Consider the following 72,089-nt stretch of genomic DNA (forward strand, 5'->3'; position numbering starts at 1 on the left):
AACCATGGTGCAAAAAAAAGCAAGAAAAGTTAAGCAAAAAAAATTATACTTTAATTTGCACTCAGAGTTTATCATATCTCTCTCGGAGGTAGATAGCGTTTTTCAGTATAAGTCCTTTGGGATTGTCTTGGATCATTGTATTGATGAGAGTGGCTAAGTCTTTTACTTAGGGCGGGTAGACAGCTCAGTGGAGAGAGTGCCAGGCCTGGAGTCAGGAAGACCCATCTTCCTGAGTTTGAATCTGGCCTCAGATTTTTACTAGCTGTATGACCCTGGGCAAGTCACTTTACCCTGTTTGCTTCAGTTTCTTCATCTGTAAAATGAGCTGGAGAAGGAAGTGGCAAACCACTCCAGTATCTTTGCCAAGAAAACTCCAAATAGGGTCACAAAGAGGCGGACATGACTGGACAGCAACAGCGACAGCAAGTCTTTTACCCTTGATCATCATTATAATATTGCTATCACTTTGTATAATGATCTCCTGGTTCTGCTTACTTCATTCTGCATCAATTCATAGAGGTCTTCCTAGGCTTTTCTGAAACCATCTTGCTCATCATTTGTTATAGCACAATAGTGTTCTATCACAACCATATACCACAACTTGTTCAGCCATTCCCTAACTGACGTGCATCCCCTCAATTTACAATTCTTTGCCAACAGAAAAAGAATTGCTATAAATATTTTTGTACATGTGGATCCTTTTCCCTTTTTTAAAAAAAATCTCTTTGGGATACAGACCTAATCATGGTATTGCTGGGTCAAAGGCTTTTTAGCACTCTGGGCATAGTTCCAAATTGCTCCCCAGAATGGTTGGATCAGTTCAAAACTCCACCAATAATGTGCTAGTGCCCCTATTTTTCCACATCTTCTCCAACATGTGTTATTTCTCCTTTCTGTCATGTTAGCCAGTCTGATGGCTGTGTAGCGGTATCTCAGAGTTGTTTTAATTTGCACTTTGCTAATCAATAGTGATTTAGAGCATTTTCCTCACATGACTATGAAAGCTTTGATTTCTTCTGAAAACTGCCTGTTCATATCCTTTTCAAGGGGTCCTTTAAGGGGGAAAGAAGGAAAAAGGAAGGAAAAGAATATGGAGGGAAGGAAGAATGGTGGAAGGATGGAAGGGAAGAAAGAAAGGAGGAAGGGAGGAAGGAGTGAAGGAGAAAGGAAGGAAACAAACATCTATTATGTACCGAGCACTATCTTGTTTGATCCTCACAGTAGCCTGCGAAGGTAATACCCATTTTGCAGTTAACGAAATTGAGGCAAACAGAGGTGAAGTGATGTGCCTAGAGTCACACAGCTAGTAAGTACCTGAGGCAAGATTCAAACTCAGGTCATCCTGACTCCAAACCCAGTGCTCTATCTACTGTGCTGTGCTGCCTATTTCTTGAGCTTGGGAATTCTGAGCTACAGTGGGCTCAGAATTTAGGGTGGCCACACCAAGTTAATTAATAGGGTGAGTACCTCTCCTCTCCCCCCAGCAAAGGAGGGCAGGCAGCAGATTGCTTAAGGAGGGACGAAGCTTCCCAAGGTCTAAAATAGAGAAAGTCAGAGCTTCCATGTGTGTCAGTAGTGGGATCTGGCCACAAGCAGCTCTTGAATAAATTAAGGATATATAGTCTAAAAACATTTTTAAGGCGGGGAGGGAGGAAGAGTGAGAGAGAATGAGATGGAGAGAGAGAGAGAGAGAGAGAGAGAGAGAGAGAGAGAGAGAGAGAGAGAGAAAAGAAGAAGAAGAAGGAGGAGAAGGAAGAGGAGGAGGAGGAGAAGGAGGAGAAGAAGGAGGAGGAGGAGGAGGAGGAGGAGAAGAAGAAGAAGAAGAAGAAGAAGAAGAAGAAGAAGAAGAAGAAGAAGAAGAAGAAGAAGAAGAAGAAGAAGAAGAAGAAGAAGAAGAAACAACTTGGTGGAACGGCTAGAGAGCAGGGCCATGAAACAGAAAGACTTGGGTTCAAATCCTCTGACATATTGGCTACGTGGCCCTGGGCAAATCAGTCAACCTCTCAGTGTCCTCTGGCAACTTTCCAAGACTACTCTAAGTTTGAGATGAATGCAATGCATTGTTAATCTTCATAGGAATTTCCTCACTGGATGTGCTGTATAGTAATGATAGAACAAATTCAGACTCAAACAAACAACAGCCTGAGCTAGAAGAAGGGTTGGGAGATGCTCTTTGGAGGATTTATGGGAGGAAGGTGAAAAGAACGATGAGAAGGTCTGAATGAACCCCCACCTCAATGAGATGACAGATCCATAAAATGCCTTTTACTGTCTCATTTGTGCCTTTGTCTCATAGCCCCATCGTATTGAGAGTTACAGATGGCAGGCACTCTTGGGCATAGCTCTGAAGATGTGTATCCTGGGCAGAGCCAGCAGGAGCCAGGATGGAAGAGCATCTAGTTCCAGGTAGGCAGCTAGCTCCTGGCCTTGGCCCAGCGCCCACTGGAAGTCAGGAGATGAAAGGTGGAAGTGGAAATACCAATTCTACCTTGTCCAATCCTCTCATTTTACAGATGAGGAAATTAAGGCTCATGGAGGTAAAATGACTTGCCCATAGTCACACAGGTACTAATAGAGATAGGATTTGAATCTAAGTTTTCTGACTCCAGAATCAGTGCACTTTCCATCGGACCTTGCTCCTGCTCATCATAGCTGGGGGGGGGGGGGAGGAGGGGAGAGGAGATTTCTGCTCCTTTCTCCCCTCCACAAGTTGCTGCTCCAGTTCTTGGGCTTGGCTTCTTCCCAAAGACTGGTTCCTAGAAAGTGGCCAATCATTTCCCCTTTCTCACCATCTCTTCCCTCCTCTCCTCGCCCCTTTCTTTCCTTTCCCTTCCCACACCAGAAGGAGGAACAGTCCCCCTGTGGAAATCCCTGCCAGCTCTCCCCGCAAAGGTATGGCCTAGCGGAAAGGAGCAACACTTAGAACATTTCAGAGACACCCAAACCTACAATTATTGATAAGATGGATTTTTCTTTCTGACAGGGAGCTGGAGATACCGAACCTGTTATTACAAAAAGTCCTAATTACAGCGTCTCTGGGCTGGAGGTCTCTTTTTCAGAGAAATACCTACTGACTGGAAAACATTGCTAATTGTCTCTTCCCTCCCCTCCCCCTTCCTTTTTTTTCAGAGGCATTCAATCTACCCAAAGTAATTATAGGTCTTTCCCACAGGGACCTTTGAGATATGATGCTGATTCTTGGAGGGTCTGGGATTTCAGCTCCAAGAATCTGAAACTTTCCAGCAAGGTTGCTATCGTGTGTTTCTCCAGCCAGTCAAGGTTGAAGTTGACTCCTGCCTGGAGAGGGCAATGTACTGTGTTAGTCCAAGAGGAGGATGAACAAAGATGGCATCCACCTTTGCCATTGTCCATCCATCCAGAAAAATGTCCAAATGATTAGGTGCTTACATCAAGCCCTGTAACAGGAACACAAAAACTCTCTGGCCCATGCCACTCTGACTCTGCAGTTTGGAAAATCAGGAATGTTCTAGTAAGCCAAAAACCAATGTCAGTGGCATTGGCTTTCTAAAGAGACACAGAGCAAAGCACGACCAGAGACTTAGATTATTTTCTCTTTCATGACTTAATCATTTGCTGACAGAGAGGCAGTGTGGTGCAGTGAGTGGTTCAATGACTGGGCCTGGAGTCAAAACCTACATTTGAATTCTGTTTCTGATACTAGCTTTGTGCCTATAAGCCTTAGCCTTAATCTCTTAACTCTCTGGGCTTCCATTTCCACATCTGTAAAATGGGTATGGTGGTAATGACTATGGGTTGTTGTAAGGATCTAAATGAGATAATGCCTGTAAAGTGCTCTTTAAATTTTAATGTGCTCCACAGGGTACCCCAAAAGTGTTAGTGCATTTTAAGGCTTTAATAGCTTAAATATTAAATAGCTTGGGACACATGTATAAATGTTACTTGTTATTATAGACAGCAAGTGAGTCTGAGTAAAATGATCTTTGTCTTCTATGGAAAAAAGCCATTTTCTGTAATCATCTCTTTTTCTCTATCATCTCCCTTAATATCACCCATCCATAATTGCCTTTTTGCTTGGGTCTTTCCTCTGCATCTGAAAAACATTCTATACTGAATTATAAACTACTAAAGCTGGTAAGGAACTTAGAACATCAAATGTGAGAATTGGAAGGGACCTTAGAACATGGAAAGGACTTTGGAATACAAAATGTTCTAACTGAACCCTTCACTAAAGGATTTTTTAGTAGGGTAGGGTAGTAACTTGATTAGAGTAGTTCATTAGGAAGATTAATTGTTGTTGTTGTTGTAGGTATGGCAAAGGAAGGTGGAAAAATGGACAGACTTCAACTTTGGTGGGTTAGACTCCAGAATCTTTTTGCGGGGAGGGGCGGGGGTAGAGTGGTCATGGAGGGGAGTATCTAGCTTTTTGATTAATACATAGGTGCTTTCTCTGGCTGCCCCCCACCCCTTACCCGCTGACTTGAAATATTCTTCCTCATTATCATTGCCCACTGGCTCCCCTAGCTTCCTTCAAGTCCAAGCTAAAGTCCTATCTTCTACAAGAAATATTTTCCAACCCCTCTTAATTCTAGTGTCTTTCCTTTTAATGATTTTCTATTTTTCTGTATATAGCTTGTTTGTACATATTTGTTTGCTTGTTGTCTCCCCCATTAGATTGTGAGCTCCTACATTCCCACTCAGAGGGAGAATGCTGAATGATCACAAACAGTATTGTCTCATAAAAGAACAAGAATCAGTAGAAATAAAAACGAGTTTAAAGAAAACTGAGCAGGAGGCCCAGTTAAGTCAGATCATCCTCAGAACTTTTAAGGACAAAATTGGAAGAACAATAAACCAACAAAAAAAGGGAAAAGATCTGTGGAAATTTCTTCAACATACTCTTTTTCTCCATCAATGACAAAGGAACCATGAAATTGGACACAACCCCTGACGCTCTTAACAAAGATACAGAAATGACACTAAAGGAAAAGATGGGATGAGTTGCTGGACCAGACCAATATCCACAGTACAGATCTGTGTGGGAGAGGAGATGATTTTGAGGGTATTTAAGAGATTTATTCTCAAGATATCTGAAGGAAAGGAATATATGGAATGATTAGAAAAAAAAGATCAATATTTTTGTTCCTGAAAAAGTAAATTGAAGATATTATTAATAATTAACAACCCATGTGCCTACTTTCTGATTTCCACAAACTCTTTATAAGGATAATTTACATATGTACAGAAGGTGCCATTGACAAAAATATGAGAAAGAAATGGGAAGACTTTAAAAAAAATTATATTCTACAACATTCCACAACTTTCAAGTCATAAAATTAATGGAAAGATGTAAGACAGGATCCCATTTTGTTTATTGTTTTTTGACCACATTCAATTTGGTAGAACAAAATGCATATTTAAATGCTCTCTTCTAACTAGGTAACCCCTGTGTATTTATTAAGAACAGATAAGATTCCTTGATAGACAAAACAAAGATAATGCTTTTCTGGAGGTAATCTATGAATTCTTTCAATTGGTATTTCATTTTTTATGTTCAGAAGTTCTGAGCAGCTCTCTTGGATCATTTCTTGAATTATGATGTTCAGGTTTTTCATTTTGACATGTTCTTTTGGGACACTTATGATCCTTAGGTTGTCTCTATGCATCCTTTCTTTCAGATCAGTGTGTTTTGCTTGCGTGGTGAGCATATTTTCTTCAAATGTTGTTTTATTTTATTTTTTTTGCTTCTCCTTTTCTTGATTGTTCTTTACTTCTGTATATTTCCATTCCCAATCTGTTCTCTCTTTTGTTTCTTTGGTGACTTTGTCATCATAGATTCCAGGGTTTTTTTTTTTTAATTGTTGTGCCCATTATTTTTGCTGTGCAGGCCATGAGTTCTGCTCTTATAGTTTTCATTTCTCTTTTGAATTACTCAAGAACAGTGCATCGTGGTTTCATGTTCTCATATTTCACAGTGTCTTATCAAATGTTCAATTACTTCCTTTATTTTGCAGGATTTAGTTACAGAAGCCCAAACTTGTTTACTGAATCTGGAGACCATACTTCCTTTTCTTTCCCCCATTGGTTTATCTACTTATGTTCAAGGTCTTTGAATTTTCTTCTTCCTGATATTTTTGCTAATTTCAGTCTTCCTCTTTATTTCCCCCTATTGCTCATTCCCCCTATTTCTGATTCTCTCCTCCTTGATGCTGATTTCCTTGGAGGCTAGATCTTAGAGCATCTCAGCACCCTCCCATGCTGAGCAATTCACAGTTCACCAGCCAAGTCTCTGCCCTTAGTAACTTTTGGGTAGATAGAACCGACTCCAGTTGGATGCTAAGCTCTTTCACTCAGACTTAGTGGAATGCTGCATAGCACCCCTCACCCCCAACTTCCTGACACATGATGACGTGTTTCACTTTTCTGTTCTTCAGTTCTCAGGCCTAGCAGCAGTAACTCAGAGATTTTCAGTGCAGGTGCTATAGGGTTATCCACTGTGGCACGGGTTGTCTGTTGGGATCCCAAGAAAGCTTCTACTGTAGAAGAAGTGCTGAAGCACTGACTGTTTATTGAAATCCCCAGCAAGCTTCTGTTCTTGAAGAGTTACCCAGCACTGCCTCTCTGTCATGACCCCAGCAAACTTCCATAGCTTGGAGCCGAAGTCTCTACAATACTAGAAGAGGAAGGGGAAGGGGCTATTGAAAGCCCATGAGTAGGGTTCTTGGGTCATCTAGTGAAGCCTTGCTGTCAGTAGTGTGGGAGGTGGGAGAAGAGGAATTGAATGAGCTCAAAGTAGGCACCAGCTCATTTTTTTAAACTTTCTTTTGATTCTAGGTGTCCTAGACCATGCAGATAATTGAAGTTGCTTTATCTTTATCTTTGGTATATAATTTTTGTTTTGGAGAGGTCATGGGGATCAGAGAAAAATATCTAGCCCTTCATTTTATCGTTCCCATGACCCAGAAGAAGGATAATGCTTTTCAAAGATTTTCGGATTGTTAATATCAAGGGAAGCATAAACAGGGGAAGATATACTAGCTGTATGGATATGACCTAGCACAGAGTCCAAATTAAAGAGGGATTCCTTATAAATGGCACAATCATCCAAATGCTCCCATTTTAATCAGTAGATCAACAAGCACTTTTGAAGCTCTTACTTTGTGCCAGACACTATACTAAGTGCTAAGGATACAAAGACAAAAGGGAAAGTAGACCCTGCCCACGAGGAGCTTACGTTCCAATGGGAAAGGGAAAGTGGACGGAAACAGGTATATGATAACAAGATGCATAAAAGGTAGATAAAAGTCAACCTTTGAAGGCCTCCTTTTAGAAGGTGGTGCTCAAGCTGAGCCTTCAGGCAAACCAGATATTCTAAAAGGCAGGGCTGATGTGGGAGAACATTCTTACAAAAGGGGATAGTCTGTGGAAAGGCACTGGATGAGAAGGGAGACAGAACATTGTGTAGGGAGAACAGGTCAGACTGTGTGAAGGAGAGGAGTATGTAAGGGGACTAGAAAGAAAGATAGGAAAGGGCCTTTTTGTGACAAGGTTTAAAAGCTAAACCGAGGACTTTACACACACACACGCACGCGCGTGCGCACACACACACACACACATTTGATTCTAGAAGTAATAGCAAATTACTAAAGTTTATTGAAAAGGGGCTGATATGGTTAGATGTGTTCTTTGGGAAAATCACTTCAGCAGCTGTGTGGAGGTTGGACTGGAGTGAATAGAGATGAGGTAGAGAGAGCAATTAAGAGGCTATTGCCATAAGCTAAGAGGGCTTAAACCAGGATAGAGGCTGTGATAGAAGATAACATATTTGACAGATAATATGGAGACAGAATTGATGAGACTTAGCCACCAACTGAAGATAGGGTTTGAGGAAGAAGAAGGAGGCAAGGAAGACTCTGAGGCTGTGAATCTGAGTGACTGGAAGGAGGGTGGTACCATCAAAAGAAATGTACAAGTTCAGCATGAATTGGTGGAGATGTCCAGCATTTAGTTGGTTTTATAGAACTGAAGCCAAGAGAGTTCATGGATAGGTATAGAGATTTGGGACAAATATCTCTATCTCTATCTATAGAGATATAGATAAGCCCCAAATCTCTCTCTGTATGTGTATGTGTGTGTGTGTGTGTATACATATATATATACATATATATATATGTATATACATATGTGCATATGTGTGTATACATATGAAATTAAATCCATGAAAACTGATGAGATCACCAAGGGAGAGAGTATAGAGAAAAGAGAAGGGAGCCCAGAACAGAGCCATGAGGGACTCCTATATTTAATGTGAAGGTGATGTCATGACCCAGCAAAATAGACTAAAAAGGAGTGGTCAGATAGGTAGGAGGAGAACCAAGAAAGACCAGTGTCACAGATGTAAAGAAAGAGATAACCCCCAGAATAAGGGATGAGTGACAATATTAATTGATGCAAGAAGGTGAAGAAGGATAAAGAATGAAAAGGTCTCTGGATTTAGCAGTTCAGAGGTCATCAGTAACCTTGGAGAAAACAGTTACATTCAAATGATGAGGCTAGAAGGCAGATTTAGAGAAATTGAGAAGTGAGTGGGAGGTGAAAAATGGGGAAAATGAGGGTAAATATCTCTCTCCTTTTTAAGGAATTTCCTTGTGAAGGAAAGAAGAGAATACAAGAAAATAGTCTGAGGTGATGGCAGGGACAAGTGAAGGGCTTTGTTGTTGTTGTTTGTTGTTACTGTTGTTGTTTTAATGAGAATGAGGGAGACCTGGGCAAGTTTGTAGGTATGGGGAGGGAGCTAGTGGGACCAGATGAGAGACAGAGGGAATGGAGTAGAGCAGAGGGGAAAGGGATATAACTGACATTTTATAGAGCATTTTAAAGTTTGTGGATCACTTTTCTTACATTATCTCATTTGAATCTTATAATAACCCTGTGAAGTAGACACAATTGGTATTATTACTGAGGTTTTACAGGTGAAGAAACTGAGAATCAGGTTAAGTGACTTGTCAGTAGTTATGAGAGAAGACATACCCAGATAAATACAATGTTAGAGTATGATGTATGCATGAGAGTAATTTAAGTTCTATGAAATAGGGTGAAGGGAAGATAATTTCCACCCTGGGTCTAGGTGGGAGGGTGGGGTGAGCAGAACCAGCTGAGTGAACTCTTTTAAATAAAGGTCTTCCAGACTACTACATATGTCTCAGATGGCGAGCTCCTTAAGATTTTAACTACTAAGCACAGAGGTGATATTTTTTATTGGAGGATGGAGTTGTTACAGACGGAGTTCACTACCCCGTGACAAAACAATAGATCCTTGAACAGACCCAGAGGTTGAGCCATTGGAACTTCCAAGATAAGGCCAAGGCTACGGGGGCACCGAAGCCCAAAGTTCCAAGCAAGTGAAATGTTAATTTTCAATAGATACATTCAGCCTGATGGGGTAATGAAGGGGCTATTGACAAGCCCTCTGGAACTTTCCTAACATATCTATTTTCAGGAAGCAAAACATCTGGTGTGTGCCACATCCATTATCCTATCTGTCCAACCTAAGTGCACGCCAATAATATATGGGCCTGACGGATTTCCCTCCTGATGTCTTTATTATTACCTTGAACAGATGAAATCTGGGTACTGGGGCTGGCCTTTCTCTGTTAATTTTGTAGGGTGCATTCCAGTGTCAAATGGCTTAATGATGTGATATTTGGTGATTTCCTATCTAAATATTTCTCGCTGTCAATCTAATTAGTCCATAAATACCAGAAAACTCCAAAGCAACAGTAGTACAAAGCCAAGCAAATGATGGAGGAAAGTCACAAATTACTCTCTGAGAGCACTGTAATTTCCAGATGCCTTCTAAAGGTCAGTTCACCTGTACAGTGGTAGGAAATAAAAATTTCCTTTGAAAAAAAATACAACAAAAACCAAACCAAAAAAAACCCCAGGTAACAACAAACTTTAAAAACCAACCCACTGTTTTTAGGGCTGCCCAATATAAGAGTAGTTCAGGATAAAATAATGACAATCATTTAATAGCACTAATCCTTCATATACATGCACACACATATACACATACTTTTGCAGGTTAAAAAGTATTTTCACAACTCATTTCAGCTTTATAATACCCTATGAGGAAGAAATAACAGGTACAACTTTTCACTAATAGATGTGGAAATAAAGCTCCAAGAGTCACATAAAAATTAGTGATAAAGCTATGTCTAGGACCTAGTCTCCTGATTCTTACTCCTATGTTCTTATATACTTATATATTATTATATTTTCTTATATACTTATGTAGTCCAGGCATGAAGCTGGACTCACTCATAAGAGCAGTGTCACCTGGATGTTGTACCAAGTAACTCTCCCTAGGCTGTCTCTCCCTGGGATGGGGCTGGCTAGCCCATCCTTCCTGCACTCAGTTTGCCAGGTCAGGGTGGTTTTCCTACAAGGATGCCACACCCTGATGGTATGTTTGGGGTGGTAGTCATGGTAAGGATGAGCTACATTTCTGCTACTTGCCACTGTAATTCATGAGCACTCACTGGTGTGTTTCTCATTTATACAAAATCAGTCACCACGACACCGTTGACTTTTTTCCCCAATATGTTTTTACTTATTTCATTAAATAGCTCTCAATTACATGTAAACCAATTTTAACATTCTGTTTTTTTAAAAAAATTAGAGTTCCAAATCCTTTATCCTCTACTCTCTTCTCCTTGAGAAGGCAAGCAATTTGATATGGCTCATACATGTGAAGTTATGCAAAGCACATTTCCATATTAGCCATATTGCAAAAGAAAACCCTGACCCCATCCAAAAAAACCCAGAAAAATAAAGAAAGTTTAAAAATTATGTTTCAGTCTGCGTTCAGACCCCATCAGTTCTTTCTCTACATGTGGATCATTGTATTGCTCAGAATAGCTGTCATTCACAGTTACTCATCATACAATGTTGCTGTTACTTTGTACAATGATTTCTGGTTGTGCTCACTTCACTTTGCATAAGTCTTCCCAGACTTTTCTGAAATCATACTGCTCATCTTTTTTTTATAGCACAATAGCATTCCATCACAATCATATGCCATAACTTGTTCAGACATTCTCCAATTTATGGGCATCCCCTTAATTTCTGATTCTATGCCCACTGCAAAAAGAGCTGCTATAAATATTTTTGTGTACATAGGTCCCTTTCCTTTTTCTTTGATCTCTTTAAGATATAGACCTAGTAGTGATATTGCTGTGCCTTTGGGCATAGTTCCAAATTGCTTTCCAGAATGTTTGGGTCAGTTTACAACTCCACCAAAAGTGCATTAATGTCCCAATTTTTTCACATCCTTTCCATCATTTGTCATTTTCCTTTTCTGTCATATTAGGTGATCAGATAAGTGTGAGGTGGCACCTCAGAGTTGTTTTAATTTGCATTTCTCTAATCAATATTGATGAAGAACATTTTTAATATGACTATAGAGAGCTTTATTTTCTTCTTCTGAAAATTGCCTATTCATATCCTTTGACCATTTATCAATTAGGGAACGACTCATAGTCTTATAAATTTGACTCAGTTCTTTTTATATATGATAAATGAGACCTTTATCAGAGAAACTTATTATGAAAAATTTCCCCCAGTTTCCTACTTTCATTCTAATCTTGGCTGCATTGGTTTTGTTTGTGCAAAACCTTTTTAGTTTAATGTAACCAAATTATCCATTTTACATCCTGTAAATGCTCTCTATCTCTTGTTTGGTCATAAGTTCTTCCCTTATCTATAGATTTAACAGGTAAAATTTTCTATTCTCCCCTAATTTGCTTAAGATATCACCCTTTATGTCTAAATTATGTGCCCATTTTGACCTTATCTTGTTACCCAATGTGGAATGTTGGTTTATACCTAGTTTCTGCCAGGCTGCTTTCCAGTTTTCCCAACAAATTTTGTCAAAAAATGAGTTCTTGTTCCAAAAGCTTGGATCTTTGAGTTTATCAAACACTCAATTACTATGGTCATTTACTCTTGTGTACTGTGTGCCTAATCTACTTCACTGATCCACCATTCTATTTCTTAGCCAGTACCAGATTGTTTTGATGATTACCATTTTGTAATACAGTTTGACATCTGGTACTGCTAGGTCACCTTCCATCACATTTTTTCCCATTGATTCTCTTGATTTTCATGATCTTTTGTTCTTCCAGATGAATTTTGTTATTTTTTCTAGTTGTATAAAATAAATTTTGGTAAGTTAATTGATACAGCACTGAATAAATAAATTAATTTAGGTAGAACTTTCATTTTTTTATTATATTGGCTCAGCCTACCCATGAGCAATTAATATTTCATCAACGTTTAGATCTGACTTTATTTGCGTGTAAAGTGTTTTGTAACTGTGTTCATATAGTTCCTGGGTTTTTGCTGGCAGGTAGATTCCCAAATATTTTATATTGTCTACAGTTATTTTCAAATGGAACTTCTCTCTCTTCCTTCTGGACTTTGTTGGTAACATATAGAAATGTTGATGATTTATGTGGGTTTATTTTATATCCTGCAACTTTGCTGAAGTTTTAATTATATCAAACAGTTTTTTATTCAGTTCTCTAGGATTCTGTAAGTACGTCATCATATCATATGCAAAGAGTGATAGTTTTGTTTCCTCACTGCCTATTCTAATTCCTTTAATTTCTTTTTCTTCTCTTATTGGCATGGTACATTACTGAATAGCAGTGTTGATAAGGGGCATCCTTGATCCACCACTGATCTTATTGGAAAGTTTTCTAGTTTATCCCCATTACAGATAATACTTACTGATGGTTCTAGATGGATTCTACTTATCATTTTGAGGAAAGCTCCATTTATTCCTATGCTTTCTAGTATTTTTTTAAAATAAGAATGAGCATTGCATTTTGTCAAAAGTTTTTCTGCATCTATAGACAAGCATATGACTTTTGTTGTTTTAGTTATTGCTATCCCACCTGGTTATAGAGTATGATCTTTGTGAAATATTGCTGTAATCTCCTTGCTAGTATTTTGTTTAAAATTTTTACATCAATATTCATTAAGGAAATTAGCCTATGGTTTTCTTTCTCTGTTTTTGCTCTTTCCAGTTTACATTTCAGCACCATATTTGTCTCATAAAAGGAATTTGGTAGGACTCCTTTACCTATTTTTCCAAATACTTTATATAATATTGGAATTAATTACTCTTAAAATATTTGGTAGAATTTATTTGTGAATCCATCTGGTCCTGGAAATTTTTTTCTTAGTGAGCTCATTGATAGCTTGTTCAATTTTTTTTTTTTACTAAAATAGGGTTATTTCCACTTCTGTTAATCTGGGCCATTTATATTTTTAAAAATAATCATCCATTTCACTTAGATTGTCAGATTATTATCATTCAATTGGGCAAAATAGCCCCTAATAATTTCTTTAATTTCATCTTGGTCGTGAATCCACCATTTTCATTTTCCACACTAGTAATTTGGTTTTCTTCTTTCTTATTTTAAAATCAAATTTACCAATGGTTTATCTATTATTGATTTTCTCATAAAACTAGCTCCTTGTTTTATTCAATTTTTTTAAACTTTCAATATTATAAATGTCTCCTTTGATTTTCAGGATTTTCAATTTGGTGTTTAGAGATTATTTAGGGATGTAAAATTTCCCCCAAGTGCTGCTTTGGATACATCCCATAAATTTTAGTATGTTGTCTCATTGTTTTCATTCTCTTTAATGAAACTATTTATTGTTTCTATGACTTGTTCTTTGACCTAGTCATTCCTTAGGATTAGAATATTTAGTTTCCAATTAATTTTTAATCTGTTTCCATGACCCTTTATTTTTAAAAAATTTTTTTGGAGGGAGGAAGGCAGGGCAATTTGGGTTAAATGACTTGCCCAAGGTCACACAGCTAGTAAGTGTGTCAAGTGTCTGAGGCCAGATTTGGACTCGGGTCCTCCTGCCTGCAGGGCTGGTGCTCTACACACTGCACCACCTAGCTGCCCCATGACCCTTTACTGAACATAATTTTTATTGCGTTATGGTATAAAAATGATGTATTTAATATTTCTGCTTTTCTGCATTTAGTTGTAAGGTTTTATGCTCCTCATACATCTTTAATTTTCATGACGGTGCCATGTACAGCTAAAAAAAAAAGAAAGAAGGTATACCTTTTTTTTCCTAATCTCATTGAATATTCTCCAGAGGTCTATCATATCTAGCTTTTCTAAAATGCTATTCATCTCCTTAACTTTTTTCCTGTTTATTTTGTGGTTAGATTTATCTAGTTCTGAGAGGGGAAAGTTGATATCCTCCCACTAGCATAGTTTTACTTTTGATTTCCTCCTGTAATTCATCTAACTTTTCCTTTAAGAATTTGGATGCTATGTCATTTAGTGCATATATATTTAGTATTAATGGTACTTCATTGTCTATGGTGTTTTTTACCAAAACTTAGTTTCCCAGATTATCTCTTTAAGTTAGGTCTCACTTTGTTTTCACTTTGTCTGAGCTCATGATTGCTACCTCTCCTTTTTTTTTTTTTTTTAGCCTCAGCTGAAGCATAATAGATTCTGCTCCAGGCCCTTATTTTTACTGTGCTTATCTCTCTGTTTCAAGTGTATTTCTCGTAAAGAACATATTATTGGATTCTGGTTTTTAATTCATTCAGCTTTGTGCTTCTGCTTTATGGGTGAGTACACATCCTATTCACATTCACAGTTATCATTACTGTGTATTATCTTATTTGTTCCCCTGTTTATTTTTTTTCTCTCTTTTTAATCTGTCTGTCCTCAAAAGTCTCTTTTGCTTCTGACCACTGCCTCCTTTAATTCACACTTTCTTCTATCAATCCCGTTTTCTCTTATTCCCTTCTCCTCCTATTTACCTGTAGGATAAGATAGATTTCTATACCAAATGAATGTATGTTATTCCATTTTTGAGCAAATTCTGATGAGAATAAGGTTCCAGCATTGCCTGCCACCTTCCCATTTTCCTCTCCACTGTAAAAGCTTCTTCTCTCTTCCCCCTTCCTCCAGTGCATTCCTCTTTCTCACTCCTTAATTTTTTTTAAACCATCCCATTATAGTCAACTCACAACTATGCTCTCTGTCTATGTATACTCCTAACTGCCATAATAATGATAAAGTCCTTAGGAGTTGCAAGTATCATCTTCCCACACAAGAATGTAAACAGTTTAAACTTATTGAATCCTCTATGGTTTTCTTTCATGTTTACCTTTTTATACTTCTCTTGGGTCTTGTATTTGAAAATCAACTTTTCTGTTTAGCTCTGGTCTTTTCATCAGGAATGCTTGAAAGTCATCTATTTCATTACCACCCCCTTCTCCCCCCCCACCCCAGATTACACTCAGTTTTGCTAGATAGGTGATTCTTGATTGTAATCCTACCTCCTTTGCCTTCTGAAATATCACATTCTAAGCTCTCTGGTCCTTTAATGTGGAAATTGCTAATCTTGTGTGATCTTGACTGTGGCTCCACAATATTTGAATTGTTTCTTTCTGCCTGCTTGAAGTATTTACTCCCTAATCTGAGAGCTCTGGAATTTGGCTGTAATGTTCCTGGAAGTTTTCATTTTGAGATCTCTTTCAGAAGGTGATTGGTGGATTCTTTCAATTTTTGTTTTGCCTTCTAGTTCTAGACTATCAGGGAAGTTTTCTTGATAATTTCTTGAAATATGACATGTAGGCACTTTTTTTTAATGAAGAATTTCAGGTAGTCCTATAATTCTTAAATTATCTCTCCTTAATCCATTTACTAGGTCAGTTGTTTTTCCAATGAGATATTTCACATTTTTCTTCTTCTTTTGACTTTGTTTGATTGTTTCTTGATGTCTCATGGAGTCATTAGCTTCCAGTCATTCAATTCTAATTTTTAGGAATTATTTTTTAAAAAAATGTCTACCTATTTATTTGTTTTTAGTTTTCAACATTCACTTCTACAAGATTTTGAGTTTTAAATTTTCTCCCCCTCCCTGTGAACTCCCCTCCCCAAGATGGTGTGCAATCTGATATAGGGTATACACACACACGTATGTATATATATATGTATTATATATATGCATATATAATATATATACATATACATATGTATATATATACGTGTGTGTATATGTATATATATACACGCATAAATATATGTATATGTGTGTGTGTCTGTATATATATATGTATATATATATATATATAGACACACACACAGAATCATATTACACATCTTTCCACATTAGTCATATTGCAAAGAAGAATTAGAAGCAAACGGAAAAACCATGAGAAAGAAGAAACAAGAGAGAGAGAGTCTGGATGTGAATAGCATTTGCCATCTTGAGTCTTTTGGAATTGTTTTAGATCCTTGTATTGCTGAGAAGACTTAAGTCCATCAAAGTTGGTCATTGCACAATGTTGCTGTTACTGTGTACAATGTTCTCCTGGTTCTGCTCACTTCACTCAGCATCAGTTCATATAAGTCTTTCCAGGTATTTTTGAAGTCCACATGCTCATCATTTCTTATGAGACAATAGTGTTCCATTACATTCATATACCATAATTTGTTCAGCCACTCCACAATTGATGGGCATCCCCTCAATTTCCAATTCTTGGCCATCACAGAAATAAGCTGCTATAGATATTTTTGTACATGTGGATCCTTTTAAGGAATTATTTTCTTCTGTGAATTTTTGTACCTCTTTTTCCATTTAGCCAATTCTATTTTTTATGGAGTTTTTCTCTTTAGTGGATTTTTGTGCTTCTTTTATATTTGGCCAACTCTGTTTTTTAAAGTGTTTTTTTTTTCCAGTATTTTTTGTGCCTCTTTTACCAAGCTGTTGACTTGCTTTTCTTTCATCATTCTCATTTCTTTTCCAAATTTTCTTCTAAACATGTTATTTGATTTTAAAAATCCTTTTTGAACTCTTCCAGAAATTCCTGTTGGGCTTGTGTCCAATTCACATTTTTTTTTCTTTGCAGTTTTGATTGTAGTTGTTTTGACATCATTGTCTTATTCTGAGTTTATATCTTGATCTTCTCTGTCACCATAATAACTTTTTATGATCAGGTTTTTCTATGTTATCTGCTCATTTTTCTAGACTATTTCTTGACTTTTAACTTTATGTTAAAATTGGCCTCTGCTCCCAATCTTCAGATTTTTTTATGCTTCTGTTTTCAGAGTTAGGTCTGGTGAGTCTGTAAGTTTTTGTTACTTCCAAGGTGGTATTATCTAAGGAGAGGTGTGGTCACAGCTCTCTTTGCCTCTACTCTGGCCTTTACCCAGGAAGGGAACTTGTTCCCTTATAGCTGCCAGTGCTATCATTCCTTTTGGCCCTGACTGTGACTTGGGCCCCTGCTCTCTTGTGGCCACAAGCACTAGTGATCTTTTCTTCCTTGGAACTGAAACCAAGGCCACTGCTCCCTCATGAGTGAACACAAGTACTTCTCTCTGTCCTGGAACTGTGATGAGGACCCCCTAATACCCTGCTGCTGCAAGCATTTTGCTCCAGACTATGCTCAGAACTGCAGATGAGCAATACAATAGGGTTCTGAATCCATTACCAGCAAAGAGTCTTCTGTAATCTCTTTCCAATTAGGTGTCCAACCCCCTTACCTCTGTGGGCTGAGAGCTTCTGAAGCTGCTACTGCCACTGTTGCAGCCACCACTAAGGTTTGCTGTAGACATTGCTATGGTGTGGTCTGCACTGCATTCTGGGGTGATCAGTATGTCAGTGTGACCTACCTTTCCTATGAATCTCCTAAGTTGTCTTGGGCTGGAAAATTGTTTCACCTTGACCTTTTGTTGGCCCTGCCACTCCAGAATTCAATTTGAAGCATTATTTTAAAGTAGTTTGGAGGGGAATTTTGAGAGAGTTCAGGTGAGTTCCTGCCTCTACTCTGTCATCTTGGCTCTACCTCCCAACACCATTGACTCTTAAACATTAAACATTTATTTAAGGATAAGGCAGACATAGGAATAATGATAACATTTAGTCAATTGAAGGCAAAAGCAGGAATAATCAAAATATCAGATATATTCATCCATAAATGTAAGTTACATTCTTCCACCAATTCACACGGTGTTTGTGAGAGACAGTTGGCACATACTTACAGAAACCTTGAAAGGATCACGCGAGTAGGAATACTCATGTTCCTCCAATAACTCATGCCTCTAGATAGTAGCCTTTTTGTCCTGGGTCTCCTTAGAAAACACTCTTCACCATATGTCACAAGCTAGGAGAAACTCCATCCCTGGTAGCTGATCCCCTTCTGGTTCTCACAACTCTCCTGTTGCATGAAGCCATTTTTCTACTATACTTGGATTGCTGAAGCAATGGCAAACTCTTTTATCATATCTTTTTTTTATATAGCCACCTTTGGCAAGGTGCTGAGAAAGTGTTGTGCTTTTTCAGTGATAAGCAATTACCTTAAGCCAAAGAATGTCTCTCCCTCTCAGACTGTAGATTATGATGGGTCATACATTCTTTCCCTAGCCAGTTCCACAAATAGCAGGGGCTTCCAGTTACCTCTTAGCAAAGTAAAACTTCTCACAAGAAACCAAATACAAAGCTTATCTTCCCTGCTCTATTTCTCCTCAAACTAGAGAGGACAGTAGAAGGCAGTACTCTCCTCTCCATCAGGTCTCCCCTTTCTCTGGCTGTAGATGGCACTAGTGAGCAATAAGCCTAGAGAGGTCTCCACCTGACAACAGGATTCAGCTCTGATCCAGTAAATCAATAAACTCTCAACAAAGCAATGCCTCTCTTCCAATTAGCACTATTCTCAGGAAAATAGCTGCAAAGCCTTTCTTTCGCCTCTGCTTCTGTCAGTAACTTTTCATTGCCTTTGGAGGCTTCTGTCCTCCACTACTCCTGTACTATACCTCCTCCTCTTCATCTCATTTTTTGCTCCTTTTGTACCTGTGTCTTATAATGTCTACAATCAGTACCTATTCATGAGCATCACCCCATTTCTAATTTATGTTGTGAGACTCAAATGATCTATCTTTCTATCACATGTAACCCTATCAGTCCTTACATATTCTTACCGCAGTCCCTATATAGCTATTGGGTTCATAATTTCTCAGTTACAACTTTTAAAACTCTGAAAATAGTCACATGCAAGTGAGATTATGGACCATAATGCCCTGCAGCCATTATTACCTTAATCACTGCTCTGCTTTCAAACAGGGCCTCAAAACACATTTATTTGAGGAGCAGTTCTCTCTTACATCCTTAGAACAGTCTTCATCTCCCTTTAATATTTTATCTAAGAGGTTGTTTCTTCTGAAGCTCATTTTAAAAATCAGTTTTCCTTATCAAAATGTTCTTTTTCTTCTCCTTTCATTAACCAAATTGTCCACATGCAAAAGGGGCAATATCTTATATTTATTTATGTATACTTCATCTTCTCTGATAGAATCTGCATTTTTTGAGGGCAGGAGATGGGTTGGTTTTTTTTTAACCTGTTTTCCCAGTACCCAACATGGTATCAATAGGTGCTAAATAAGTGCTTATTGGTTTGGATTGTATGTAGTATGTACTTAATAAATACTTGGATTGGATTGAAACCTAGAAGGTTAAGTAACTTGTCAAAGTTATATGGCTTGTTACTGACAGAATTGTGAGTTAGCTCAGGTCTCCTAAGTACCAGTCCAGTGTTGCCTCCACAATACCATGCTGCCTCAGCCCGAGAACTTGTTACTTCAAATTCTGATCCTGATGAGGTGGAGTAAGATGCTTCTAGATGTAAATCCTCCGCTACAAAAATCAAAGGGATAGTTGAAGCCCACCTAATATAATATTATTTGAGGGATGGTGAGAGATGCCACAGCCCCAGTATTCCTCTGAAAAGATATCTAATATTTCCAATTAGATTCCTATCTTTGAGAACAAATCTCACTGTTAAAAATACAACTGTTAGTTGAGATGAGAATATTAATAATTTGAACAGCTATTTTCAGAACACTTTCAAATAAGCCTCAGAACAACCAACAACTCCATGAAGCAGGTGCTGTAAGCATTATTATCCCCATTTAAAGATGAGGAAACTGAGACTTAGAGAGATGGAATGACTTTTCCATTATCACAGAAATACCAAATATCAGAGACTGGATTTGAATCCAGGTATTTCTGTATCCACATTCAGCCTATTCTCCATTAAAACTGCTACCAACCATAAATGGTTACTTACCTTTAATAGTTTAGGATGAATTCTCTTGTAAGACTGGAATTCAGGCCTCTAGTCTAGCTATTTCTTTAGAGATCAGGGCTAAGGTTACTAGCCTTACTAGTTCTAGTTTAATCTTAGCAGAATCTGACTATTGGTTAGAGGTGAGAAGATAAGACAGAAGATGGGGGAATTTGGACTGGAGAAGTGCTAAGGAAGACCTGTCATCATTATTGGGGAGACTCCAGATCTGTGGGAGAAAGGCTTGAGTAAAAATCCTAGCTGGAAGGGGTCTTAAAAAAGGTCAAAAGAATGCTGAAGGAAGACTCTTTGTCAAGATTTGGAGTCCCATCCTCCCTCTTGGTTTGCCAGCTCCAGGCCAAGAAAAGGTCCATGGCTGCAAATGAAGCCATAACTAAGGGCAATTTGAACTTTGCTCCCAGGCTGCAACATTCAGAGAATACATAAATTTAAAACAATAAGTTTTAAAGTTTGTGCAATTTAAAAATTTTTATGTTTTCATGTTAACAAAATACACAATCCTTCAAAAGCATAGACATAATTGAGTTTGGCACCTAGTTAACAAGAAAAATATTTAGTCTCAAAATATGACCTACCAGATGGCACCAGATGGTTAATAACATATACCTTGAGTCACTAGAGTAACTAATTCCTTCTCTCAATTAACTGAATTTGTTTTAACTACTTTTATGATTTTTTATACCAAGAACTATAAAGTTGATTTGAAGGCATACTCATTCTTCTTACCTCAGGTGCATTGCTTGCACTGGGCATGATGCTTGCCTTGGGTGTCAAAATTTCTATTTAAGGATCTATGCTCTTGTAGGAGAACAGTTGAGTCTGAGCTCTGGGCTTTATAGTAATGGATTCTCTCCTTCCTCAAGGAAGGATATAGCAGAATGATCACTGTTCCTGGAGAGAGAGTGAGAGGCAGAGTAAGAGTAAGAGGCAGGGTAGGCTAATACACCAAACCTTTAGAAAGGAGAGAAACAGTTCTGGACCCAAAGACCTTATAGACCAAAAAACATTATAGAAAAAATGGGAGCCACTGCAGTGAAATAGAAGTCCATGGTACCACCCACCTAGAAAGCCAGGAAGGGCCCTCCCAGCCATAATAGTCAAAACTCTTCTAATTACTGGAAGATCCAGAAAGGCAGGGTCAGCACTCCATAGCACTCAGGTTTACACTCTAAATCCAAAAGAGATGATCAAAATGGCAGAAGTTTGGGATGGGCCAAGATTTTTTTTATTTATTTTTTATTTTTTGCAAATAACGGATGAACTCTGGCTTTTTGAAAGTCCTGAAGTTCCAGGGATCCTAGAAAGGTTTACCAAAATGGCTGCAGGGGAAGAGGGAAAAAAGCCAAGCCATAGTGACATCCCATTATGCCAAAATGAGATGATAGGTGTTGATAACAACTCATGAAAAGGAATAATTGATATATATTTTGGAGCCAAAGGGTCCTGTATAAATAAGATGGGAGATTAAGGTCAGAACTCCAGAGAGCTCCTAGAGGAGCAAAGCCAGAGGATTGCCTCAGTAGTGGTCTAGATCAGAGGTTCTCAAATTTATTTGGCCTACTGGTCCCTTTAAAAAAATGTTACTAGTAGCCTCCTGAAAAATCTACTTTCTTTAACTCTTTAATGAGTTTTTATTTTGAAATTTGCATCATTTCAAAAAATACAAATATTTTTAAAAATGATGCATCTTAAATTTAATAATTTATTGTAAATTCATAGGTATTTTTTCTACATTGAAATTTTGATGACACAATATTGCATCATGTAACCATATAGTATCATACTGTAAACAAGTCATTACATGCACATATTCCTGCCAATGCATGCTGGACTTTCTGACATTGCATAACACTCTTGCCTGCCAACACTTGCTTGTTAAGACCAGTTGGTGTACTTGACCACTGATTAATTATAACTTGCATTTTGTGTGTTTATTTGGAAAATAATGTAATCACTATGACTTTAACTCTGTCACACAACATTTTCAAAATTTTCTTCTCTTCTTTTCTTATGCTTCCACTTCCTCATTATTTTTATTCAACACCCCCCAATTGTACCTGAGGTTGCTGCCCCCCACTTGAGCAGCATCAACCACTTTGGGAACCTAGAGATAGGGATAGACTTAGAGTTAACTGAAGGCTTTTTTTTTAAGTTTTGCTCTAAGGCTAGTAGCTTCACCTTCCCCTGATGGTATAATCTCAAAGTATTTGAAGATCTCATACCTTCCCATTTAGTTTGGTGTGGGGTTTTAGAAATGCACTGGATATGTTTTTTCAGGGCTCCATATAATAAATAGTATATCCACAAGGTGAGGAGAGGCTTTAGCATCCCTGTTGGGTACCCATGCATCCCAGGATTTGGAGGAGAGGGTTGGGGTCTCTCAGAGCTTCTGTTTGGTACTCAGGGCCATGCCCAGTTTCTAGGAAACATAGAATCCCCCTAATTTCATCCCTCCCATGTAGCTTTTCCAGTGACACTGGCCTCCTGGCAGTTACACAACAAAACACTCCATCTCTGGCTTCTGGGCATTTTCTCTGGCTGCCCCAATGGCTGGAATGTTTTCCCTCTTCCTCTCTTCATCCTGGCTTCTCTGGTTTCCTTCAAGTCCCTACTAAAATCCCATCTTCTATAGCAAGCCATTCCCAACCCCACTTAATTCTAGTGCCATTCCTCTGTTAATTACTTCCTATTTATCTTGTCTATAGCTTTTTAAGTGTGCCTGTATATATGTATGTATATGTGTTTGTATATGTGCACTTTCATATTTATTTCTTTGTTGTCTGTTTGTTTGTGGGCCTCTCTAGGACAGGGACTATCTTTGTCCTTCTTTGTATCCTTATCATTTAGCACAATGTTTGGCACATAGTAGGCACTTAATAAATGTTTATTGATTAGTCAGTTGAACTACTCCAGTCCACAGTGATTTCCCCTTTCTGTGAATGGCACTGGGAATCTGTACTGCAGATTTTAGCACTTTATTAAATTGTCTGCCCTCCCTATCCAGATAGTAAGTTCTGTGAAGGCAGAGAAAATGCTTTCTCTTCCTGTCTTTCCCATGGCATAGTCTTACCTGGTTAGATCCATAAGAGGTGATGAGTGAAGACTTAGGAACTGACTTTGGGGCAGAATTCAGTCATTTGCACTGTTTGAGGGAGTGCTGGCTTTAAAAGTCAAAGGACCTAGGTCTGAATCCTATCTCTGCTTCTGTTTGATTTGGTCAAATCACCTCATTTCTATATCTCTCCATTTCCTCCCATGTAAAATGTGTGTGGATGAGAAAAACTCAACTTCTCTTCTGGTCTTAAATCCTATTATCCTAGATTTTGGATCTGTGGATACATATATTGTTCTGTTCGGGAATTTTTGATGAAGAGATGCCTTCAATGGTTCCCTATTATTTACTGAATGAAACCCAGACTCCTCTTAGCATTCAAGACTTTTTACAAACTGGCACCTCATTACCTTTAAAGTCTTGGCTTCCACTAATTCTCTCCACTGAGCTCTATGCTCCAGCTATAACGGGCTATTCACTGTCCCTAGTATTGGTCCTTTATTTTCCCACCTCCATGTCTTTGCTTATGTCTCCCCCTGTGTCCATAATACTTTCTCCAGCTCCATCTGTTGAAATCTTATCCACCCTTTGAAACCCAGTTCAAGTTGTGTCATTTCAAAAAAATACAAATATTTTCAAAAACGATGCATCTTAAATTTAATAATTTATTGTGAATTCATGGTTTTTTTCTACATTGAAATTCAAAAAATACAAGTATTTTTTAAAATGATGCATCTTAAATTTAATAATTTATTGTAAATTCATGGTTTTTTTCTACATTGAAGTTCAAAAAATACAAATATTTTTAAAAATGATGCATCTTAAATTTAATAATTTATTGTAAATTCATAGGTTTTTTTCTACATTGAAATTTTGGTGACATAATATTGCATCATGTAACCATATAGTATCATATTGTAAACAAGTCATTACATGCACATATTCCTGCCAATGCATGCTGGACCTTCAGACCTCTATAGTTGGAAAATTTTCTATTCTTCATTGTACTTCAGGTACAAAGATACCAAATGGTACCTTTCACCATCTGCTTTATGGATACTGTGTAGTGAGGGTAGAATAATTATGTCCTATTGTATGCTTGTGTACATGTCTTAGGCTTGGAGGTAGAATCTGATGTCTATAAGAACAGGAACCCACGTTATTTATCTTTTCATCCCTCTCTAATACTTAGCACAGTACTTTGCACACAGTGGTGTTTAATACTTGGTAATTGAATGACTGAGTATGTTTAAAATGTGAATACTTCATGATCTCTCAGGATATGCATAATATTTACCATGAATCCTCTCTCTTTTCTTCACCAATAATATAAATGAACAAAATTATCTTCTTGCCTTGAGAGGTAGTTATGACTTTAAGGCTTACAAAGTATTTTTATCATAGTAACCTTAAAAACCAGCATTACAAAGTAATATTATCCCCATTTTACAGATTGGGAAATGGGGGCAGGGTTCAGAAAAGCAGAGTAATTTGCCTGGAGTTACACAGCTACTAAGAGTCAGAGTTGGAGATTCAGGTGCTCCAAGACCTGGACTTGCCTTAACATATGCTTGTCCCCAACCCAAAGGACTGGTACATAGATAAATACCCTCCTCCGCACCCATATCCACACTCACAGATACACACATCTCTGTCCAGGATAGATGTGTTCTGTTGAACAGTAGCATGGGAGTCGAGAGAATAACCACAAGCTACCTGCTCTCAGGACCCTGAGAAGCCATGATGGGGAGGCTAAGGTACTAGGGAATAGCTTCCCAGATGCTGAGTACTGGCTTGTCTGACTGTCCCCTCCCTCCCACCTCCCAAGCTGAGAATCCCTCCTTGGGCAGGTTGATGGAAAAGAAAGCTGATTTTCAGAGCTGCACTCCAGCAGGACCAGCTGCTCTGTGGGCTTCTCCCCCTCCTCGACATGGGCCGTTGTCATAGCAATGCTGACAATTCCCCCTGATCAGCAGGATACAGTGATTACTGCATCCAAATCACGGCTAGCTCAGCGCTCTTGCTGCCGTTCCTGCCGCTACGTCAGGGCTGACACGGACAATTAGGCCGTCTCCTCAGCAACGATTTCTCTTTCTTTGGAATCCCATCGGGGCCAGAGCTTCCTGCAGTTTGGCATGCTCCTCTTGATGAGTGCACACTGGGCTGTCCTTGGGTTTGGCTGGGTTCAGTAGCTCAGAGGTGGCCCCAAGTCTTGCCATCACAGGTCACAGGCCACTGCACCAGGGTTTTTTGACTTGAGGAAGCTTGTAGATCTTAGAGAAGTAGCAGGATGTACCTATCTAGAAGAGTTCTAGACTAGGACTTAGAACCCTAGCCCAAATTCTGCCACCAATTCTCTGATTGAGCCTGGGCAAGTTTTTTTTCCTCCTCTGTCCCTATTTCCTAATCTGTAAAATGAAAGAGTTGGACTAGAAGAATGAAAGGAGTCACTAGACTGGGAATAAGAAAATCTGGAGTAGAATACCTGCTCTCCTACTTATTAATGGTGTGACTTGGGACAAGTCGCTTAATTTTTATAAGTCTTTTTTCTCATCTGTAAAATAAAAATATTTGACTAGACAATCTGTAGAGTTTCTTCAAATTCTAAGCCCTACTATCTACAATCCTATGGTCTCTTTCAGTATTGACAATCTGTGCTTACCCTACAGAGTACCTGATAGAAGATCTTTGTTAGGGGTAACAGCCTTGGATAAGGGACATACTGTTATAGCCTCAGTTTGCCAAATCTGGGAATATCAGTAGGCCCTCAAATGATCATAGAAGTGTTGTCATAGTGATGCGGGAGGACCAAAGGACATAGAGATTTGGTATGTTGGAGTGTGCGCATGTGGTCATCTATTTTTCCAGAGGACCTAGATTTTCAGGTCCTGTGGCTTTGTAGGAACTTCTGCCCAGGGACAAAACGGACAGTAAGACAAAAAAGAGGGCTATAAAAGCTGAGCTTGACTCCCCACTTGTCCTGTGCTTAACCTGGCCATTTAGCAAAGAGTAGAGTAAGGATAGGCATTGTCTCACTTGATGGAAATGAATGAGGTGATGAGATGAGAACAGATGCCCAACATGAGTGGGCTAGAACCAATTGTAGGCATGGATAGGTTCAGAGAGCAGTTGAACCTAGAAGAGATTTTGGGTCTACACTGAATAAAAGAGAACAAAAAGAATGTAGTCCAATAGCTTCTTCTCCCTACATTCCCCATTTCTTCATTTCTTCTGAGTGCAAAGATAAATTCCTGCAGGGTTTAAATTACAATCTTTTCCCTTTCTGTACCACTCAGATCAATGAAAAGGGGAGATAGCAAAGAAAAATTCAACTCTAGCTGCAGTCCAATTACAGACTGCAGCTGGAAGCATTGTCTCTTTTATGTCTATTTTTGTTTTCAAAGCTATTTGATACTGCAAATAAATTACATGGCCATTAACAGTGAATTATTGAATCTCATGAGTTAAGTATTTCTTGATTGAAGGAAGAAGCCATCCCAGGGAATGGGGGGGGGGTGGAATTCAAGGGTTGACTGACAAGAATATTTTGCTTTTTTTTTTTTTAGTAATTTGTTAGTATATTACAGGTTATATCCATTAGACTGCCTTTGAATCCAGAGAGAAAGTGAGTAAGGAAACAAGCCTATGTATGTTTATCTCTGTGAGTGTGTGCATGTGTGGTTGTCTCTAAGTGTACTATTTTTGTACGGCTTCTAATCCAACAGCCTGCAATGATATCCACCCCTCACTTCTTAGTTTTGGCCTAAAGTTCAGGGCTCTCCACAGCCTGCCACTGTTGTACCTTTCAAGCCTCATTTCATACTCCTTTCTTTTCATCATCCCTTTCCACCCCCTTCCTGGCTCGATCTTTGTCAACCTTGCTCCTCATAACCTCCCTCTTGCCCAGTTCACCTGCTGAAGTCTTCCCAATCTTTTAAACATACTTGAAGAGTTTTAGGATCTGTGATTTTGTCAGTAGAGGTACTCTTTCACTTACGCAGATCCCAATCCTTCTACATCTTAAAAGATAATGTTTGAGAATTCATGTGCCCAAAAAAGTCATTGTTCTGTCATTTTTCAGTCATGGCTGACTCCTCATGACCCTATTTGGGGTTTTCTTGGCAAAGATACTGGAGTGTTTTGCCATTTCCTTCTCCAGTTCATTTTGCAGATGAAGAAACTGAGGCAAACAGGATTGAGTGACTTGCCCAACTATTATGTGTCTGAGGCCAGATTTGAACTCAATTAGATGAGTCTTCCTGATTCCAGGCCCAGAGCTCTATCCACTGTGCCACCTAGCTGACCCATGGCAAAGCAGGTGATGAGTCTCTCCAAACATAGCTTGAATGGTACCTACAGCTACATAGTCCATTATAACCAGTCATTCCAACTTGTAGGACCCATTGGAGCTTGTGCTTGTCTGACACACGTTTGGAGAATTCAGGTTCACCTCCATACTATAAGAAGTCAGTGGGGTAGGGCTCTAGGGGAAGATTTAGCTTTCAGACCCCAACTTAACCATCTTCTCCAATGACCATTCCCTGTCTCAGGAGAATCTATCAAACAACAAATATTTATTTAGCCCATGCTATGTGACAGGCACTGCGTTGGGCACTAGTGATACAAACGCAGAGAATGAAATGATCCCAAATTTGACATGTTGCCTTCTTTGCCTCTTTTTAATGTGCTTTTCAGGTAACATTGCATGTTAGAGTTATTTGTGTTGGTTTCTTTTCTACCTTTGAGACCATAAGTTGTATGAGGGCAGGGGTGACAGCCCCATCTCAACTTTGTTTCTTCCCCAGGGCACAGCACAGTGCTCTGGACACATCAGGTGCTCTGTCAACATCAGTTAATGAAAGAAAGTTCTGCCCTTTGTGAACCTTGGGGGGTGACCTGAATGTCAAGTTGCATTTTGGTCTTCTTTGGAGGTCATGGGAATTGAGAAGCAATTACAGAATACCGTAGGGCCACTTGGTAGCTAAGAAACCTCTGCTACCTTTGTGACCTCCCAGAGGTCTGTATCATGTAGACAGAATCAGGACAAAGCGGAGGCTGGGGGAGGAAAAGCTGCTTTGTACATCCTTGGTTTCCCCTTGGGGAGGGAAAAAAAATTCATAAATTAAAGGTCTTCTGCTGCTGTGGGCAGATCACCAAAAGTCTCCCTTGCCAGAGCCTAGGATTGGAAGACTGGACCAATGAACTCAAGACAAAGAACATGAAATCAAGATGAGGGTGGTCTGGGAGCAAGCTGCCATTCTGGGTAGGGGCTGGGAGGGAAAAGGATTTAGTGGAGAGCTGCTCCCAGCTTAGGAAGGATCATGGGCCAGGCTAGGCCTGGGGAACTTTAGTTAAGGATTAGGTTAGAAAGCTTAGGTGCCACTCAGTCTGGGACTTAGTTAGAGTTCCTTTATATGCAGTCTAATTACCTTACCCTGGTGTGTTATTTCTGAATTTGTAGATTCTCTTCTTCCATAAGTAAGCCCTAGAAAAATGTACTTTTTGTGGTCTAGAATAGGTAGCTATAGGGCGGAAGGGAAAAGCAGGAGAAAGATAAAGCCTACGACTAGGGTGCCTAGGGATGGTCACATCAGCACAAAAAGGGAACAAGTTATTAGGACCATAAGGTTTTTAGAATTGAAGGGGCCTTAGCCATCATCTAGTCCGCCTTCTTCCGTGGGGAAACTGAGGCCAGCGATGATAAATCATTTAATCAAGGTCACATAGTTGATGCAAGCTTTGAACTGGCATCCTCTGGTGCTAAATACAGTATTCTTTCCATTAGGCTACACTGCCTCATTTGGGGTCAGTTGCAGCAGATCTCTGAGTTGAAGTCTTCAAGAGAACTTAAGGCCCAGGCCTGAGTATGGAATTCAGGTAGCAGTTTTTTTTTTAAATAAGTTGTGAAAGATGAAAACCCTGAGGTCAAAAGACAGAAATCATCTCAGAGGGAAAACTAGTCTCCTAGGAAGGTGACTCAAGCAAATTAGTGAGGACTAAGGTTTAGAGCTCTAGAGATGAATTGAATTACATTTTTTATTTACATAAGTTTGGCCCCAAAGAGTCATGGGTATCATATCCTTAGCTCTGGGGTCTAAGTACTTGGCAGATGATAACTTCTTCTGGGCAAGTTAGAGCATGGTACTACAGAGGATAAGGTGGGGTTTGCTCCCTTTGTTGACCAGAGGCAGCTCCAAGGCACAGTGAATGGAACGATGGCCCTGGAGTCAAGAAGACCTGAGATCCAATCTGGTCTCAATCACATACTAACTATGTGACCCTGGGCAAGTCACTAATTGCCATTTGCCTGAGCTTTCGCCCCTGTAAAATTGAGATGATAATAGCACCTACTTCCCAGGGTTGTTATGAGAAAATCAAATGAGATGATATTTGGAAAGCACTTAGTCCAGTTCCTAGCACATAGAGCTTAAGAAATGCCAGTTCTTTTCCTTCCCAGATAGCTTGAGCTCAGCCAGCTCTCTTGCAAATGTAGGCTGTGGGTCACAGAGGCACTGGACACAGTGCATGACCCAGCGCAGTTAGCTTCTCCTTGTGGGAACTCCTCAGGAACTCAACCTCCTGATGGCTGTTTGGGAGGGTCACCTTCCTGCTCAAAGGATGCCTCATTAGCATTGGCTCAGTCATAGGCAGTAGTTATCAGATCCATTCTGGGAACAGAGGAGCATTTGCCAGACTTGGGACTCCCCAAAGAGGACCATAGCTGGGTTTTGTGGCTGGGAAACAAACCAACAGAATAAATCCGGCCTCTGCAGGGAGAGGCAGGACAGGCAGAGGCAGAGACAGGAGGGTCCTGCATCACTGGATTTGCCAGGAGCTGCCTCAGAGTTGGATCCCCTGTCTCACCTCTCTGCTTCCCTCCGGAAGCCCTCAGCAGGGGCCCCTAGGCAGGCCTTGCCTTCGTGTCTCTCAGCTACACCAGACAATGTCCTGTTTGTTTCCTGTTTGTTCTCTGACCAGAGGCTTGGGCCAGAGGGGCGGGCACCTAGCCCTCCAGGAGACCAGGATAGCTCCAGAACTCACTTTCAGGGTCCTTTGATTGGAACCTGTAAGACCTTCCTTCCCTCCTTTCCGCTAGCCCCCCACCCCAACCTGCTCCCAGGGATCTATTCATTACCAGCCACGATAACAAAAGATCATAATGGTGAACAATTCTGGGCCTAATGGGGAAATGGCCAGATTGAGGAAACTTTCATTGGGGTAAAGTTTCCAGGGCTGAGATGAAAGACACAGGCTGAAAGGATTCCAGGGCTTGTATCTGGTTTTTTTTGGTGCATCTCTTTCTCTATATACTTGAGAGTACATTTCTCTGTGTGTCTGTGGGTGTGTGCAGTCAGGGTGGGTATGCAGGGGGAGTTGTAAAAATATTATGAGTGAGTGTCTGTAACGCCTGCCCCACCCCCTCAGGGGAAGGGCTTCCCACATGAAGGGGCACTGGAGATCAACCCTATAAATTCTTCTCTCTAACAAGTTGGCTACCAACATTCTGCTTGTCTCCCTCATAGGCACTCCTTTGCCTACAATAACCCCTCCACCCTCAACGCTACCTAATTATTTCCACCCTCTTCCATAGACCCCACCTCACCTAGGAGAACACAAGCATTTTCCTTCAAGGGACAGACTCTTGTTTTCTCTTTCTTTTATACTTCATTCATTCCTCCCTCCCTCCTTTTTTCCCTAATTCCTTTCTTTTCTTTCTCCCCCACCTTCTCCAGCCATAGAGTCTCCTGAAAATCTAGGCAGAAAGGAAACAGGGCACATACCACACACTCGATATATGTGAATTCCACTGCCTTATACTACCGAACTCCTGGCTTGATTTCTTAAAGGTCTGGGTGGTAGGATCTGTCCTCATCTCCACCACATGGGTAGGCAGACATCCATGTGTATCTACAGGTTTGGGTGGAGATGGCTTGGAGACAGGCTGCTGGATTAGATGACCTCAGGGTCATAGCCCACCATCTGCCCTGTGATCCATAGTGCCCTTCCACATTCCTGGATGAAAGGGACAGACTGAGGTGCCCCTTTTTGAATCAAGGTTGGTTAAGCTCAAAGAGCAACTCAAAGGAAAATAGAGGAACCTAAAGATACACAGGAATTTTTACTCCTCTGCCAAACGCACAGCAAAATTTCTCTACTTCTCTCCACAGGAGTATTACCTGAAGGGAGTCCTCGCGGCACAGTTGGAGAGGTTTGTAGCTTTCATCTCTAAGGACTCACAAGGGGCCTGAACACATCAGTAATCTGAAGAAAGAGCAAAGCAGGGCAAACTTGGAACCAAACAGAGAGGTAGGTGATCCTCAGAACTTCTTCCACTATCCCTTCTTAGGCCTGTCGACATTATTAGGACTTGGATCTTCTCCTGGTCCGGGTGTTCAATGTCCCTCTAAAGCCCATGACGTCCCACTGCAATACTCCTTGCCCTGCTCCCATCCCTGACTACACCCTTTGAGATCTGGACTTTCCCCACCTCCTTTTTCAGCAAAACATCCCTCCCATTCTCCACTCTCTCTAAGGTCCCTGTTATCTGTCATTAACCATACTAATCTAGGGGTTATCAAAGAGTTGTGCATGACTGATAATGATTAATTTGTTATAAAGTTATGAAGATCAATCAGTTGGAAGTCAGATGATCTATATCTGAATCTCATCTTTGTGTCTTACAGGCTGTGGGGTCTCTGACAAGTCACAACCTCTCCTCTGAGGCTATTCTTCACCTCTGGAAATCAGGGATAATATCTCTGCTTCATGGGGTTGTTCTTAAGGATGGCATTTAGCAAAACAAAATGATAGATAAATATGAAGTCATTTTTTTGCTTTAAATAGTATTTTATCCCCCCCCACCCAAATACATATCAAGGAAATTTCTAGTATTCATTTTTACAAGATTTTGAGTTCCAAATTTTTCTTCCTCCCTCAATTGGGGAATGGTTTGTATTCTCATAAAATTTGACTCAGTTCTTTCTATATATTTGAGAAATGAGGTCCTTATTAGAGACACTTGCTGTAAAGATTGTTTTCCCGCTTTCTACTTTCCTTTTAATCTTAGTTGCATTGGTTTTGTTTATACAAAAGCTTTTCATTTAATATGATCAAAATAATCTAGTTCACATTTGGTAATACTCTCTATCTCTTGTTTTGTGATGAATTCTTCCCCTTCCTGTAGAACTGCTCTTTTAATCTGATTGCTTCATTGTCCATGGTACCTTTTAGCAAGATGTAGTTTCCTTCATTATCTCTTTTAATTGGGTCTATTTTTGCTTTTACTTTATTTAAGATCAGGATTGCTATCCCTGCTTTTTTTTTCACTTCAACTGAAGCATAATAGATTCTGCTCCAGCCCCTTATCTTTACTCTGTGTCTGTCTCTCAGCTTCACATATTTCTTATAAGAAACATATTGTAGGATTTTGTTTTTTTATCCACTTTGTTCTCCACTTCTGTTTTATGGGAGAGTTCATACCATTCACATTCACAGTTATGATTACTACCCATGTCTTTCCCTCTATCCTCTTCTTCCTCTTTAGTGTGAAGTCATTTTGATGAATTTCTCTCTCTTATCTCTACTTTAACTGTCTTATTCCTTTAGCCTCCTTTCCTTTAGCCACAATGGGGTTATATTCTTTCTCAAAGAATCTTATATAAGAGGTTGCTCTCACATATGCAATAAGCTGAGGAGGGAGGACTGGCATGTTATGTCATATAAATTACAAACCAAACTCTTACTGGGTCATGTCCCCCCAACTCACTAAAAGAAACCCCAACTCATTTCTTCTTAGATCTGAATGTTATTCTCAAATCACCTCAGCTTCAAATTCATCATTAACTAACTGCTTAATTAGATCAGGAAAAGCAGAGTAAAATCAAGAAACATCAGACCATATAGCATGCTATGATACAGTATTTTCCCCATTTCTTGTTAGACTTTATTTCCATACTCTAAGGTAGGCCAAGCTATAAGTAACCCCAAAGTTAAGTATCTTATTATAGTCCAATCTTCTAGTAAAATGGGAGAGGGACACAGGCAGTTAACCCACATCAGGGTGTGTATGTTGAGATTAGGGTAGACAAAAGATGATTTTGGTGATTCTCTTGTTCGTGGCTGCCTGGGCTTTCTAACAGCAGATTCCTTATTTTCATTGTTTCACAGCTCCTGGATCAGAGAAAAACTGGCATGTCAATGTGTGTATCATCTATTTTTGCTAGCTCAGTCCTGAAAGGGGCATTGCTCAAATGCCCAAGGGTCGTGCTCATGCAATACCATCTATCCCAAATCCAGTGTACTGACAAATGGCAGGGGGACAGATGGGGCTGTGTGGTTGCCCCAGTTGCCAGTTATATTTGCTTCCAAACATCATGCTCCTCTCCTGTGTCTTCCATCATGTCTATAAGGGAACCTATCCATTCTTAGCTCAATGTAGCCTGGGCACTAAGAATCTTAGGATGAAGGAGCAAGTGAAGTTATTTGAAAATGTGAAAGTCAGTCAGTTAACAAGTGTTTATTGAAGGCTTACTATGTGCTGGGAACTTTGCTAAGAAGTGAGGACATAAAAAAGGGGAAAAAACAGTCCCTGTCCTTTTGCCCTCAATGGGCTCACATTCTAATGGGAGGAAAGTACTGGCAAAATGCTTTTTTTACACTGATTGCTCATATTATGTGCTTATTTTCACTCTGCAATTTATTCCTTTCAGGAAAATATATGCAGAACAACTTGATTGGAAACTGCCATGGTTCTGCAATCTCACTGGTGTGGGTACTCCCTCCAGGGGTTCAGATAGCAACCCATCAATGCATTTTTATGCTGTGTGATTCTGTCATAAGTCCTCTTTTAGAGGATAGAACCCAACCTGCTAAATGTTTGTATACACACACACACATACATCTTTGTGCAGACTTGGGTCACCTGAGAAACAAATAGAAATATGAAGTTGCCTTTGATCAACCTCTGAAGACCTCATCTGCTTCTGTATTGGTGGGAGTGATGGTATATAGTAGGTGCTTAATAAATGCTTACTGATTGATTAGTTTAGAGGACCAAGAGTTAACTAAAGATTCATCAGTTGGTTTAAAACCTCTACGATTCTTAGCACCCTCTATTTAAGCTATATAAATGTTAGTGATTAGTATTAATTATGCTATAATTAAAAGACATATTTGCACATATTATTTCACATGTTTCTCGTCAGCCCTCTGAGGAAGGTAATGTGAGTATTATTCCCATTTTACAGAAGAGAAGACGGAGGTTCAGAAGAGTTAAGTGATTTGTCAGAGGTCACACAACTTGTAAGTGTCAGAGTCTGGATGTGATATGGAATCACATAGCATCTCAAAGCTGGAGGGAATGGACCTCAGAGGTTGTCCTGTCCAATCTATATTAGAAAAAGAGTCCCTTCTATGTCATAGCTAAAAAGTGGTTGTCCAGCTTTAACTTGCTCACCGATGAAAAGAAATCCTAATCTCCCAAGGCAGCCATTCCACTTTTTGAGAGTTTTAATTGGTAGGAAGGAAGTTTTTTTCCCCCTTTCTCATATCAAGTCTGAATTTGCCTTTTTGCAGTTTCTACCTATTCCATTTCTCCTCATCTTACCCTCTGGGGCAGAACAAGTTGAATCCATCCGCCACATCACAGTCTTTCTAATAATACTTGGAGATAGTGATTATGTCCCCCTCTTCCCAAGATGCCTCTTCTCCAGGCCAAATATCCCCAATTCCTTCAGCAGAATGTTGTATAGTGTGATCCTGATGCCCTTCCTCATCCTACTTACCCTTCTGGATGCCCTCTACTCATATGCTTCAAGTTGAAGTGAGATACTTTTTTTGAGGACTGGAATTTTTAAATAAGATACTGGTTTTCTTGCCAGGATTGCTTCTCATTGAAAATCCATGATTTGTTATTTGGATTTGTGTAACTGGCTCATTGGCTATTGTGTCCCAGTAGTCTCTGCATATTGTTGACTTCTATAAGGCATTGACGACAATTCCCTCCTCCTCTTTCATTTTCTTTGACTTCTCTAGACAAACCATTCCCCCTGTGTGTTTCCACTTGTTTCCTATTCATATATTATCTCTTTATTTTCTTGTAAATAATAACACATTTTATAGGCTTTTTATATTGAGATTAGGCTGCACTTTAGGCATATGATTTCTTTTGATTCTCACAAATATTGTTATTCCATTTTATAGATGAAGAAACTGAGGCTCAGCCAGGTTAAATGGCTTGCCCAAAGTTGTAGGATGACATGAATTCACTTCTTCTGAGCCTAAATCCAGTGTTCTTTCCACTAAATCATGCTACTTTTCAGTTGCTAAACAAAAGCCACACTGGTTATCTACCTTTTTTCACTGCATCTGGTTTCATGGGTCTGAAGACAAATTACTAGTGTAAGGAGGACAGTGATCTGCGTGTAGCTGTAGGAATATCAGTCTGCATCTGTTGGACCTATTCTAGTCCATATGATTCTGGGACCCCTAGCTACTCCCCGGATTCAAGATGCTGTTTGGCTCATTACCTGTTTATAGCCATGGCTCATGCCCCCACTGCTACATCTCTAAGTAAGACCATATCAAATAACCATGGACACAAAAAGCATTTAATTAAAACAGGACATGAAGATTAAATATAAGGAATAATCCCTGACTCTTACAGAGAGGGGTGCAATCTCCCCAGATTCCCATTCCCATTCTCCCATTCTTATGGGAGAAGAAACATGCCTTCCCATGGATCCTTAGACAATAACATTGCATCCTAGCTGGAATCACTCTCATGGCTATCTCCCAGAAACTAGATGTGCTTCACTGTTGCTCCTTAACCCCTCTATAGCTCTTGTTTCTACCTGCTTCCAAAACTTATACTTTCCGCTCTTTCCCCTACCCCCAAGCTATTGCTGTCATCTGCTACTAGGCTGCTTCTCTGCTAAGTTTCTATTACCATTTATTGCTGGCCTCTTCTTTCCTTCTAAGCTGCTACTAGATGATTGAACTATCTTTGGCTTCTGGGAACTTCTTCCTCAAAAAGAGTATTTGTTCGTGTGTGTGTGTGTGTGTGTGTGTGTGTGTGTGTGTGTGTGTGTGTGTGTGAGAGAGAGAGAGAGAGAGAGAGAGAGAGAGAGAGAGACTGCCCATGACCAGAAGTATTCCAGCTCTTTTGTTAGTCAGTCCTAAAGTCGAACCCAGCTAGCTGACATAAAAAGGTCCCTCATGTCAAGATCCCTTCTTTTTCCCGAACCACATCATTATTCCATTAGCAGCAATTTAGGATATTTAGCCTGAGGTGGGTAAATTCCCTCCATTTCCCACCATGCCTCTGGCAGCTAGTGCCAAGGCCATGAAAACTATCCTGTTTCAATTACTTTCAGGTTCTACACACCACAACAAGGCACTTAGTGACAGTGGAGCTAGCAACATTTTCCTGCATTCCTGAAGCTACACCCATGTCTCTGTCTTCCGTATACTACTACTATTATTATATATCAGATACCTTTTGATCCAATGATCTCCCTACTAAGGCTCTTCCTTAAGGTTGTTCTTGAAAGGGAAATATATATATATATATGTATATATATATATGCATATATATATACATATATATTAAACTTTAAAAAATATTTATGGCAGCTCTCTTAACAGTAAGCTCCTGGGAACAACCTACATGTCCAATGACTGGAGAATGGTTGAACAAAATTTCTATGAGAAGGCAATGGAATGTTATTATTCCACAAGAAATGACAACTATAAAGAACATAAAGGAAGAATATAAATACAGGGAGAGTCACATGAAGTGATGTAGAATGAAGAAAGTATGTTGAGAACAATAAAAAAGTCACAGTAGCTGACATGTATGTAGGGCTTTAAGGTTTAGAGAGGTCTTACATACTATTTCATTTGTTTCTGATGGGATTCCAAATATTTAATATCATGCCCTCCAAGTGTTCTCTTTTCAAGGCTAAGAATTACAAATCTATTAAAGGGCCCTAACTGAGTTATAATGAACTGACACCCTCTGAGACTAAGGAATTTTCTTGACCTTCTCCCTTCTACCCATTCTCATATGACTTGAAAATCTGTAGGTGGCCCATGTCTTCAGGGGATCGATCAGAGAGGCTGGTTAGGGACACTTCATTCTCTTCTTTATTTGACACTTCATATTCTGGGGACCTTATCTTATATGGGGTAAGGAGAACTAAGCACTGAGTGATGACTTTGGTTTTCTCTTTATAGGATTAGAGATACCTTTTAAAGCCATGATATGCCCTCAAGTACTACACTGAGGTCATAAAGTGAAGGTAAAAGTTTTAATTCACTACTCCTAATATTGTTGAGAGTCTCAGTAGCTAAAGGCCCCTGGTGATGTCCCTCCAGGAGCACTGGAGAAGAATGTCTAATAAAGAAGAGTTCAGGTTCTTCTCTGCCAGCCAATGGTTAGTGTAACCCAATAGCATCCTCAAGGTACCTGAGCCCTCTGACTGAACCTCAAATCCATCTGAGGGACCCCATTTTGTCTCTAAACACTGATATCCAGAATCCTGAACTGATGAGGATTATCTCTTACCTAGGAGAACTGGACTTTCCTTAAGCAGCAAAGGCCCTTGAGGCCTACAGAGTGCTACCTCAAGGGGGCAACCCTGAGCTGCCCAGGATAAAAGACCTTACAGGTCATAGGCGAGCCTTGTTAGAAGAACTGCTCACATGGCGCTCTCCTTGGTGCTGCTGCTGGCCCAGTCTGTTTTCCTACCTGCCTGGAACCTAACTGAGAGTGGCTAGTCTGATTTTAGATGCTTCCTTACTCAACTACTACCACTGGTATGGCCTCAAAGATCTTCTGTCATAATTTCTGTAGCTTGTCTTGACATCACGATATGGTGGAAAAACCACTTATATGGAAGCCAAGCAATATGGTTCTAGTGCTACTATTCATTACTTTTTTGATTGTGTATAAACAGCTTCACTGGGCTTCAACTTCCTATTCTATAAAGTAAAACGGTTGGACCAAATGATCTCTAAGCTTATTTCCAGTGCTGCAGCCTGTGTCCTGAGAGCCTTTCTAGTCTTGACATTCTTTACTTTAAGGACCCTTCCAAATCTAAAATTCAATGTCCTAATACTCCTTAAAGCTCTAGTCTTCTTTTGTTCCTTGGACTTTACATTCTGTAAGAAGCTCCTTTATTCTATGACTGACAATGGGTAGTAACTGGTCTGCCTCTTCTGTCCCCTTCCCCAGTGACTTTGCTTCATGCCATAATGATTCCAGCCTGGTGGATTTTGTTTAACTAAGTCAGTCAGTCACTAAATATATATTAAGTATTTACCATATGCCAGGCACTGTGCTAAGTACTGGGGATACAAAGAAAGGCAAAAGACAGTCCTACTCTCCAAGAGCCCACATTCTAATGGGGGAGATAGCATACAAATAAAAGTGTACAGACAAATTGTTACACAAGATAAGTTGGAGAAGATCAATACAAGAAGGCACTAACATTAAGGAAGGCTTCCTGAAGAAGGTAGGATTTTAACTGGGCCTTGAAAGAAACCAGGGAAGCCTCAGGCGTCCCTTCAGTCTGCCCACCTCTGCTGGGGATTACAAGCCCACATGGTACAGAGCACTATCACCTTTTTTGCAAAAGTGCTCCTAAGAAGGAGTTATATCCAGGCTTCATTTTTTTTTCATCTTGTCTGAAAGTAACAACCCATGGAAGGACAGCCTCAGATCTGTCCTGACTACAAACACAATTCCCCTAAGTCTCTTGCTCATTAGGTCAGTGTGGTGTGCAGCTCCTGAAACCCTTCCAAGGGCTATGTCATACTCTGCAAATGCTCCTGGAAATTCTGTGACCATTAATCAAGCAACTCTTCATTGTTCACATTAGATGGGGAGACATTCCAAGGCATTTAAGCAACAATCAGCCATTTTTTTCCTTTTTTAGTTTGAAATATTGATTGCATTGATATGCGCAGAGGCTTTGCCCATCCCTCTCCACTGGCAATCAGAGCTTGTGGGTGCAATGGAAAATTTGTTGAAAGCTTCACTTTTATTTTTTCCTCAGATTAGTTGAATAAGTGAATGAATAAAAAAGCATGTATTAAGCACTTACTATATACCCAGCCTTGTGCTCAGTTGTGAGAATACAAACATGCTCTCAAGAAACTTTGATTTTAATGGGGGAAGGGACAACACGTATAGGGAAGTAGCGGCCAGAGAGAGGTGTTTTGCTCTGGGAAGTCATAGGCATGGCAGGTACTCTAGGGGCAGTTCATTGATATATCCTTTCCAGAAGCAATAGTAGTGTTGATTTATTACTGTTCCCAAAGCAAGAAGTAGAAAGGGGAAAAGGTATACATGTGACCACATGATGGGAAGATGGATAGATCTAGGTTAGCTAGATAGAAGGATCAGGCTCCCCAATCTGGAAAGCTGGTCCCCAGTTGGGGAATCCAAGCAGTAGCAGTGGCAGAGTGGCAGGGCAGGAATATGGCTGGGGTGAAACTTGTTTTGGGGTCTATAGTTGGCTACATATAATGAGCTCTCATCAATAAGCATAACACCACCTTAGGGCAAAAAGTCCAGCAGCAGCAGTAGCAGTGGAGGAGACAGGGCAACATGGTGACATGGCAGATTGATGGCTACAATATCATGCAATGACATCTAGAATCTGGAATAGACACATGGGACTTTGGGCAAGTAATTACCTCCCTATGGAGCTCAGCTTACTACTCTGTAATGAAGGGAATTGGATTACATGGCTAAATTCCCTCTTAGGTTATATTTAAAACCCCTCTTACCTCTAATAGTCTGTATTCTAACATTCTCTACTTCAAGATTCCTTCCACCTCTGACATTCTATGTTCTAAGACTCATTCCACCTTATTTCTATATAAAGGAAGTTGGACTGAAATATTCTCCCCTTCCCCTTCCCCTTCCCCACTTTCTTTGTGTTTTTATTCTTTTAAATCTTATTTTTATTAATATCTTTGTTTTTCTATCGCCTTTATTTCTGAATATATCCTTCCCTACCTAGTGAACTTTCCTTTGCAACATATTTTTTTTAACAAAGGAAGTAGTTCAGCAAAGCCAAATAAGATGTCAATTGCATCTCCCAGTATAGGCACAATCCCCCACCCTCAGTCCACCACCTTTGGTGGTGCATTATCTCGACATTTCCCTGGGTCCAAGCTTGGACACAGAATTCAGTGTTCCATTCCAGTTTTTTTTTATTTTTTTCCATTTGCATTGTTGTGGTCATTGCTACATGTACTTTATAGGATTGCAAAACTCTCTTCTGTTGTTAACTGTTTCCCAGATCTCAAGGTTCAGGAGAATCAAACTGTCCTTAGGTCCCTTTTTTCTGTGCTGGCAGAAAATCACAGGTCTCCTTTGCTTACATCATCCATGTGAACTGGATACCATTCACAGAAGGGTAAATAGCAATTCCAGAAACTGCCTCGGTTTGAGCTGTATGGAATCTGCTGCCATGTGAGTTAAACTTTCCTTTAGCAGAAGCCTTCCTAAAGATTGTACCTCCAGAGAAAGCTCAACTTGAGGATTATTGAGATCTACCTTTTTCATGAAAATGCTCTCTTAGCAACCTCTGGTTTTTGTGTGGTTTTATCTACCTCCTAATAGAAAAGAACTAGAGTCTCTGCATCCTATCCAAATCCAACTGGGCAATGCCTCCTGCTTTTCAGGACAGATGTGATGTACTGGGACTTCTGAGCAGTCAAGAGGCGATATGGGGTGGTGGGAAAAAAGTACCTGGGGATGTCCGAATTCAACAACCACTGTTACTAAATGGCTGGCCATTTGCTCTTGAATTCTCATTCTTTATGATGAATGAATGAAAAAGCATTCATTTAATCCTTACTACGTGCAAATCACTGGGGATGCAAATAGAAAAGCAAGACAACTTCTGCTCTGAAAGAGTTCCCATTCTAACAGAATAACACTTATATGGAGGTTTCAGATGCAAGTCAGATGGAAAGGTCCCCTGATCTTTACACGTGATGATGCATATTTTTCAATGTCATAATCATAATCTCTAGGGAAGGTGGGTGGAGCTATAGGGAAGTTGATTGATATATCCTTCCCAGAAGCAATAGTAGTGTCGATTTGATTACTGTTCCCAAAGCAAGAACTAGAAAGAGTAAAAGGAATACGTGTGACCACATGACAGGAAGATGTCTCATAATCATACGTGTTTCTGTTGCTGAATCCTTTGACAATGCCAAGCTCTTTGGTGGTAAGAGCTTCAGAAGCCAAAACAGAGGATTTCATATTTGATTTTGGTTGCTTCTTAGAATGACTGCTGCAGTGGCTGGGCTGGAAGCAAGACAGGTAGGTAGGTGGGGAGTGTTGCCATTCCTGGTGTTCTCAGATCTGCCCATCTATTGGTGGCAGTTCAGCAACTGATGATGATGATGATGATGATGACAGTTAATCTAAGAAGAGGAGACCAGCCTTTCTTCTAGACCTTGTCATGTATACTTTCTTGTGGGATTTCCAATCAGATGGGACCTTAGAGGTCATCTGGTCCAATGGTGTCAGACTCAAATAGAAAAAAAGCCACTAAAACTGTACATAAGAACTCTGTAGACTGCATATTGACTTAGAAAACCACATGTTAACATTATCTATGTTCTATTATATTTTTATTTATTTTGTGACATATTTACCAATTATATTTTAATCTAGTTCTAGCTGTCCTGTGCTGTTTGACACCTCTAATCTGGGCCAGTGGCTTTCTTTTAAACCTAAGACTGGGTTTCTGATTCCAAACTGAGTTCTATTTCCATTATACCATATTGTTTTCCATCTTATCTATCTAACCAATCAATTCTGCATGTACCCAAATGCAACCAAACATATATTTCTATGACTAATGCCCTGTGGGTTGTCGCCTCCTACTAACCGGTTGTTTCAGGGCTTGGAGCATTTTGTTCTCCAAGAGAGGCAGCTAGGTGGCAAAAAGAGTGTTGGGCCTGCAGTCTGGAAAAGCTGAGTCCAAATCCAACTTCAGACACTTATTAGCTGTGTGATCCTGGGCAAGTCACTTAACTTCTGTCTCAGTTTCCTCAATTGTAAAATGAGGAAACCCCTCACAAGGTTATTGTGAGGATCAAATGAGATAAGGAAAGTAAAGCACTTTGCACAACTCTTAGCACATGGCAAGCACTAGTAGATACTTATTCCCTTGTCTTATTCCCCTCCCAACATTTCCTGGTATAGAGATCATGCCCAACCATACATATACTCAGAGCCAGACACCCAGACATACTCTTCTTACGAAGAGGAACACATACTAATATCCACAGGCAAATGTGTACAATAGTCCACATGGTCACTTAGAACACAAAATTCAGATACTGGATGTTGGGTACATAAACATTTCTAATATTTGTGGGGATGGTGGAAAGCCACTGGATTAGGGAGGGATATGAAGAGATCTGAGTATTTATTCTACCCCTTACTGAGTTATCCTGGGAAGTAACTTCCTCCTTATGGGCCTCAGTTTCATCTTTATGAGGGAACAGGGAGTTGGGAATGTGCTAGATATCACTAAACTCCCTTCTGCCTATGATAATCTGTGGTTCTTATTTCAGTCATCTTTCATCAGTCAAATCAGTTAACATGTATAAAGAGCTTTGCAGATCATAATGCATTACATAAGTGCCAATAACATTGACTGTTATTGATAGCCAAAAGCCATCAAATAATTATATTTATTTAAATAAAATACCTTTTTATTGATATTTTCTGTTTCTTAATCTCCATAATATCTCATGCATTCCTCCTCTGCCCCTTTCCTGTGAGCCACCCTATATGACAGACAATGGATTTTTTTGGGGAGGGGGGAAGAAGAAAAAAATCACCATAACTGATCAATACATTTAGAAAATCTGAAAACATGTTCAATATGTAACATTTGTTGACTTCTCACCTCCAAGGGATAGGTTGAGGGTATCTTCTTATAATTTTGTTACATTTACTCTTGATTTTTGGTGTGTCACTGCTATTTCTATTTACATTGTTGTAGTTAACATCTTTTTGTGGCTCTGCTTACTTCAGTGTGCATCAGTTCATATAGACCTTCCCATGTTTTTCAGTATTTATCATACATGTCATTTCTTACAACGATAGTATTCCATTACATCCATATTCCACAATTTGCCTAGTCATTTCCCAATTGATAGATATCTACTTTTTTTCCAATTCTTAGCCATCATAAAAAAAAACACCAACCACTAATATTTTGGAATCTATGAGGACTTTTTTCTTATTGATAGCTTCTTTGGGGTATAATCCCAGTAATAGAGTCTGGTTCAAAAGATATGGGCATTTTAGTCACTTCAATAACATTATTCCAAATTACTTTCCAAAGTGGTTGTATGATTTCGCAGCTCCACTAACAATGTCTTAGTATGCCTATTTTCCCACAACCCTTTCAGCATTGACTATTGTTATTGTTATTTTGCCAATATGCAGTGTGTGAGGTGAAACCTAAGAGTTGTTTTGATTTGCATTTCTCTGATTATTAGTAATTTAGAACATTTTTATATGGTTGTGAATGCTTTGCAGTTCTTTTGAGAATTGTTTGTTCATATCCTTTGACCATTTATCTGTTGGGGAATGGTTATTTTATACATACACACAGGTGTGTGTGTGTGTGTGTGTGTGTGTTGTTTACATATCTTGGATGCTAAACTTTTATCAGAGAAATTTGATACAAAATTTGCCCATTTGACCACTTCCCTTCTTATTCTAGACGCATTAATGTTGTCTGTGCAGAAACTTTTCAGTTTCGAGTAATCAAAATTATATATTTTATCTTTTGTAATTGCTTCTATCTCATCTGGTTAAGAATACATTTCTTACCCATAGCTGTGAGAGGTATATGATTTGATTCTTTTCTAATTTTTAATACTATGAATTTTAATATTAATGTTATGTATCCATTTAGAAAGTATTGTGAAGTGTGGTATAAGGTATTATTCTAAACCTAATTTCTGCCAGACTGCTTTCCAGTTTTCTCAGCAGTTTTTGTCAAATTGGGAGTTGTTCTTAGGTAATATGTTTTTCAATTTATCAAACGTTGGGTTATAGAGTTCTACTGTTTCTGAATGTCCCTTCTTTTGTCTGTTCCATTGAGCTATCTCTCTGTTCTTTAACTAATACTAGATGATTTTTATGATTGCTGCCTTAAAATAGAGTTTGAGGTATAGAAGTGCTATTATCCCTTTATCTGTACTTCTTTTCATCATTTCCCTTGATATCCTAGTTATTTTGTTTTTCCAAATGAATTTTGTTATTATTTTATTAAGCTCTGTAAAATATCTTCTTGATAATTTTATTTGAATAACATTGAAAGCATTAATAGCATTAATTAATTAATAGCATTAACTTTGGTAGCATTGTCAGTTTTATTATATTGGCACAGTCTAGCCATGATTACCAAATATTCCTCCAGCTATTTAGATTGTTCTTTAATTCAACCAGGAATTTTTTGTGATATAATCCATACAAGTCTTTTGTGTGCTTTGGGAGATTGATCTTAAGATTTTTTTTTATTCTGTAGTTATTTTGAATGGAATTTCCCTTTCTTGTGTTCTGTTTTTATTATATAGAAATGCTACTGATTTTTAATGATTTATTTTGTAGCCTGTAATTTTACTGAAGCTCTTACCTCAATTAGTATCTTTGCTGATTCCCCGGGGTTTTCTAAGTAAACCATCATATCATCCGCAAATAGGGATAGCTTTATCTCCTCTTTACCTATCTATATTTCTTTAATTCTTTTCTCTTCTCTTATTGCTATTGTTAACATTTCTTTTACTAGATCAAATAATAGTGGGTGCAGTGGGCATCTTTTCTTCACTCTTTTATTCATTGGAAATGTTCTAGTTTATCTCCATTGTGTATGATGCTTGCTTTTGGTTTTAAGTAGATGCTTTTCATGATACTAAAAAAGGTCCCTCTACACCTAAATTTTGTAGGTTTTTTTTTTCATCACAAAAAAGTGTTGTTCTTTGTCAAAGGCTTTTTCTCTTCTATTGAGATGATCACGCAGTTTGGGATGTTTTGAGTTTTAATTTGATTATGTTGATTGTTTTCCTAATGTTGAACCATCCTTGCATCTCTAGTTCAAACCCCACTTGATCATAATAATGGTTTGTTGGATAAATCACTACAACCTGTTCAATAGGATTTTGTTTAAAATTTTTTATTCAATATTCATTAATGATATTTGCCTATAGTTTTTCTTCCATGTTCTAGCTTTCTCTGGTTTAGGTATTAGGATTATACCTGTTTCATAAAAGGATTCTAGTAGGGTACTTTCTCTATTTTTGAGAATAATTTGTCAAGTATGGGTGCTAACTCTTCTTTAAAAGTTTGATAGAATTCTGCTCTGAATCCATCAGGTCCAGGGTGTTTCCCCCCCCGCCTTCAGTAGTCTCTTTACAGCTAGGTATAGGTCCTTTTCTGAGATTGGGTTATTTAAGATCTCTATCTGGTCTTATGAAAGTTTGAGGATTTATATTTTTGAAGATATTCCTCTATTTCTTTTGTATTGTCAGTTTTTATTTTTAACATATAACCGAATAATATGTTCTAACTATTCTTTTTAATTCTTCTAGTTTTGCTGAGATTTAACCTTGCCTAAATGCTATTTTAGTGATTTGATTTTCTGCTCTTTTATTTTTAACCAGATCAGGTAAGGGTTTATCAATTTTATCAGTCTTCTCCAAAAACAGCTTTTACTTTTGTTTATTATTTTTATGCTTTTGTTACCAATTTATCTATTTCTCCTCTAATTTTTAATCTTCTTTTGTATTTATCTTGTTTCTTGTTTTGGTGATTCTCTCATACTAAAAATCACATATTCAGTTCACTAAACTTCTCTCTTTTAATTTTGTCAATGTGTGATTGTAAGGATATGATTTTCCCTTAGAGGAGTGCTGTAGCTGCATCCCAGAAATTTTGGTAGGTTGTTTCACCATTATCATTTTCTTTTACATAGTTATTGTTTCTCTTTGTTATTGCTTGTTCTTTAGTCTGCTTGCTATTTAAGATTAAATTGTTAAGTCTCCATTTGGGTCTCTTCTTTTGTTTGTGATCCCTGAATCAATTTCTATTCATATTGCCTTATGGTTTAGAAAGGATATATTGATTATTTCTGCCTTTTTATATTGGTTTGAACTATCTCTGTGCCCTAGTACATGGTCAATTTTTGTAAAAGTTCAAAAGCTTATGGAGGTGAATGTGGAAAACTAAAAATTAATTAATTAATTTTAAAAATAAAGGTATTTTATTGGCTGACTTCACTTTCCCCATATGTAAAATAAAGACATTGTACTTCTACCTAAATTCAACTCAACCATGGGGATAAAATGAAAGATAAGATGCAGGCTCTGCTCTCAAGAGGCTGGAACTCTAAAGGGGAGGGTGAAAATCTATACATAAATGACCATGATACAAAGAAGAATGAGATAGGCACACAGAAGAGTTTCATGTGTTTATGTGTGTGTGGGGGGGGGGGGTCATGGGGGCAGTGATAGCGATGGTGAGAAGGGCAAATCCATTCCTGGGAGTGGAGGAAAGTGTGAGCAAAGTCTTGGAGATGGGCAAGAGCAAAGTGAGAAAACAGGAGATGGAAAGTGATACAGTTTGACTGGATCATAGTATACACGAAGAGCAAGTAGTATGAGATAAAGCTGGGCTGGAAGGTTGGAACCAAACCATGGTGAACCTTGAATACCAAGGTCAGGAGTTTATACTTTAGTTTTTAGACAGTGAGGAGTCATTGAAGGTTGGTGTGAACCTAGGCTCTTATGAGTATCACATGGCAGGCTCGTAGTCTCATAGGCTTACAGAGTTGGAATAAACAAACCTCTGAGGCCATCTAGTCTCACTTTCTCCTTTTATAGATGAAGAAGAGCATTAAGTGACTTGTACAAGGTCATACAGGTACTGGCAGAGGCTGGATTTGAGTCTAGGTCCTCTGACTCCAAAGCAAGTGCTATTTCAGTGGTGCACGTAAAATACTTTACAACTGGAGATTGTTATAGAAATGTCAACTTTATTATTATAATCACTACTGCTGCTGCTGCTGCTGCTCCTACTACTTACATCAATCCTTTTAAAAGTGAGATTTTGCCAGCCACACTGACCCAGATTGCAAACCCATGACAATTTATTAGATGAGCTTTAGGAATCCATGAAACAGGAAAATTCATTGCCTGCACTGCAACCATCCTGGTGGCGAGTCTTCATTAGAGCTGTCTCGGACCTTGGACATCAGATATTCAATCTACATCTGGCCTCTTCCTGAAGTCTGTCCAGATTCTGAGGTCCAAAGTCAGGCCTCCCACTCTAATGTCATGGTCCTTGATTACCTATGATAACCTCTAGACCATGAGGACTTTGATCAGATGGAAGGATTCTCTGGAAGAGGCAAAGCTTCTGAGTTTCCTTTTCCCCTGGTCTCTCTTTATCTTCCCATGCCTGGTGCTGCAGGGAGGAGGACCTGACTGAAATTCTTTTTAACCAGGCTGAAGAGGACATCCTGACCAAGCTCCTTTCACAGAAGTGATATTGCCATTTGGCTGCAGTGGAATGCAGAGCTGTGGCCCACAAGAATTTGCTGTATAAATATTTGGGGAAGGAGCAAGCATCCTTCTGTGAGAGCCGCAGGTGCACAGACAAACATTCAGCCCTCCATCGAGCCCAGCAGCCCTTGGACAAGAAGCGCCCATTGTTTAGACAGATGGTGTGTCAGCTATCAGTATTTCATTTCCCTCTCATTGTTCTGGGAAACTGGACTCTCCCTCTCTTCAGTAACCAAAACTTCAAGCAGTTCTTCCTATTGTAGTTGCCCTAGGCCCCCACAGGAGCACTGGGACCCCGGGAAAGGAAATGGAGGGTCAGCAAGGGCCAGGGAACCTTGGCGACCCACTGGGAACTGCAGCTGGGATAGTCCAGCTAGGCACTGGCCTTAGGCAGCCAAGGATCTGAAGAAGATGACAGGACTTTGTGGGGGTGCAGGAGGCCGGCTAGAGGCTTGGCACAGACACACAGGAAATCGAACTTTTAGCACTTTGGTAAAACAGGCTTTCCAACCTAGGTTATAAAGTGATGTCAAATAGTCTTATCCTCATACCCCTGAAGAGATGTCCACAAATTCTCCATTGCCAAAGGGTAAAATTAAATGCTCACATCCTGTCATTCAAGGCCCTACACAAAAGAAATGGTGTGATGTAGTGGAAAGAGTTCTGAACGTGGTGCTAGGAGACATAGATCCTAATGCTGACTCTGATGCTTACTACCTGTATGACCTTGAGCAAGTCTCTTAAGTTCCCCCAGGGCTCAGTTTCTTCTGCAGTGAACTGAGGACATGGGACTATGTGGATGTCTATGTCCTTTCAGCTCTAGAGTTATCATCTTATAATGCTATAACTATCCAACTACAGAAGAGTTGCCGGTCAACCTGCATTGAAGGAGGGATTTTCTATATCTGGAGTTCCCTAGGAAGATGAGATCACAGGTTAGACACAAAAAAGAAAAAAAAATTGCTCATGAATCCTGTTGCTGCCTCCTACCACCCAGGGCCATTGTGAGGAAAGTGCTTTGTAAACCTGAGTACTATGGAAATGTGAACAGTTATCATATTGTTATCTAGTCCCAAGTAACCTTTCCTGCCCCCGCGTTATATCTTGCCTTCTGTTCTGCTTATGCTATAATATATATTCCTACCTACTATTCGATTGTAAGCGGACAGGGACTCTGGGTAGAGACTGACCTATTCATTCATTTCTATATCCCCCCAACACCAAGCATATGGCTTTGAATATAGTGAGGTCTGGGAAAGTTAGAGTGTTCAATGAATGAACAATTACTGTTATTGCTGGGCTGGGTAGGGGAGGTACCATTACAGGAGGCAATGGAAAGAGCCCTGGCTTTGGTACCAAAGGAAGTGGGTTCAAATTCCATCTCTGTTACTAGGTCTTTTTACCATGGGCAAATCACTCGGTTTTTCTGGACCTCAGTTTTCTCATCTGTGAAATAAAGGGGTTGTGTTAGACAGCCTCTAAAAGCCCTTCCAACTCTAGATCTCTAATCCTTTGCTGCTGGTGAAGCTTGTCCTGCCTCCACACCTTTGGTATTCTTGTCACGCTTACCTGCATTGCCTTTCTTTAGCCTCTCTCTAACTCTGGCCTGACATGATAGAAAAGATACTGAACCAGGAGCTCCGGTGTTCTGGTCCTGGTCCTATAACCAAGGGTCCATGTGTCCTTGGCATGTCACTTCCTCTACCAAAGCTTCAGTTTCCTACCTAGAAAATCAGGGAGTTGGGCTAGAAATCTCTAAGATCTCTTCATTCTGAGTCCTATGTTCCTCCATCACTCTCAGGCTCTACCTAATCTTCCACTTAAATATAAACTAATTTGTTTTGTGTTGTAATTGTTTCTTCCGTCTGAGTCTTATCTCCCCCAAAGGAAGTTGAAGCAAGCTCTTCAAAGGATGGGGTTGTGGCTTTTAATTCTTCAGCATCTTGGAAAGCACCAGTCCAGAATTGTAATGAAAAGAACACTGGACTTCAAGGTGGGAGAACTGGGTTTGAGTTCCAGCTTTAGTCCTTACTACAGTGTAGCCTTGGGCAAGCTATTTCATCTCCATCTATAATATGGGGATAATTATATTTGTACCTCCTTTCTTAGAGGGTTGCTTTCAGGGCATAAGGAGATAATATTTGCAAGACTATTCAAATATCTTCTATTATTTCAGCTGATCCCAATACCCTGCTCCCCTAATAACATGAATTTAGGATGGGAAAGAAGAGAAATTCCAGCTTTAGGGTCGGAACTTGGCAGACCTTCCTCACCGAGACTTATCCATCTCAAGAAAGTAGGGTACAGATAAAAAGAGGCCTTGCCTACGAGGACCTCAGTCCAGACCTGGCTCTGCTGTGTAGTCTTAAAGTCATTCAATTAATCTTTCTGGGCCTCGGTCTCATCAGTAAAATAGGGCTAGTGGTATTTATACTAACTACCTTACAGGATTATAAACCAATCCTCTAATGGATGAATGAATAAAAAAACAAACAAACATTTACTAAGTGTGCTAAGTATGGTGCTAAGTAAGGAGGAAATAAATACAAAACGTAAGACATTCGATACCCATAAGGAGCTTTTATTATAATGGGAGAGACAACATATATAAGAGAGTGGTGGTCAGGGAGAGTCGTTTTGGTTTGGAAGGTTGCAGGGATGATCAGTGAAGGCAGAGGGGAGTAGACTGGCACATTCTTTCTGACACTAATGGTGATGTTAATTTGATTGTGGTTTTGGGATTGGAAATGAAGGAGTAAAACCTATAAGGTATACAGCAAGATGGCTGGTGAGAAGATGGCTGGGGAACCAAGGTGGCTGGGGCCACCTAGAAATAGTCCGGCTTCCTCTATTCCCATCCCCCTCTCCTCATCAAGTATTCATTGGGATAAGAGAATTTCTAGCCCAACTTTATAATCTTCATTTTCTACAGATAAGCAGCTTGAGTCTGCAAAATCAAGCCGAGACATCAGCTATGGCCCTGGTATTAACAGGTTAGTTTCTACTTTCTGTCTGCACATTTTCTGTTTAAGATATCAACAATGGCTCCAGTGTTTACCAACTAGTTTACTATTTTATATGATACAGATTTCCCCCTTCTGCTCTTTGGTCTTTAAATCATCATCTTCTCTTATTTACACTTTGAGATTCCATGGTACTCATCCCAACCAAAAAATACATATGGTTGCTGAAATTGCTTTTTGACGCTCACCGATTTTTGTATACAAGTCTGTGTTCTGGGTCTATTCTCTTAGCATAATAAACCAGTTTTTTTAATCATATCTCTGGGTCATCCATTGTATCATTGGCAGCAGCACCTATCGATGAATCCCCAGATAATATGTGTCACAGCGGCAATCAGGAAGAGGCAAGTGGGACAAAGGGGCCAGAACAGGAATTCCAGAGCTAAAAGGGGTAAGTCTTCCAGAGTATGGTCTTTTGACTAAAGCTGGTTGGATAAGATGACCCATGAATCCAGTAATTTGTGAACTCATTGAGGTAGAGATTTCTTCCACTGAGGAAAGTTGAAGTCCCTCCCATCCTCCCCCCTCCGCCCCATACCTACCCATCCTGTGCGATTCTCCTCTATATCCTTCCAAACGTTTCCCCATAGAGAGCCCACCCAATGTGCTGGTGTCTTCCTAATTTTCCCAACATTGAGAGGTTACCAGGAGAGCTGGGCAGCTGTCACAATATTCTCACAATATCCAATTTTACCCAGTTATTGGGAGGAAATGGCTTTGTAAACTTCAAAACACCAGATAGATGTGAGCTGTTATTATTATTGATTGGTCTAAAATCTCAGCCCTGCTTCCTGTGTGATTTTGGGCCGGTCATTAACCACTCTAGGCTGTCCTTTCCTTTTTTTGTAAAACGGAGAAGCTGCCAGATATGACCATGCTCAGGTTCCTTCCACTTCTGAATCCTTTGATCTGCATCAGTATGTAGATTCCTTGTAAGTTTGGGTTTTCAAGGTGGAAGGAAACTTGGTACAGTGTGAGAGAAGCCTGGCTTTAGAGTCAAAGGATGGGGCTCGAATCCTGCCGCTGTGTCTTACAACCTCACACCCATCCTGCATGTTCGACATTTCTAACACGCCAGGGTAGGTCCTCACTACCTTATGCCTTGAACATCACAGTAGGTTTCTGGCTGGTCTTCCAGCTTCAGTCTCTTCCCGCTCCAGTACATCCTCCACCCACATTGATCTTCACAAAACACAGCCATGCCACCCCCTCCTTCGTAAATTCCATTGGCTCCCTGTTATATCCAGTATCAAATAATGCTTAGTTTTTAAAACCCTTCATAACCCGGCCTCTTCTGCCTTTCCCAGTCTCCTTACACCATTGTTGCTGTTCTGTTTTTTCAATCCTGTCCCAACCCTATTTGGGGCTTTCTTGCCAAAGATACTGGGAATGGTTTTGCCATTTTTTCAGCTCATTTTATAGATGAGGAAACTGAGGCAAACTGGGTGAAGTGACTTGCCCAGAGTCACACAGCTACTAAGTGTCTGAGGTTGAATTTGAACTAGTTTTCCTGACTCCAAGCTCTCCTCTCCATATTCTACAACTCAGAGATACTGACTTTCTTGCAGTTCTCTATTTCCTTCCTCCAGGCCTTTGAATTAGCTGTCAACTATGCCTCAAATGGTCTCCCTCCTCACTTCTACTTCTTAGTTTTCAGAGCTTCCCCCCACCCAGACTCAATTCAAATCCCACCTTCAGAAGGAGTCCTTTCCCAGTCCCTAACCCTCATCCATTTATTTACACTGTATTTATTTACATGTATTTACACTGAATTTATATAGATATTAGCTCCCTCATTAGAATATGAGTTCCTTGAAGGCAGGGTCCTGTCCTAGCCTCCCTTTATACCCCTAGGACTTAGCACCATGCCCAGCATGTAGCAAATGCTTAAATATAAAAGCTTGTTGATTGACCTTGAAATAAGTTCTTCATTTCTCTGAGCCTCAGTTTCCTCATCTGTTAAAAGAAGGAATTGGATATGGAAGGTCCCTTTTAGCTCTAAATTTATGGTCCTATAAGACTGGCAGCCTAGGTTGGGGGCCCCCCAGGACCCTGGCAGGAGAAGGTGGGACTGTGGAGAGGGTTGGAGGAGGGGCACTTTCAGAAGCTGCCAGCCTCCCAGGCCCAGCTTCCCCCAGCCCAGCCTGGCACAGAAGAGGGGGAATTAACATCACAAACCCCCTAATGAGCTCACTCAGTCACCCTGCCCCGGAACAATAAACAATCAAGCCATAAATTCTGGGGAAATGCAGTTTTGATGTGTGATTCTGGGAACACTTAGAACAGATTTGAATATGAAAGGGAGGTGTTAATAAGGAACAAAACACCCTCGGCAGCCTCCAGGCGATTTGTAAGTCAGAGAGGCACACTAAGGGATCCAGCTCCCAATGGGGGGGGGGTGGTGGTGGAGGGGGTGTGAAGAGGAAAGGAAGGGGGGGGGGATAATCATCAGCCTATTAATTGCTCACATGCAACACTAGAAATGTTTGCAAAGTGCCTTCTCCTCCTAAAGATTCCTCAGTTCATTCCTTCATCCACACACCCAGTGGGCATTTATTAAGGGCCTGCTGTGTACCAGCAGCAGGATAGGTACAAAACCAAAAAAAAGCAGAACAGATCCTGCCTGGGAGCCCGCATTCCAGCAGGGTGGGAGCAAGGAGCAAGAAAAATATGGATAAATAAATACAAAATATATGCAAAGTCTATAAAAATAATTTCAAAGAAAAGGAGAGAACACAAGCAACTAGGGGGTCTGGAAGTAGCATTGAACTGTGCCTTGAAAGAAGCTAGCCATTTACTGTTTCTTTGGTCCCTGAAAAGTTGACATCTGCATAGCTTCCTTCAGCCTTTCGTGGCCTGGCCTGGCCTGGATGTAAACATCCCAGCCAACATAGACACTGCTCTTTGGAGTTGGCATGGAATGGATCAGCACAGACTGACTTCTTGTTATACAACTCAGCTCAGATTCATGAGATCAACTTTCATTAATTTGGCCACAATAGGCTAAACAACCATTTGTCAAGGATTTTTATTCAGATGTTGGATTACATGGCCTCTGAGATCCTTTCTGATAGATTCTGTCGTCTAGTTCAGTCCTGAGCTGGTTAACTTTTCAGATAGCTTTGTTGCCTTTCAGGGGAAAGCTAGCTTAAACCGCATGGGAAGAAGGGAGGAGTCCTGGTAGATATTGGTTCTAATGGACCACTGTCCATGGTTCTAGCTCGATGCCCTCACCACCAACTCGGTGAGAGCCTACGGATAACTTACTGCAAAGTAGCCCCTCTACTAGAAATGAATCTCAGAGCACACTAATGGAATCCACTATCTACTAGACCATCTAGACCATCCTAGAGTCAAGATTTTTACCACTGGATGCTCTGTCCCCCTTGCTTTGTCCCTACCTTCTCCCCTACGATCCCCACAACTATTTGAGTACATATGGCTTAGAAAAATGAGACTCACTGGCTCTATTCCTTCTGTTAAATAGAGGACTATCAGGACCCTTTTGCCCTGTCACTGCCTCATAGGGTCCTTCAGGTCTTAGCATCTCCAACTGCCTTGATTCTAATCTCGGCAGTCCTCACTTGATCTATTGACATGACCTAAGAACCCTTGGACCTTGTCATCAGCCTGTAGCTTTAGGACTTCCTGGGTCTCCCATCCAGCCTTTAGCTTAACTTTCTTGTTTTTGTTCTCTTCCCCTGATTAGAATGTAAACTCCCTGAGAGAAGAGAATGTGCAGATTTTTTTTTGCATCCCCAACCCCTTAATACACTGTTCCAAATACAGTACCTGCTTTTTAAAAAAAACTTTTATAATTCATAGCTCAGGATCAAAGTATCAAAATTTAATTAGGTTACTTGGGTTTGGATAGCTTAGGTAGTGATCAATGGCAATCCTCAGCTCCAGACTCTTTTGCAAAATCTTTCTTTTATGATTCAGGCTTTTGGTTCTCATGATTCAAAAATAAAGGATGATAGGGCACCAGGGGCAGGAAGTATCAATGGTGTCCAGAATGAGTCTGGTTCAGGGCCATCTGATTGTTACACCAATATCTTTTTTAGGCCCAGGGCTCAGATGGCATAGTTTTTACCCTGGCCCAGAATGAAAGTGCCCTGGTTATAATATGACCAACTTGGGCTCAGACTGAGTTACACAGAAACAAGAAGAAAGAAGCTGCCAGGAATATTATTCCTCTATGTGATATAATTAGAAAAATACTGAAATTAGTTTTTGGAAAGATCTAGGTTAGAATCTTGTCCCTGATATTCAGCACTAAATAAGTACATTAATTTAGGTAGTATTGTAATTTAGTATTGGTTCAACCTACCCATAAACTACTTATATTTCTACAATTATTTAGGCTTGTTCTAATTTCCACAAAGTATTTTGTGTTTCGATTCATGTAGTCCCTGGGTGGTTCTTGGTAGATGCATTCCCAAGTATTTTACTCCTTTTTTAGTTATTTTGAGTGGAATTTCATTTTCTAGCTCTTGCTGTTGGATTATTTTAGTAAAAGAAGTGAATGCTGATGATTGTATGTATAGTTATTTATTTTATATCCTGCAACTTTACTTAATTTACCAATTTTTCATTTTTTCATTTACTCTAGGATTTACTAATAAATAATCATGTCATCTGCAAAAAGTAATCATTTCCTCCCCGGCATATTCCCTTCATTTCTCTTTCTTGTCTTAATGCTACAGCTAGCATTTCTAACTACATTAAATAGTACTAGTGATAATGGGCTTTTTTTTTTTTTTGCTTTACCTTGAATTTTACCAGAAAGACCTCAAGCTTTTCTCCATTACATATAGTATTTGCACTTAGGTTTAAATAGATATTATTTCACTGTATTAAAGAAAGGTCAATTTATTCCTATGCTTTCTAGAATTTCTAATGGAAACAAGTACTAGTTTTTGTCAAAAGTCTTTCCAGCACCTACTGATATAATCCTATGGTTTTCATTATTTATAATATGAACAGAATTTATTATATTTATAGTTTTCATTATGTTGAACTACCCTTGCAATGTTAGTAAAAAACCCAACCTGGTCATAGTATGTACTTTTAGTTTTAGGTTGTTGAAACCTACTTGCTAATATCTTATTTAAAATGTTTCCATCAGAGTACATTAGGGATGCTGATTTGTAGTTTTAGTTTAGGTATCAAGACCATATTTAAATCATTGATAAGCATCAGAAGGGTGTCTTTTTTCTTATTATTGCAAAATAGTTTACGTACTATTAGAATTAATTAGAATTAATTGTTTTTTGAATGTCTGATAGAATTCACTTTTTAATCCATCTGCAGTTTTTTTTCCCCTTTGGAAGTTCATTTATGGCTTGTTCACTTCCTTTTTCTGACATTGGGTTTTTAAAATAGCCTATTTCTTTTTTTTGTAAATCCAGGTATTTTTAATTTTTATAAGTATTCATTTCATCCAAGTTATCAGTTTTGTTATCATAAAATCAGGCAAAATAATTTCTGATAATTTGCTTTATTTTCTATTCAATTCTTGTGAATTCTATTCCTCCCCCCCCCTTTTTTATACAAACAATATGGTTTTCCTCTCTTGCTCTCTCTCTTTTTATTTTAATTTTCTTTGGAGGCAATTAGGGTTAGGGAAATTGTCAAAAGTCACACAGCTAGTAACTGTCTGAGGCCAGATTTGAACTTAAGTCCTCCTGACACCAGGGTTGGTGCTCCATCCACTATGCCACCTAACTGCCCTGGTTTTCTTCTCTCTTTAAAAAAAAAAACAGTTTAGCTAGTTGTTTTTGCTAGTTTTAAAAAAATGGTTCCTAGTTTTATCTCTCAATTCAATGGTCTTTTTGCTTTCACTTTTATTAATTTCTTCTTTAATTTTCACAGTTTCTACTTTTTTGCTTAGTTGAGGATTTTAAACATCTTAAGTTCTTTTTTAAGTTTCAAGCTAAATTCATTGACTCGTTCTTCCTTTTGTTGATGAAAATATTTACAAATATAAAAACTGCTTTAGCTGCATCTTAGGTTTTGGTATGTTTTCTCATTATTTTCATTTTCTTCAAAAACATTTTCCATGATAAAGGCCTCATTTCTAAAATATACAGGGAACTGAGCCAAATATATAGGAATACAAGCCATTCCCCAATTGAGAAATGGTCAAAGGATATGAACAGGCAGTTTTCAGAGGAAGAAATTAAAGCTATCTATAGGCATATGAAAAAATGCTCTGGATCACTACTGATTAGAGAAATGCAAATCAAAACAACTCTTAGATACCACATCTCTCCTGTCAGATTGGCTAAAATAACAAAACAAGAGGATAACAAATGCTGGAGAGGATGTGGGAAAATTGGAACATTGCTACATTGCTGGTGGAGTTGTGAGCTGATCCAGCCATTTTGGAGAGCAATTTGGAACTATGCCCAAAGGGCTGTAGATCTGTTCATACCCTTTGACCTAGCAATACCACTTCTAGGGTTGTATCCCAAAGAAATCACACAAGCAGGAAAAGGACCCATATGTACAAGGATATTTATAGCAGCTCTTTTCGTGATAGCCAAGAAATGGAAATCAAAGGGATGCCCATCAATTGGGGAATGGCTGAACAAGCTGTGGTATATGAAGGTAATGGAATACTATTGTGCCATAAGAAATGGGGATGATATGGACTTCGTAACAATCTGGAAAAACCTACACGATATAATGCTGAGTGAGCAGAGCACAGCCAGGAGAACATTGTACACAACCACAGATATATGGATTCTGTGAGGACCAACCCTGACATACTGCGCTTCTCTCAGCAACCTAAAGGGGCAAGGACAACTCCAGGGGACTCACGATGGAGAATGCTATCTTCATCCAGAGAAAGAACTGTGAAGTTTGATTGCAGATTGAGCACACTTCATGCTCGCCTTTTTTCTTCTCTTTTGTTTTTGTTTTTGGGTTTTTTTTTTTTGGTTTTGTCTCTTCTTTCTCATGATTCACCCCATTGGTCATAATTCTTTTCCACAACTTGACTAGTGTATAAATTAATTCAATGCAAAGTTATACATGGTAGTTATATGAGATTCCATGCCATCTTGGGGAGGGAGGGGGGAGGGAGGGGAGAAAATCTGGATCTCAAAATTATGTATAACCGTGTGTTGTAAACTAAAAATAAAAAAAAATTAATAACAAAAACATTTTCCATTGTTTCTATAATTTGTCCTTTGACCCACCAGTTATTTACAATGATGCTATTTATTCTCCAATTACTTTAAAATTTTTTCTATTAAATATAATTTTTATTGTATTGTGACCTCTAAATGATGTGTTTTGTACCTCTGATTTTCTACATTTTGAGAGGTCTTTATGCCTCATTACAGGATAAATTTTGGTGAAGGCATCACATGATCATTCAGTAATCATAAAGAATCCACCATATCTCATTTTTCTATAGTTCTATTCATGTCCTTATCTTCTTTCTTGTTTATCTTTTGGTTAGGTTTTTCTAGACTATTTCTCCTTACAATTCTTTTAGCTTTAAGTATTTATATGCTATGCTGTTTGAAATGCATATTTCTGATTTTACTGATTTTACTTAATTATCTATATCTTCACTTATTATGTAATTTCCCTGCTTATATCTTTTTATCGAGTCTATATTTACTGTAGCTTTTTCTGAGCTCATGATGATTATTCTTTTTTTAGTTCCACAAAAGCATAATAAATTTTGCCATAGCCCTTCATTTTATTTCTATGTGCATCTTTGTGTGATTCTTATCAACAATACGTTGTCAGATGCTTTCTAATCCATTCTGTTAGCATCTCCTATTTTATAGGTAAGTTCATCCCATTCACATTAAGGATTATGATTATTAAATATGTATGTCCTTCCATCCTTTCCTCTTGTACTTTTTCCTTTCCTTACGTGTACCTTTCTCTTTACAAAAAAAAGGTGGTAAACAAGAAGGGGTTTGCTCAATACTTACGATCTATAAATGAAATGACTTGTTTCTTTTCTATTATATCCCCTCTATGCCCATATATGTCATTATCTTACCCTTTCATGTAGGAAAAACTATCCAAATGAAAAGGTCTCCCTCTCTAAAAATCTTCCTTTCTCATTTGTTCAACATTGGAGGGTGATTAAGTGAACATAGAACTGGCCTGAAAGTGAGATCCTGCTTTGTCACTTTCACCTATGCTGCTTTGAGCACTTTCCCTTTCTGCGCTTACGTTTCTTCCTCTGCAAAATGAGAGGTGATGTGGAATGGGAGGTAGAGACCCAGCCTTACAGCCAGTGAGACCTGGGTCCAATCTAGCCTCTGATACAGACTAACTATGTGATCCTGGGGAAGTCTCCTAACCTCTTAGTGTTTTAGGCAACCATAGGTTGGAGAGAAGATGCTGACCTGTGTATGTGGAGGGAATTAATTTTCTCATTTTCTCAAGGAATTCACTTTGCCAGTGAAATGATTGGGCCAGTCCTTATTACTATCACTAATTCTAAAATGGGGTGAGACTGGGTCGTCTATCAAGTCCCTTCCACCTCTAGAATTCTATGTTCTGTGAAATATTTGCTAAATATGGATGCAATGTACAAATTCCTATGGTAGAGTGTGAGGCAGCAGTATGCTGGTAAATGTTTAAGAACCAGATTCCCAGGGGGAAAACATATACATGACACACTTATTAATTTAATCTGCATTATTAACATTTTCTCCATCATTTTTTAAAGTCTAGACAATCAACAAAACAACAATTAAGCCTTGATTTATACCTGATTTTGGAGGTGTAAATTATTTGATTGTTTCAGTTGTGTCTGACTCTTTGTGACTCTATTTGGGTTTTTTTTTTTTTTTTGGCAAGGATACTGGAGTGGTTTGCCATTTCCTTCTCCTGATCATTTTACAGATGAAGAAATTGAGGCAAACAGGGCTAAGTGACTTGCCCAGGTCACACAGCTAGGAAGTATCTGAGGCCAGATTTGAATTCAAGAAGCTGACTGAGTCTTTCTGATTCCCAGCTCAGCCAGCACTCTAACCATCATTACCATCCAGCTGCCCTGAGGTATAAACGCTCATACTGGAAATTTACTAATCTTTTCTCTAAGCTTATTTGAGCTAGTTCCAGCACACTCTTAGCTTATGGGGGCCCAGAGGTAAAGAAGACATAGATCCTACTGTTAGGCAACTCACAGTCTAGTAAGAGAAACCGTAAGGAACCTAAAGAGGGCCAATGGGAAACCTTAGGTAGTCAACAAGTACACCCCAAGCAGGATGCACTGAATATTCTGGACAAATCAGTCTACTTTCTTTTCCTCTTGTACAACATCCCATGTCTATATTTGTGACTTTGCACAGGCTGTCTCCCATGCCAGGCCTGCAGAATGTACATTGTCTTCAGCTCTGCCTAACTCATGGAATCCCTAGCTTTCTTCGAAGCTCAGGTCAAGGGCCACTTCCTATATGAGGCCTTTCTTGATCTCCCCAGCTTTTAGTGCCCCCATCCTTTGTATATGTAGCATTCTCTTCTGTTGGTCCCGAGAATCTTATGGTAAGGGTTGTATACATACACACACACACACACACACACACACATATGTATATAAGTACGTGTGTATGCATACAATTATCTGGCTATTTATCAATCATTTATTTAGATGTATTCATATTATTCCCTACATCCTGCCCACATCCCTAGAATGTAAGTTCCTAGAGAGAAGAGCCTATTTTTTCATTTTGTCTTTGTACCTTTAGCACTTACCACATTGCCTGGTACATAGGCTAAGGATAGGAACTGACCTGTGATGTCACTGAGGTACAAAGTTCCTGGTGAGGAACTTTCTTGGCCCATGCAGATCAGGGCTTTCTCTGCAACTTATATACTTAAGAAAGTTACCTAGAGCAGTAGTATCAAACTCAAATAGAAACAGAAGCCTCCAATCCATACATAAGGATCCCTGCAGGGTACATATTGACTAAGTTTTCAAATGTAAAATGATCTGTTTTGTTGTATTTTTATTTATCTTGTTAAATATTTCCCAATTACATTTTAATCTGGTTCTGCTGTACTCAGGAATGTTGCGGGCCATAGATTGGGCTGCATGTGACTGCGGGAATGTATTTGATACCTCTGGCCCAGAGAAGTGAGAGTTAACATGAGTTGGAGTCACATGCCCAGTGCATCTTAGAGGTAGGACTTAAAGCCAGGTCTTCTTCAATCTATCTGTCTATCTACTATACCTTGTTACCTGGTACATTTATTGTTGTGCAGTCATTTTCAGTGTTGTCTGACTCTTCGTGACCCCATTTGGAGTGATTTGCCATTTCCTTCTCCAGCCCATTTTACAGATGAGGAAACTGAGGCAAATGGAGTTACCTGACTTGCCCAGGGTCACACAGCTAGTAAGTGTCTGAGGCCAGATTTGAACTTGGGTCTTCTTGACTCCAGGCCTGGTCCTCTATCCATTGTGCCACCTCTCTGACCCTGGTACCTCGTACATAGTGGACACAATAAATACTTATTGATTGATAAATTCTAGTACTATTATTGCCACTAATACCTCATATGGCTTTGGGCTTTTCAAATTATTTTTTATCATATCCACCTCATTTTATCATCTTCGAAATAGGGGACTAAAATGATCAAAAAATTAGGTGAAGATTAGAAAATAGGGCAGTTAGACTAAATTCTTTCTCATTCTGGTGTTCTAGGATATCTCATACTATCTTGTACTATTTTATACTAAAGGTATTTCTATATATGTAATATCTTCCCTCTCCCATCCAGAATGTGACCTCTAGCAGGGCAGGAACTGTGTTTCATTCATTCTTACATAGCAGATGTTAAGCTTTTTCCCCTTCCATCACGTCTTTTGTTTGTAGTCAAAATAAATGGTGGTCTTTTCAGAAGCTATACATGGTGATAGGTGGAACTGGTAAACTGTTGAAGAGAGGCAGGGAGAAGAAAAGGGAGAGGAAAAGGAGAGGGGGGGTTGGAGGTAGGTAGAGAGAAAAGGAAAATTCTCTAAGTTTTGCCCACATTTTGCATGGAGAAGATGGTACCGAAAGGTTAGAGAACTCTGAATATTTCCCTTTACTTTGTCTGAGAAACTGGTGAACCAGATGACTTTCTTATGGAGCAAGGAACAAGGCTATGTGTTTGTAAGTGGAAAGTCATCTTAGCACACTGGGGAGATCACTGTTGTCTTGGGTTTACTGGGAGAGGGCACTGAGTTCTCTCCTTTAGATTCTAGGATCCCTAGCTTTATTTCAAGCATACTTCAGGTACTAATTCTTATCTCCTATGTGGCCTTTCCTGCTCTCCAAGATTTTTTGTATCCTCTTACTTTTGAAATTATATTACAATGTTTATACGTTTTATTTACTTCTTTTGCACCTTTTTTTATTCAGCCATGAGAATGTCATCTCCTTGAGGGTGGGAATTATTTTTGTTGGTGCATTTCCAAAGGCCAGCACTGGCCTTGACCAGAGAAGGCACTTAATAAATGTTTATTGGGTTGAATTTTATTGAAAGAATAAGAAAATAGGCTAAAATAACCCAGGTGCTCTCTCACACAGTTCATGATCCAAAAGGTTACCTTTGTATGTTTCCCTTCTAGCAAAAGTCTTCCCACAGGTAGGTATTAGGCAAATATTTATTACACGAATCAAGGAATATATTTAGGAAAGGCAAAGGCAACCCAATGGAAACAGACAATACTCAATGTAGAGCAAAGCTCTGTGAGTCTGGAGATTTGCCTGGAAATGGAACATAATGAACGGGAAATGGAGCTCTGAGGTGGCCATTGAGGAGTTACCCATAAGCAGTGATGAGACTAAGGGTTTATAGGGATGGTCTCACCTTGAAGAAGGACTGAAGAAGTATTGTCAGCTTCCAGCAGAGGTGGCACCACACCTGGGGGTACAGGAGAGTAAGCCCTCTCCCTTTCTCTGCTCCCCATGATATGATGATGATGAGAGCTAACATCTATATAGCACCTACTATGTGCCAGGCATTGCACTAAACATTTTACAAATATTGCCTTGTTTGATCCTCACAACAATCCTGGGAGGTAGGTGCTCCTACTATCTCCATTTTACAGATGAGGAAACTGAGGCAGGCATAGGTTAAGTGCCTTGCTTCAGGGCCACACAGCTAGAAAACATCTGAGGGTGGATTTGAATTCAGGTCTCCTTGACTCCAGGCCCAGCACTTTATCCTTTACATCACCAAGATTTCTCTCTGGGATTTCACAACCAAGGCAGGATTGTGATAGAGTCATGGGATGAGCATGGGATTATGGGATTTGGGAGCTTGGAGGGGCTCTAGTGATTCAGCTACCTCATTTTATACCTAAGGAGACTATGTCTTGATGGGAGAATGAAATGCCCCAGGGTTATAGAAGGAGCAGGACTAAACCCAGATGCTCTGAACTGAAGCCCAGAGCTCTTTCCACTCCTCAAGAACACACTGCTAGGCACTGGCCACATGAGGGAAGCTCTCAGACAACTGAATTGATTTGGAGCAGACATTCCTTTGCTAGGTTAGAGAAACGTATTTCTGCTTTTACCCAAGGAGTCAGAGCGTGGCTAAACAGATGGCTGCAGGACAGGAGGATAATCCTCAAGGAGGAAGGAAGGAAGGAAGGAAGCGATGAAGGAAGGAAACAAGCATTTATTAAGTGCCTACTATGTGCTAGGAACTATGCTGAGTACTTTACATTCATCATCTTATTTGATCTTATATTAGGAAGGCAGAATTTATGATTTCAAAGAGAATCTCATGTGCCTAAAAGGTCCGGAACCGCAGGATATAAGGAATTCTCTAGGCAGAAGGCAGGAGAACTAAAGCATGTATTTACACTCCACATTAACAAGCCCACAAACCAGCGTCCCCATTTTGATATTTTCATCAAAAGCTGCCAGGCCCAATAAGTCTGGTCACAAGGGTAACCAGGAGGCCACAGAGAAGCGAGATGGTATAAGGCAAAATCGTATACATGCTTCCCCTCTACCATAAGAAGATTACCCACTAGCCTCCAGTCAGCTCTGCTACTGGCAGCTCAGCTTCAGCTGTAGGCGTCTCTGGCTCCAACTGGAAAAGGAAGAGAGAGTCTTCAAGCTGTCCTCTCCCCTCTTATAGAGTTTTTGACAACATCAAGCGCCGCCTGAACGACCAGGGCCGATTGGTTCTTGACTTGGCCCCTCCCCCTAGCGTAGACCAGGTTAACACACCTCCCCTCAGCCAGCCCCATGACTCATCACACAGGAAGTTCTCTGATTCCTGGCATGGTCGCTGGGCTTCCTGCCCCGGAAGAGCAAGCCCCAGTGTCCAGGGAAGCTCAATGAGGTAAGCTGAGTCATTCAAAGAAAACAAAGTCCATTCTGGTTACAGATCCTCACAGTAACCTTCGCAGGTAGGTGCTATTTTCATCCCCATTTTATAAATGAGGAAACTGAGTCAGAGAGAGGTTAAGTGACTTGCTCAGTGTCATGCAGCTAGGAAGTATCTGAGACCAGATTGGAACTCAGTTGTTCCCGAGTCCAGGCCCAGTGTCTATCCACTGTGCCACAGCTGCCTTGGTGTATTTGGATACAAAGATGATCAGGGCCGGACTAAGTCTGAAAAAAAAATCTTCTTTTTCCCTTAAGGAAAATGGATAGGAACTGGACTTGGGATGTCATTAGGATGGGGAACTCCCAGATGAGGAAACTGCCTTTATAGTCTTGGAAAGTTGCCTAGAACTGGATTAAAATGTAATTAGAAAATACTTAACAAAATAAATAAAAATATAATAAAACATAGATCATCTTACTATAATGTTTTTTCAATCAACAGTAGGGATCCTTATGTATGACTAAGTGGCCCCACTTCTATTTGAGTAAAACACTGGTCTAGAGCATGAAGTGACTTGCTCAGGGTCACATCGTCATTGTGAATCAAAGGCTGATCTGAAATTCAGGTGTTGGTGGCTTTGAAGGCAGCTCTCTATCCATTAAGACACCACTGCCTCTCAGAGAGGGAGGGGGAAAAGCTGAAATCTATCTAAAAATTAGAAGAAATGAGCAAGCCTACTAGGTTGGAAATGACACCCTCCCATAGGAGGACTAAGGAAGGAATGGATTGGGGGTGGGGGTAGTACTAAAAACCCTCACTCCTTTTTCAGCAGCCTGCAGGACCTTGCTCCCACTGTAGTTGGGGTGAGAGAAGAGGAAGAGAACCAATGAGCCACACAGGGTTTGCTACATCCTAATAAAGCACCACGTCCTTTGGGTGTCAAGCCACAAGTTGGCCCAGAAGTGGCCAAGGAGCATCATGAAGGCTCAGCATTACATGACTTGTGTTCTAGCCAGAGAAGATGAGGAGAGGAGGGCAAAAATAATCCCTGCCTTCAAGGAGCCTACCTTCCATTGAAGGAGGAAATATGAAAAGAACTAGGTACATATGGAGCAGAGCAGAGATTCTTAAGGAGCCTCAGAGGTTAATTTCCCTAATGCACATTGATGCAAAAATTTTAAATAAAATACTAGCAAGGAAATTACAGCAATATATCAAAAGAGTCATATACTATGACCAGGTGGAATTTATACTAGGAATGCAGGGCTGTTTTCATATTAGGAAATCTATCAGCATAATTGACCATATCAACAAGAAAACTAAAAAAAATCATATGATTATGTCAATAGATACAGAAAAAACTTTTGACAAAATATTATACTCATTCCTATATAAAAATACTAGAAAGCATAGAAATAAATGGAGATTTCCTTAAAATGACAATTAGCATCTCTAAAATCACTGGCAAGCATGATCTGTAATGGGGATCAGTTAGAAGCCTTCCCATTAAGATCAGGGGTAAACCAAGGATGCCCTTTATCACTGCCATTTTTCAGTACTGTACTAGAAATTCTAGCCATAGCAATTAGAAAAGAAAAAGCAATTAAACAAATTATATAGGTAATGAGGAAACAAAACTGTTTCTCTTTGCAGATGATATGATGGTATACTTAGAGAATCCTAAAGAATCAACTAGAAAAGTAGTGGAAGTTGAAGGATACAAAATAAATCCACATAAATCATTAGCATTTCTATATATTACGAACAAAGTTCAGCAGCAAGACATAGAAAGAAAAATTCCATTTAAAATAACTATAGACAATATAAAAGACTTGGGAGTCTGCCTGCCAAGAGAAACCCAGGAACCATATGAACACAATTACAAAATACTTTTCACACACAAATAAAGTTAGATCTAAACAACTGAAGAACTATTGGCTCATGGTAGGATGAGCCAATGTAATAAAAATGACAATTCTACCTAGGTTAATTTACATATTCAGTGCTATACCAATCAAACTACCAAAAAATTATTTTATGTAGCTAGAAAAAAAAATAAAATTTATCTGGAAGAATAAAAGGTCAAGAATATCAAGGCAATCAATTAAAAAAATGTGAAGGAAGGTGACCTAGCAGTACCAAATCTCAAATTGTATTACAAAACAAGAAGCATCAAAAGAATCTGGAACTGGCTAAGAAATAGAGTGTAGGTTTGTAGAACAGATTAGGCATACAGTACATGCTAGTAAATAATCATAGTAATCTAGTGTTTGATAACTTCAAAGATCCAAGAGTTTGGGACAAGAACTCATGTTTTTACAAAAATTTCTGGGAAAACTGGGAAGCAGTTTGGGAAAACTAGATATAGACCAAAATCTCACACCATATACCAAGATAAAGTCAAAATGGACACATTATTTAGACATAAAGGGAATTTTTGGGGGTGGATTACAATCCTATTATGCACCACTGTAGCTCTGAGTTCCCACCAATGTGCTTCACATTTATGCAAAATCAATTAACCCTGCCAACATTAGTTCTTGAACATAAGACATTTATTCAATAATAAAACGAGAATAATCATAACACCACAGTTATTCAATATAAAGTAAATGGAAAAATAAGTATAGTACAACCTACCTCAAAACCTCAGTCACTCCTTCCTATCAATGTGTGAAGTCACAAATGGGGTAGGATTAGGCAAACACACGTAGACATTTAGCTAGAAGGTACATAAGCGAAGGAACCCATATGCTTACAATTACACAGGCAGCTTACAATTTGAATGGCAGGTCTTGATGTCCTTGGTCCCTTCAGGAGCAAACTGTACCAGTTGGAAACCTTTTCTCTGTTAGCTGATTCCCTTCTGATCTTTACCTCACTCCAGTTAGGCAAATCTGCTTCTCTTCTGATCTCAAACTGAGGAAGCAACGACAAGTGCTTTAGCTCACAAGGGTGCTGAGAGAATGTTTTGTTATTGTACTGACAAACTGTCCCCTTAGGTCAGAGCACTGCAAAGTACCACAGGTTGGCTCTCTGAGTAGGGCATTTCAAACTCTAAGAAGTTACATGCAAATGAGCTGATGCCTTATAGCCTTAGTCACTTCTCTGTCCTCAGACTGGTCCTCTTGGTACATTCATCTGATTATTGAATAACAGAACAAATTTAAATAAGTTCAATTTCATTACTTCTAAGTCCAAAGTGTTGCCTATGGAGTCCCTTAGAACAGTGGGTAGAAATAGAAAAAGATAGAAAATAGAAAAAAATCCCTGGTGGCTGCTCATTGACTTAGAAAACCACAAATTAACATTACTTATGTTGTGCTGTATTTTTATTTATTTGGTTAAAATTTGCCAATTATGTTTTAATCTGGTTTCCTACTATAGACACCTTTGCCTTAGAGGACCCACTTTAATAATGAGACAAGACTGATTAATAGTTAACATCAATTATTTTCATAGACATAGGCACTTTTTAAGTACTTAGGGACAATGGAAGTAGCATAAACATTCCTTCTACAAGCTCTTCACTTTATTAACTTATGCTCAGCAGCATGAAAAAAAAATTACTATTGTTAGGAGAGTCAGAGATCAACTCCCCATCCCAGTATTCACCAGTGGTGAAATAGCAGCAAGACAGACAGCCTGCCATCAACTTGGGAAGGCACACTGGAATTGGAGACAGAGGCCCTGGGTTTAGATCCTGCCTTTGTGGGACTTGTCTGACTTTGGCAGTATCATTTACCTTCTCTAGTACTCAGTTCCTTTATCTGTGAACAAGATGGTTGGACTGAATGATCTCCAAGAGCTCTCTTCCAGCTCTAAACACCATGAGTCTCATTTAGTGACATTTGGACATGAGGCATTCTCTAGTGTGGATCAGAGGGAAAAGCAGTGATCCGAGAGTCAGGAAGCCTGAGGGGGAGGATTGGATCCATCACCAAATAGCTATCTTACTTGGGCTAAGTCCTTTGCAGACTCAGTTTCCTCCTCCGTAAAACAAAGAGTTGTATGAATGACCTCACATGTTTCTTAAAATGTTTAACATTCCATGAGTAGAAGACTCTATATCGTAAACAGGAGATTTGTTCTTCCTCAGAAGGTGGAGGAGGAAAAGGAAAATCAATCACACGGCTACACACACTGAGGTGGCTATTTTTATTTTTGTTTCATGCAAAATGAAACAAGTTAGAGCAAAGTACAACATTTGACGAGGATTCCACCTCAAGGGGGGAAAATCAACTTTTGTAATAACAAATAGTTGGAACTGTGCATTACTTCAGTGAAACTGTTCCCCTTCAGACAAGTCCAAACTTTTCAATGTTAGGAAAGCTCTGCCTACTGCTTTGCAGTCGAAAATTTATGGCCCCCCAAATCATTCCCAGCAGACAGCGTGCATTCCCACATGGGTCTGTTAGTCTAGGCCACAACAAGCTACCCTCTCTACAAGTATAAAATGTTCCGTGCTACAGAACAGATCATTGGAGGTTGCTTGGAATGGGATAGGAATACATTTGTCACCCCCACCTCCTTCCCCAACCCTCAGGAATGAGGATGAAAAATACAAAGAGAATATGTGAAGAAGGAACTAACAATCTATCTTTTTTGGTCCTTTCCTTCCTTCCTTTACCATTTAAAAACTGAAAAAATGTGTGTGGGGGTGGGGGGGATGTGGCAAGGGCAAGGGCCAGGGATGGTTGTAGGAGGGAGGCAGTGTGGTAGTGGGAAGAGAAGTTCTGGAGTCAGGAAATCTCTTTCCTAACCCCTCTTCCACCATGAAATAGCTGTATGGACTTGGGCAAGTCACTTCTCTTGGGCCTCAGTTTTCTCATTTGTAAACTAAGGAGTCAGTTTATTAAGTGCCTACTATGCATCAGGCATTGTGTTAGGCTGGCAGAAATAACAAAAAAGGTGAAAGAGAGTCTCTGCCCTTCAGGAGCTAACAATTTAATGGAGGAGATCCCTAACGTGCCTTTCCATCTCTAATGTTCTGTGTTTTAAGGTCTTTTTTTTGTTTGTTTGTTTTAAGTAACAAGTTATTTCTTATTGGTCACCCTTAAGATCCCTTGCATTTTTAAAGTTCTAACACACTATAATAATCCTTAGTTTTATCAATGCCTGTAGTCAAGTTGGCCTGAGTGGAATGGTAGGACAAGCCATGTGGATTTCACAGATTCCACATCGTAGGCTTATGAATAACATGGAACAGCCATTGTCTTCCCCAGTGGCTCTGGACCTCCCTTTGCTCTTCTCCCCCAGGGCACTTCTTAATGGTGCTTGTAATAATCCCCTACACTAGATGGTGCTTGTTTAGTGGGGAAAGCACTGGCTTTGGATAACTCCAAATCCATTAATCCATAGATTCATAAAGCTGGAAGGGTCCCTAGAATAATCCAGTCTAGCCACTTTTTTTGACAGCTTGAGGAAATTGAAGCTTGGAAGGATGAAGAGACTTTCCCAAGGTCATACAGTTGGCTAAGGCAGACCTGGGATTTCAAGCCAGATCTCTTGACTCTGCTGCTCTCCCTGTCACCATCTTGCCTTTGCTGCTTCTTATTTACCTCTGCTATTTACTGCCACGTTGTTTGGTCATTTCAGTCATGTGTAACTCTTCATGTCCCCATTTGTCTGTTTGTCTTTTTGGCAAAGATACTGCCATTTCCTTCTCCAGTTCATTTTACAGATAAGGAAACTGAGGCAAACAATAGTCTTGGACAAATCTCTTCCCATTTCTGAACCCCAGCGTTTTCCCCTATGAAGTGAGGGAGTTAGACTAGATAATCTCTAAGATCTTTTTCCAGCTTTAATGCAGTTGCTTTACAATGTACAAAGCACCTTTACATAGATTATCTCATATATTCCTCAGAGACTCTGTGAGAGAGGCATCGCATCTTGCCAAAGAGGAATCCAGACTTCTGGTTAATGCTGTTTTTATTTTGGTTGCGTCCAGACCTATTATTTAAAACCAGAGTCTAAGACATTTCAGTCTGTAAGAGCTCAATAACAGCATGCTGATTATTTCTATATAGGTGGTACAGTGGGTAGAGTGCCAGGCCTGGCAGCAAGACCTGAAGTCAGATCTGACCCCTGACATTTACTATTTGTTTGACCCTAGGCAAGTCACTCAATGCCTGTTTGCCTCAGTTTCCTCATCCATAAAAGAGGGATTAATAATAGCACCTACCTCTCAGGATTGTTGTGAGGATCAAACAAGATGATGTTTGTACAGTGCCTAGCACGGTGCCTGGTACATAGTAAGTGCTGTAGAAAAGGTAATTATTATTATTATATTAACAAAAGTTACAAAAAACTTTAAATTTGGCTAAGCTATCAATTGTTTTGGAAAGGAAAATTTATTCTACTCAGGAACCTATTAATTATGATGCTCACCCCTCCATCCTACCACCCCCACCCCAGCCCCGCTATCAAGGCCAAACTCCTGTCTCGGACCTTTTGGGCTTCCCAATCTGGCCCTAGGTTCCCTATCCAACCTTCTATCCCACCACTTCCTACAACAAACTCTTTGCTATTCCCCACATAGAACTTTACAGCTAGGAGGGAATGCCAAGGTCAGTTAGAATAAACCCTTGATTTTTACAATTAAGAAAACTGAGGATCAGAAAAGAAAGTGGCTTCTCTGGGGTTATATATCTAGAGAACGGGCACCATCTAGGCCACTCTACTAAGATCTCTTGTTAGTTTTCACTTGCAAGGCACTCTCCACCATTTCTTCTCCCTACCCCAATTGCCCCCGGCCATAGAATCAATCTGTGATTTCATTAATGAAGTGAACTCAGGGGTAAAGGAACTTTCTCTACCAAAGCATATGAATAACCATTCTGCAGTGTATAGTTTCAGAAAATTGTTCGTAGCAGTGCCTAGGATCTCATATCAATATGTTAGAGGCAGAAATTGTACCCAGGTCTCTGGCTTGAAGGTCACTTCTAATTCTAAATCTATGATCTTAAACTGCACTGCCTCCTCATCCCCCTCCTCCTACCAGGGCCTTATTAGGTAGCATTGTGAATTATAGCTGTTTGTATCAATGTCTTATCCCTGGTCTAGTTCACAAGTTCCATGAGGGCAAGGACTGGGTCTAATCTAAACTTTTAATCCCAGATTCTTGTCAATATGGCCTTGGCCAGGTCACTTTGTGCACTAGAACACTTCAGGTTGAATATTCTTTCCACTGTGCTATGCAAAAAATAATGCATGAGTTCCCCCTAGCTGGAGGACTGTTTCTAGCCTGGCCATGCCTTGACTCTGGGTCTGTGTAGCAGTACTGCCCAAGGATGATGAACCTGAAGATTGAGAATTCAGCAATCATGGGATTAGGACTCAATCTGCAGACTCAAAGATTTAGGTAGAAGTCTTGTTTTAGGTCTGTGAGCTTTCCCAGGGAGAGGCCTTCTGAGCATGGGATGCCAAGTGACACAGAGAACATGGGGCACCCCCTGCTCTGCAGAAGCACTGCCAGCCAGTCAGCCAGCCATACCCCCTTTAGAGGCCTCTGAAGGTGTTTGCCAAGGCCCAAGAAAGGGGACAAGCCCATGGGCTGACAAGGCTGTCGCACCTTGGCTTAATCAGGCTGAACCTCATACTTTGAAGTTCAAAGAGTAGGACTCTCTCTTACATACATACTCACACAGAAGCAATAAATAAAATAAGGAAGAAAAAAAATCTGTCTTGTTCCTTTGAGTTATGGCCTTACTAAGAGTGGAGCTGGGCCTCAGGACTGGGTACTTTTCCCTCCCAACACCAGCCCTTGGCTGCCACATTCTTTTCTTGGGGTTGTTTCCTTGAACAGCAGTGAGGTGCTAACCAGCTCCGCATAGTTGGTTTGGGCCCCTCACTTCCATCCCAGAAAGTTAAACTCCAAGACCCTCACACCCTTCCAGGACATTTTGGATTCTCT

Source organism: Trichosurus vulpecula, chromosome 9, assembly GCF_011100635.1.
Source record: "Trichosurus vulpecula isolate mTriVul1 chromosome 9, mTriVul1.pri, whole genome shotgun sequence".
Classification (NCBI taxonomy): domain Eukaryota; kingdom Metazoa; phylum Chordata; class Mammalia; order Diprotodontia; family Phalangeridae; genus Trichosurus; species Trichosurus vulpecula.